Here is a 67,871-nt window from a genome sequence, read left to right as displayed (position 1 = left end):
CTCCTCTTCCCCAAAAATATATAAGAGGTGAGGGGGTCCAGACTTCTGGGCTCTAGGAATTAGTTAAGCTAGGAAAGAGAATTAGGCTCAAGGAAAGACTCCCTGGATTTTTCCAGGAGAATGGACTAGGGATAAGGAACTTTGGAAGGCAAGGAAGGGTCTAGAAAGAAAGAAGGGAGGGTGTAGAGAAGGGATCATCTTAGCCTGGCTACTCTCATTCAAGCTGAGAAGCTCTGTGTGCCCCCAGTGTCTCCTCTCCCTAGGCCAGCTCCCACTCCTCTTGCCTACCACCTCCGTGAAGCTATTTTTAACTGTGCAGAACCAAAAATAGCCTGGAAGCAGCTTCAGGCCGTGGGAGAAGAGCTATTTATATCACCAGTGACGGTTCCGAAATAGCAAGCAGGAGGAGGGGGGGCGGCTGGCACGCTAGAGAGCTCCTGGCCGCTGCTAAAAATACTGTCAGTGTGAGTCATCCTGGCCTGGCTGAGTCACCCCACTCTCTCCCCCCCCCAAGCGGCAGGCAGCAGCAGCAGCAGAACAGAACGGGAAGCCTGAGATGGGGGAGGCATCACAGCCTTTGGTTATGGGAAGTGGGCAAGGAATAAATTGGGAGAGGGGCTTTGGGGGGGGGTCTCTCTTCTCTGTGTGTGTGTGTGTGTGTGTGTGTGTGTGTGTGTGTGTGTGTGCGCGCGCGCGCGTGTGCATGTGTACTTGGCTGAAGCTGTGTTGCATGTTCTGTGTCTGCATCCAAGTCTGTCTGTCTGAATACACTTACCTATCTGCATCCATGTTTATGTTTGCATGTGTTTTTGCACCTAGGGTCTGCATTCTTTTGTGCCTACCCATTTGCTAGTATCTGCATCTATTTTTTCTTCTTCTTCTAAGTCTCTGTCTTTCTATGCTGTATGCAGGTTTGTGCTTGCACATATTTGTTTTTATAAGTCTATGAACATATCTGAGTCTGTCTTGTGCATTGACAGTCTGACAGCACTAGACGGTCTGTGTAAGTCGTCTGCTTCCTGAGGCTCAGTGCGCCTTCAGTTACCCACTAGGACACCATCTAGCCTTTGCTCTCCTCTTTCTCCACCAAGCATCTTTCTTCCTAACTCCTAGCCTCTAATCATCTGCAAAGGCCTCTCTGCTGCGTGCAATCACGGAAGTGGGGGAAAACAAGTTCGTAGGAACACCCCCCTTTCTCTAGAACCATCCCGAATCTTCTCTGGCCTGCAGGAGTAAGTGGTTTTCCATCACTCCATATTTGGGGAGCTGAGAGAAGGGCTTTCTTTAGTTCTAAAAAAAATTGCTGGTGTGGGCATAGGCATGTGTAGCACGCACATACACACAGAGAGACACACACACACAACTGAGAGAATGAGAGAGAAAAAATATCAAGGTCCCTTCTTTACTGAGCAGAGCTCGCATCTGTTGCCATGGAAACCCACCCACTCCTTCCCCGAAAAAATCACCAAGAAGAGGTGATGGCATCGAGAAGGGATTGGCTGATTCCTTTCTTTATTTTTTTCTGAAAAAGGCCTCCTTTTTATAGCAAGAACAGGCCATGAGATCCCTTGCCCTGTCTTGCATGGCTTTATCGGGGCTCTCGAGGGACACCACCCCTCAACCTCTACTGGAGAAGAAGTGGTGTATCTTTTTCAGAGATTTTCCAGAAGGAAGACCTCCTGAGGCACTGGAATGGAGGATTTGACTCTTCACAATATCATGGAGACTCCTGGCTGCTTTTCTTAGGAAATGGAGCAAGGATGGCGGCAAGGGATGGTCAGGGCACACGTGGCGTTTGTCTGCACAGTATGTCCATGAGGAAGGGAAGGAGGGATGAAGGAAGGGAGGCAGAGGGGAAGAGGGAAGAGAGAGAGAGACAATGAATGGATTCACTTGCCAGGGCTTCACAGAGGAAACGATGCCGGAGAATGTAGACCATCTGAGCAGACAGGTGAACAGAATCACAACCTCATGCTGTAATGAGCGGGGCTCAAGGTCCCACTGGACCACCCACAGCTGTGCTTCACGGAGGCCCCAGGAAGCTGGGACCAGAGCTGAATGTTCTCGGGGAACATGGAGCTTACTGTTCCTGACTCTGGTCCCAGCCTGAGACTCAAAAGGCCTCCTGCAAAGCCTGGCCACCAGCCACTGCTGCCATGTTGCTCCCTCAGGTGAACTCCAGCACCCTGCCAAATGCCTGGATAGCGGAGAGGGAGAGAGAGTCTTTGCTTCCTCTTGGCTTGCTCCAGAAATGGGCTCACTGGGGACTGTAGGTTAGAAAGACAGACCAAGAATCTGACTCTAATGAAGGATTAGTCTCCACCCTAGAAGGCCACTGTCACCCCCAAGCACGCGTCTTGTGACAGACTTAGTGCACTCCAAGTGAGGGAGTGGATGATAAACAGACTTGCTTAGGACACTTTCACTTTGCATTTACTTATGTTCATGTGATGGGGGCATACACGCGTCATGGCGCATGCGTGTGGAGGTCAGAGCATGAGTTGCAGGAGCCAGTTCTTTCGCTCCACCACCTAACCTTCCTAGCCATCCTGTCAGCTCCTCTTAGACCTTTTCTAAGGACTGATATGATCGCCATTTTGTCCATTATACAGTTGGTGAAATTAAGATCCGAAACAGACCACGACTTAAACTCACAGAGCGAGGCGCTGGCAGTGCTGTGCTCTAAGCTCCTCTCCCCTCAGACTTGTTCTCTTGCCACATAGAACAGGACTGGGGCCTATACACTATGGCCCCAAATAAAACCCGCCCCCCCCCCGTTGGTTGTTTTTTTTTTTTAATTGAAGTTTTACTGGGACACATTCAGACATATGGCTGGTGCCAGTCTTCACACGGAGAGTCCCCGAACCCCAGTGGCTCTGTCTCTCTCCGGTCTCAGAACAAACCAAGCTGTCACTTCATCTCTCTGCTCTTTGTACCCATCATAGCCATCAAAGGGAGGAGAACTTGGGATGCCCTTACTGATGCCCAGCCATCTTTGAAACCATGAGTCCATAGTCTCCCCCTGCAGGTGTGACTCTACCCATCCCCCTCCCATGAGTTCCAACCGACAATGAAGAGGCGGGTTACCCCGTTGCACCCCTAGTCTTTTGGGCCTGCATTTTATGGGAAGATGAAGTGTCCTTTATTGGGGGTTAAGCTGTAATCAGGAAGACCACATTTTCTTATAGGGAAAAAAAAATAGCATGTTATGAGATCTTGGACCTCCTGATGTCTCTAGTCTGGCCCAGGAGAAGAAGAAGATACACCTCCCCAGAGAGGGTGAGCAACTTGTTCGGTGTCACACAGAACGAGAGGAACTCAGAATTAAAATCCGTGCTTCTTGGCTTCCACTGTCTGTCTTCTTCTAAGAAGTTAGATTTTCTCATTATATTCTTCTTTGGAATTGGTGGATTTGTAGTCACATAAATGTTTCCCAGAAGGTTCTCTGGCAGACGCCAGTCCTGTGTTTATGGTGTACCACTTATGCAACGGGGAAGCTAGCCCTCAGGTAGCGCTGGCTTGCGCAGCAGCGCGGCTGGCTTCCGCAGCGCCTCCACGGGCTGTGTTCCTTCTCCTACGGCCTTTTCATTGTGTGATCGCTCCCTCTGTTCTACTTGCTCATGGAAGCACTCAGAACACTTTATCTATTTATGGTTATGAAATCAACAAATCTCGTGTGAAGAGGGTACACGCCGGCACCCACGCATGCAAGCGGTCAGAGCCGGGGGAGTGGGCTGAGCAGAGGTGAGGGACAGGGAGGGAGGGAGCGCGTGGGCGGGAGAGCCTGGAGCCTGGATGGTGGGGAGATGAAGGTATCTGGGCAAGGCTCGAGGAAGGAGCTGCTTCAGGGAGGGGAGGACAGTTCATTCACGAAACAGGCTTTTAAAACTCAGACCAGGGACCCCGAGTGCCTCGGCGACGTGACGATAGAATCGCAGGGCGTCGCCCAGAGAGGACCCCTCCACACACTCACACCTGTGCTCTTCCTCCGCAGGGGAGCCCTGCCCTACTGACCTCCCACAGGTGACTGGCACGACCCCTCTGCCCTCACACCACCACCCAGCCAGGGCCTCTTCCTCACTGCGCCTTTTAAAAAGTTGAGACAGGGTCTTAGGTATCCTAACGTCACCTCATTATAAAGGAGAGCATGACCTTGAACTTCTGGTCCTCCGGCCTCTACCTCCCAAATGCTAGAGTTACAGGCGAGCACCTGTTTTGTCACTGTTACGCTTGTTCCTTGCCTACCACGCCCCTACACCGGTCTCTAAGGCTGGCCACCATGTTGCCACGGCCCACCACAGGGCAGGAATCCGGGACCAAGGGCGTGGACGTCGTGCTGGCCACACACACCTGCAGGAGGAATTGGGGCCGCCTCTGCGGTGGGTGCCGGCAGTGGGGAGGGCAGCGGCCTGGCTTTGAGACAGTGGTAAGAGGGCTATGCCAGCAAACCATTCGAATGAGAGACTGTCATGGAAGAGGCGTCTGGGGTCATTGGGGGGAGGGGCTGAAACATAACGGAAAAGCAAGCCCAGGGAGGTGTGTTGCTGGGACTCAAGTGGCCCGCGTGGTTGCGCTGGGTGGGTGGGGTGCGGCGGGATGAACCGGAGCACGGTTTCCTGGCTTTATAAGCAGTGGGTGGCGGCAGCCTCGGCAGAAGCTAACAGGCGCATTAACTCGCTGTAAACAGGGCAGTGTTGTCGGGGAGGGGAGGCCGCAGGAGCTGTGCTGGGAACAGGCCTGAAACGAGGGGACCAGGCCCAGCCTGGAACCATCAAGGGTGTCAGGAAGTCTAAAGAGCAACCCAGACCTCCCAGGCTGTGCTCTGGTGACCCTTTCCCCCTACCCTGCCTCCTTCCTCCCATGCCCTCTCTTTGAGCCCCAGGCAGCTTCCTCCACCCATTCTCCGAGGCCCCTGTGCACACACGTGCCCCTTGTCTTTCCCTGCACATGACTCTCATTTTCCTCATTATCTTGGCACAAATATCACTCCAGAAAGTCTCCTCTGTCAGGTCAAATCTCCAGCTAGAGGTTCCCAGGTACCCTGTGCATCGGTCACCAGTTGTGAAATGGCGGTTTTGCACTTCGTTCTGTTGTTGAGTTGGTCACTGTCTTCCCTGGCTTGCAGTGGAGCCCCTGGGTACGAATGGTTGGCTTTGTCCACTGTCAGCCTGGCACAGAGCACCCTCTGCATATTTGTAAGAAAAATCTAAAAGATGGAAAGAATGGAGATCTTCTTCTCGGTGGAGAGGAGGCTGAAAGGAGGTGGTCTGTCATGTTTAGGACGGAAGGGCCATCGAGAAGGAATTAAGGGGCCAGCACCACGGCTCCTTGGCACTTGCTGCCAAGCCTGATGACCTGAGTTCAATCCTCAGGACCCACAGAGTGGAAAGCAAGAACTGACTCTCGTAAGTTGCTCTCTGACCTACACACACACACACACACACACACACACACACACACGCACACAAAATATTTTTAAATGTGGTTTAAAAGACAAAAAGAGGGGTTTGAACAGATAGGGTCTTCAAGTAGAGGGAGGAAGACAGCCAGCAAGAGGGCAGGTGCTGGAGGGAGATTCAGACTGAGTCTTGCCTCCATTACAGATGGTGACACTGGTTAGTTAAGGGGTTTACCCTCTCGTGCCTCAGTTTACCAGCATATTAAACAGATATGCGGAGGATAATAACATTTTTGTTAAGGCTTTGATGCAAGAGCTAGGTGAACTAATCTGTCAAAGCCCTCAGAACAAGGCCACAGGCATGGAAGGAGCAGAGTATGATGCATGGCAGTGGCCATTATCTTAGGGATGATATAGTCTGGAATAAGATGGAACAGAAGTGGCTCACTGGGTTTATGGTCCCATGTGCTTCTTGCAGCCTTGCTCTTCAAGTACCATATGGAGGAGGCCGGAATAGGGGCTGAAATCCTCCAGAGAGAAGGACCGAGGAGTCAGTGAGTCCTGGAGACACAGGGATGTGCAACTAGCAAGCCTGAGGCTTTAGGGTCTTTGGACATCTTTCTAGAGTCCAAGCTGACCATGTTCTTCCTCAGCTTAAATGCTGACTCCTGTTTCCCAGAGTTCCCCCTGACTGGCACCTCCTCTTCTACCCACTTATGCAGACCACCGCAGAGCCCAGCTTCATGCTTGTCCATAATGTCATCATGTGTACCCAGTGACATGGAGTTTACAGGTGAGCAGATACCCATGCCTTATGCCTCTGGTGTGGGAAATCGGCTCAGTAGAACCCCCAGAGCAGATGTGGTGTGTGGGCTGATTGCTCCCACTGGCCCTGGGCACACAGAGGAGGCATCTTCAGGGAGCTAAGACAGAGAGGCCAGCAAAGACAGAGGCATTTCAAAGCTCAGGAGACCCGAGACAATACGCAGGCCTGGGCCAGGGACAGAAAGAAAATCCTAGGAGCAACCGAGAAGAGACTCCAAAAGCAGAGAGCTGGGGACGCCCTGTCCCCGGCAAATGCTGCAACCACAGTTGGCTGAACCACGGCAAGAAGCAGAGAAGCAGCCATTTCTGGCCTGTTGCTGGAGAAGCTTCTGGAAGTAGGAAGAGATGAGCACTGTGTGGGTGAGGAGGGACACCAGGAAGCTGCAGAGGGAAGAACCATCTGGCAAAGGGAAAGCTCCTGAATGGCCCAGGCCCCGCCCGGCTAAGGAGTCCTCTGCCAAGGATTCAGAGATCGGTGCTGAAGAGGAAGTGAGCTTAGCCCCAGTGCCAGCAGACTGAGCTCCAGGCAGACGCCCAGGCAGGAGAATGAGGAGACACGGATTCTGGTCCCAACTCTGCCCACTGGGGCTGTCGTGCAAGCCCCTTCTTCTCTCTGGGCCTTCCTCTCCCTGTTTGCAAAGTGAAAGTACACCAGAACACTTGGCCCTGAAGGATCATCCTCCTGCATCTGGCCTCTCCTGAGCATGGCCTACCCAGGTCCCACTTGCCTCAGTGCCCCGCCCCCGGTTTTGCATTTTGAATACTGCAATACTGAAACCCAGTTTCAGGTGAAGATGAGCCTGTGTGCCCAACACTAGGGTCTAAGAGGGCTTGAAGCCTCCAAGGACAATGCCTCTCAGCTCTGGGCAAGCACAGTCGGCTGGAAGTCCTGTGTGGACTTCCCAAGGCTGTTGCTCAGTGGAAAGCAGACAGCTCACTGACCTTTTCCCTCGTCAGATTCAACCCAGCCAGGGACATTCTTATAGGCCTGTGCCTACTTCATGGAGTGGGGGGGAGACTCACCATTGGAGGAATCTGATGGGGTCCAAAATGCACAAAACAGACCCCTGGTCATCCTCAGACTGGTCTGCACAGCCTTTGAAGCAACTACTGTCTGCAGCTTTCTTATTCAGTCTTGTGGAAGGAAGAAAATCCTCTCAGCATGGTTCCTCAGCCAGCCATAGATGGACGACCCCACAGTCTAGCCCAAACACCCGCTTTCAGAGAATCTCAGAGGCACAACTGAAGTGGGAGCTCCTTTGAGGTCATCTATCTCTGGTGACTGAAGGCTAGTGCAGGATGAAGTAACCCAAGGGCCATGGCCACACCTGAAACAGGTCTTTCGCTCACAGACAGTGCAGTGACCTTGAGTATTTTTCAAAGGTTGGTCTCTGGGGTCAGGAGGCAGTATTCTGGATCCTAATCTCAGCAACAAATACACTGTTTGGCCTTGTGACCTTGGCAAATGATGTCTCTTTGAAGACTGCCTCGGTTTCCCTCCTTGTGCACTGAAGGCTTGGCCCTGGCCATGGGTGTCCCTTGGAAACACCATTCGAGGCTCCAGGGATAGACGCTACACCCAGAACCACAAATGCTGAGGCCACCCTGGGTCCCCAACCCTGGTCCAGAGTGGAGACCTGCAGATGTCTGGAAATTGCACATCTCCTCAGGAGTGGCCAAGTACATCATGCTGTCCTCTGTCAGATGTCATCAGGACTGGGCAGAGGGTCCAAGGGGCTGGATCCATATGGCTCTGGGGAGTGTCCAGCAGGCCACATTTCCATCCAGAAGCCAAGTGGCACTTGCAGGCAGTCTAGCAGAGGTTTGACTCCAGAAAGTTCCAGAGAGCCGGCCGGCTGCAAGGGGCCGTCAATGGAAGCAGGTGTGGTCATGGGGTCCGTGGGATCCAGAAGCTTGTTCAGAATAGCTACTGGTCCAGAGAACCCAAGGTCAGGGTGTTGCTGGGAAAGAAAAGACAGCTGGTACCCGAGGCAGAGTTGCCTAGCCCTTGCCTGGGTGCAGGCAAGAGACAAAGATGAACACAATGTATCAGTAGTCATGGGGGACTGACCTAGGGCCAGGAAGGCAGGCTCCCCTGGTCTCGGGCCTGTGCTCCTCCAGGAACTGGCCATGTGACTCTAGCCAATCACTGCTCTTCTCTGCCTCAATTTTCCTTTCAGTTTAATGAGAGGACTGAGTTTTCCTGGGATCCCAGCCTACTTCAGACTAAGCCCCAGGAGTAAAAGGCTTCATCGGGGGTGTTGAAGGGAGGCCCAAGGGCCGTGAGGTCCTCACCTGGCGTTGTCCCTCTGTGGCCTTGTCTGTAGTAGGATCTCCAGGCCCGGATAGGCCTAGCATCTCGTTTGCTTCCAAGGTTTCTCTAAGACAGTCTCCCCTGTTGGGGGCTGGGGGCGAGGGGTTAAGGGCAAGACCTCCCCTCTCCAAGGTTGAAACGTCCCCACAATGGTGGAGGGCATTAGGATGGGCGTGGGGTGTGGGGCAGTGGCTCCGGGGGGCTTCCAAGGCCGGCCAGGACTCTGCCGCTCAGGGGCGGGGGCAGCTCCTGAGCTCTGGCGAAGCCGCCACTCTGCCAGTTGCCTTAAAAAGGCGCCAGCGCGCGCGCATCAGCAGAAGGGCTGCGGCTCTCTTCCAAAATAGGCAAGAAGCGGGAGGCCGCGAGAGATGAGCTCCTCCCTCCTCCCGGCCACCCCACTCCGTCTGCGTCACGTTGCCGTGGCAACGGAGTGCCGCGGCTAGCAGATGAATGAGCTGCAGCAAACAGAGGAGCCCGCAGAGACGCGCGCTCCCTCCACCTATCCGGCAACGCAACGGGGCTGCAGAGTGAAAGGATGCAGACGCTGCCGGAAAGTGCGCCAGGGCCCACCCGTTCCCCACTGAGCCTACTGGGTCCCGGAGGCCCGAGAGCTCTTAGGTCTAGGCACCTATGGCCCTGTGGCTCATTGCTCCTCCTCTGTTCTCAGGGTTCCCCTTTGCTCAATTAATTCTCGGATCCCCCAAGTCCGCGGGAGACCTGACAGCCTGTGCCTCAGCGCCACCGCGTGGCGGATCCGGGCGCTGCAGCAAGTGTTTGTTTCTGGCGTTCTCCCTGTCTGTGTCGCCCCCTGGTGTTCACGGGGAGGAAACACAGGCGTACCGCGCAATTTAACGGACGGAATTCACGGGTACGGAGAGGGCAGTGGTTGGCGCTTTCCCCACTCGGCTCCACGTCATTCTTAAATCATCCATCTCGTGGAGATTACTATTACTGTTGCTCATTTTGCAGGGGAGAAAAATCGATGCCGAGAGAGGCGGCCGCTTTGCCCAAGAATACAGCGTCCAGGGGCGGTGCCCCCCAGAATCCCATCACAGGATGAAAAAAGTGCCTGTGACCCCCTTATTTTCACATCTGCGGCCTCATGACCAGCCTCACAGTCTCTTGGAGGCGACTGCTGGAGAGGGTGGGCCCAGGTCCCTAGACAGCTGATCTCAGGAGGAGCTGAGACTGGGGCGAGGCCGAGCGAGGAGCTCTGTCCGGTGCTGGCGCTCCTTCGCTTTAATGCGGTTTCTTACACCCCTACCTCCCTTCCAACCTTCTGACCCTCGGCGGCACAGAAAGAGGGTTAGAAGAGACAGGGAGCACAGACCTCTTCAGGCTCCGTTCCTGCTGACTAGGAGTCCTCGGGTTACTGGGAGCAATGCCAGTCTCAGCCGAGCTGAAGAGCAAACCAGCAAAACCAGCAAACGCAGCGGAGGCGCCAGCAGGAAGAACCAGCCGCGTCCGCGCAGCCGTGGACAAACTAAAAGCAGCGCCATATCTCACACTTGGGATTAAGACCTGTTTACATCAGATAACCGAGTTGGTTTTATGTTTTTTAGATTGATTGATTGATTGATTGATTGATTGATTGATTGATTTATACAGTATTCTGCCTGCATGTACACCTGTACGCCATAAGAGGGCACCAGATCTTATTTATTTATTTATTTATTTATTTATTTATACAGTATTCTGCCTGCATGTATACCTGTACGCCATAAGAGGGCACCAGATCTCATTATACATGGTCACGAGCCGCCACGTGGTTGCTGGGAATTGAACTCAGGACCTTTGGAAGAGCAGCCAGTTGCTCTTAACCTCTGAGCCATCTCTCCAGCCCCATAACTGAGTTTTTATAGAAACCAGAGCTTCCATTAGAGTAGGGGCCCTTCATTAATGAACACACAGCCCTGGTCAGGAGAGGGGCAGAGAGCGCTGTCTCTTCCCTCCTTCCACGGAGAGCTGGAGTTCTGTAAGTACCGCATGCCATAGTTCAGTTTTCCAGCACTACCTGACTGCTTATCCTGAACTCTACTCTGCTTCACTATAAAAGTCCCAGTGTCCAGTGGGCGACTCCTTCAGGGTCCTCCGGTTCCTTGCTATTCCTGCAGAGAACGCTGACTTTCTGCAAGTCTTTGGATGTTGGCAGCTTGCTCCTACTAGCTTGTATTTGGGGCATCTTACTGTATATTTGCTATCATCCAGTTTTGTTGTAAACTTTGACCATGTGATTGAGCTTTTTGTTATCTAGTTATGTTTTAAAGTGGGGATTCATAGCGGATATTCGAAACCCATACCTTCCTGGGTGCTTTCTTTCCAAATTTTGTCTGTTTGTGACACAGCCCCGCCTGTCCCAGAACTCATTGTGTAGACCAGGCTGGCTTTGAACTCATAAAAATCCGGCTGCCTCTGACTCCTGAGTGCTGGAATTAAAGGTGTGTGTCACCATGCCTGGCTTCCCCACTGTTTTTTTTTTTTAATATTATTTCTTTTAAATATGTATTTATTTTTATTTTATATGAATAAGTGTTTGCCCGCACATTTGTCTGTGTGTATGCCATAGCCATGGAGGGCCAGAAGAGGGCATTGGATGAAACTAAAGAGACAGATGGTTGAGAGCCATCCTGTGGGTTCTGAGAACAGAATCCTGGTCCTCTGCAAGAGCAGCAAGCACTCCTAACCACTGAGCCATCCCTCCAGACCTTCCCCCAACCGCATTATTTTAAAATCTTTTTAAAAAAACTTATTTGCCTTTATTCTATGTGCATTGGTGTTTTGCCTGTATGTATGTCTATGTGAGAGTTTCGGATCTTGGAGTTACAGGCAGTTGTGAGCTGCCATGTAGGTGCTGGGAATTGAATCCTCTGGACCCTCTGGAAGAGCAGCCAGTGCTCTTAACCACTGAGGCATCTGTCCAGCCCCACCCCACCTTATTATTTTTAGCTTGTGCATTTAGGGGTGGCCAGGTTCTGACTGGAACCACTGAAGAGAATCCAACAGACTGGGTGTCATCGCTGATCAAGGACAAGGCTCTGCCAGTGGCTTTGAGAGAGGAGACTTTTACAGCGACCCATCAGTTATGAGTCACGTCCATCCCCAAGCGATGTCACTCATTGAACTCACCAGGTAGATTGGACTTCCGAGACCCATCAGAAGCCATCTTACCTCATGTGAGGGAGCGCACCAAGGTAGCAAACTCCTTTTCAGCCCTGATGCTTCTGTTTTGTCCTCTTTTTCTTCCTGAATAGGATTTTCTACCACTTCTGAAGGACTAGGGAAATCCATCCAGAAGGGACACTTATCCAGACATCCCCAGATGTATCCCTGGGGGCCTCTCCGGAACACCTGCCTTCCAGTTCCTTTGACTACTTTCCTTTCATCCTGGGGTGTGTTCCGGCTCTGACTAGTTTCCCTCGCAGGGGTTGTGGTTACAGTTGCCCTTATAGCTTCCTCTCTGCCCGCTGGCATTGGGCTCCTCTGGGACATCCATTGGTTTTGAGAAGACTACAGGAACATTACAGTTTGGTATCAGTCGGTAAGCTTAACCCTTGGGTTGTAACGTTAAGTGTAATTTACACTGACATCGAATCTCTGTGGCAGAGGCCCGCAAATGCCCCCATGCTCAGGGTTCTAGCCAGGTCTGCCCCAGCAACTTTCTTCATTGCTCTGATGGACTACCAGACAAGAACCACCTCAGGGAGGAAGTGTTTACTCTGGTCCATGACTCAGGGATTATAGTCCATCCTACCTAACTTTGTCAAGACACAGCCTGGGGTAGCCTGAGAGGAGAGCGGAGATTGAGGAATTGCCTGGATCCAATTGGCCTGTGGCCGTGTCTATGGGGGGGTTGTCTTAATTATTAAGTAAGCCCACTGTGAGCTGCGCCATCCCTAGGCGGGTGATCCTGGGCTAGCTAAACTTTTAACCTGGAGTCAGCCAGCCGCTCCTCTGTGGCTTCTGCTCCGAGTTCCTACCTTGAGTTCCTGCCCTGACTTCCTCAGTAACAGACAGTGACCCGGAAGTGTAGGCCTCCCCTAAACTGCTTTTGGTCCTCATATGTTATCACAACAGTAAGGAAAGTAGGACACGGTGGTCCATGACAGGGAAGGAATGTTGGTGGAGCCAGGTCATAGCTGTATTTTCTAACCAGGAACCCTAGAGTCTGGGCTAGAACCAGGGTCAGGCCACAAGACGTAAGGCCGATAGGATTGACTTCTTCCAGGTGGGCCCCTCCTCCTGTAGTTTCCACAACCTTCCAGAACAGCCACGCGCTAGAGGTCAAGGGTTCAAATATCTGAGCCTGAGGTGTGGGGGAGGGGCGCCTCACCTCCAAAACACAAGGACCTGTGTTTTGCTGGCTGTGACCTCGTAGTTCCAGCTTCTGCCGGCAGGGCCTGGGTTAAGCACTGTCAACAGGAGCCATGTCTAGTAAATTCTTACACTCCAACGCTTATGAGCCTACATGTTGCAGTTGGACTCCTGGTTGGAGACTTTTTTTTTTTTCCTACTATAGCCACAGTCAGTTGGCCAATTTTTGTGGCATCAGGACACTTAGATATGACACTGAGGTTTTGTATCTGTTAGCTATTTCTTTGTAACAAATACTTCCCCCACCCCCCCATTCTGTAGCTTATAATGTTATACATTTGTTTGTTTGCTTTCAAGACAGGATTTCTCTGTGTAGCTCTGGCTGTCCTGGAACACTCTCTGCCGACAAGGCTGGCCTGGACCTCCTCCACCTGCCTCTGTCTCTCAAGTGCTAGGATTAAAGGCATGTACCACCACCACCCAGCCAGAATTCTATACATTTTTTAAATTACACAGAAGCCTGTAAATTAGCTAGGAAAATGTTCCAGTCTTAGATATATCCGCTGCGGTCAGTTGTGAGTTGGCTAGGGTCTCTCACATGCTTGGCTATTTACTGGCTGTAGGCTGTTCTGGCAGTCTAGGGATAAGGCAGGTGAATTCTCCTCTACACGGCTTCTCTTTCTCCAGCGGCCTAGCCAGACCTTGTCTACATGAAGAGACAGGGCTCCCAGGGACAAGCAGCATACAAAGCCTTTTGGAGCCCATACGTCAGAAGAGCACAATACACTTCTTTCACGTTTTACTGACCTTACAAGTCATAAGCTTAGCCTAGAGTCTGACTAAGAAGAAAGTACGCAGATAAAGCAAACAGCGTGAATCGCATTACTCCACCACAGACCTGACGCGGTTCCCCAGGCAGCTGGTTATGTGAACAGTGAAGTAAACCGCCTCAAACTTTGATTTGCAACTGGGTCGCCAGCCTGTCCCATTTGTAGTGCTATCTATATGCCAGTACACTTTAAATATGTTTTACACTTACTTTATTTATTTAGTGTGTGGTTCCACAAGCCACACTGCACTTGTGGAGGCCAAAGAACAACTCGTGGGTACTGGTTCTTTCCTTGAACTCCGTGGGTTCCAGGGATCAAATTCATGTCATCAGGCTTGTCAGCAAGTGACGAACCCATGGAGTCATCTTGCTGACCCCATATTTACATACATATATCCTGTCTCAGTCGCATATATATCTAATAGATTAGATATCTAATGTGATATATATTAGATATGCTATATGATATGATATATAATATATAATATGGTATATATCATATATAATTTATACATATTTATAATTTTTAGGAGACAGGGTTGTTTGTTTTTGTTTGTAGCCCTGGCTGTCCTAAAATAGCCAGGCTGGCTTTGAACTCACAGAGATCATCCTGCCTCTGCCTCCCAAGTGTCGGGATTAAAGTCATGTATCACCGTCGTGGCCCACTTTTTTACCAATATAAATATTTTGAACGGGTTCTGGATTCTTCTTATTTGGCTTTACAAGTGCCACCCACAGTAAAGAAAACTGAGCGCACAGAATTTAATCAGCAGCAGCTAGACCTCACTGTATGCAGCTTGCCACCGTCTGTGTGTCATGCTCTTAGCCGCAGGTAACAGAAAGCCACCCCGAAATGGCTTTAAGAAATTAAACGAGGGGAGATTGGTTACTTGAGTTGTGCGTGTCTGTGTATGTATGTTTGGGTGCACCCTCTGTGTGTATGGTCAGCCTGTGCCAGATGTGGGCATCTGTCCTTCTCTACCACTCTCCTTATGTTCTGTGGGAGGCACAGGGCTTTGCCTGCACATATGTGTCTGTACCATGCACATGCCTGATGCCCACGGAGGCCAGAAGAGGGCACTGGATCCCGGAGTTAGAGTTACAGACAGTTGTGAACCACCATGTAGATGCTGGGACTAGAAGGTGGGTCCTCTGGAAAAGGAGGGAGGGCTCTTAACTTCTGAGCCCTCTCTCCAGCCCTCTACCCTACTTTTTGACACAGGGTTTCTTCTCATTGACCCTGAAGTCCGTAGCTGTGGCTGAACTGGCTGGCCAGAAAGCCCGCAGGATGCTTGTGTCTCTGGCTACCCAGTTCCACAGTGGTACCTGTATGCTGCTGTGCCCAGCTTTCCTGTAGGTGCCAGGGACTCAAACCCAGACCCTCAGGCTTACACAGCAAACACTATCCATTGAGCCACTTCCCAGCCTCCTTTCCTGGATCCCTTTCTGCATACCTGGTGCCTACAAAGGCCAGAAGAGGGAGTTGGATGCCCAGGAAACAGATAAGAGTCTCTACCCTCAAAATCCTGTCCATCAGGTAAAATTTTGAGGGACCTTTCCCTTTTTGCCCAGTTACTTCTTTTAAATGTGAACGTTTAGCAACCCTGTGCTGATAAATACATTATCACCTCTAATCTGGGATGCGTCACACAGCTTTGAGGGACTGGACCCAGAGGTTGTACACTGCTCCAATCTGTCCAGCAAATCCAAAACTCTCAAGACAGCACAGACCTGCAGCTGGAAAGGTCTGTGGGCAGGGCCTTGCCACAGACTAACAACAGGAAGGGCACTGCTAGGGTGGCAGAGCTGTCCTTTGAGTTATCATATTGCTTTTATGATTTTGTGTATTTGTAGAACAATAATAAACGTCACGGCCACAGGCAACACTTGGACCAACTGTCCAGGCAGCTACCGGGCAGTGTGCTCAATAAACAATGCGTCCTTTAAAAATTAATTAATAAAACTAAATTTAAAAAATGTATGTTAGGAGCTGGAGAGATGGCTCAGAGTTTAAGCCATCTTCACTGTCTGCTCTTTCAAAGGTCCTGAGTTCAATTCCCAGCACCCACATGGTGGTTCACAACCATCTCTAGTGACATCTGGTGCCCCCTTCTGGCGTGTAGGCGTACTTGCAGTCAGAACACTATATACATAAGAAAAAAATGTGTTTTATTATCTGTAAAGTTAGACTACTAAGCACAGTGGTGTCTAAATAGAGACAGACTTGTGATCTGCCCGGCCAGCCCAGCTTCTTCCCTCAAGGCATCCAGCCAGGTGGGTGGGTTAGCAGGATCTCATTTAGTGGTGAGTGAGATAGAAAGGCCTTCTCCGAGACAGTTTTCAGTGAAACAGCTCTCTTTTCCTGGGTGGGAGGGGACACAAGGACTATATAAACCTTGGGGCTGAGGTGCTGGGAATGTTTCATATGCATGGAGAGGAATTCCGGGTGCTGGCGGAACACATCCTTATAAGGAAATAGAAAATCTTAATCTGGAACCTGGCCAACAGGCCGTGTGACTGCCTCAAGGGTGGTAGAGGAGCTTTGCAGGCCCAGAACAGGAAGGGAGTCCTGTTTGGACAGGTCTTGAATGTGCTCTTGCTCTGGGCTGGCTCCCCTGGTTGTGGGGATCATGTGTCCCACAGTAATCTCTTCAGCTAATTTGATCACTGTAGGCGCTACTTTTCGACTTTATTTTATTTTGGTTTCCTTAAATGTCTCTATCTCCCCTCCACCTCCCCGCCCCAACCCTAGGTAGGAGAGAAAGATTAGAAGGAACAGGGGATGTAGACCTCTTTAGATTTAGTTTTGGCTGGTTAGGCTCATCTGGTTCTATATACCAATCTAAATACCAATCTCAGTCTGCATAAACCAGGCATGGTACACAGGTCTGTCATCCCAGCATTTGGGAAGCTGAGTCAGGAGGATTGCTGTGAGTCCAAGGCTGGCCTGATACATAAAGTAAGACCCATTTCAACCAGAAAGAAAGAAGCAAAGAGAGAAGAGAAGAGAGGCAGGCAGGGCTGGGGCTTCCTTATTGTAGCTGTACTTCTTGGGGGCATGTAAGATTTTAGCTATTGTTAATCTCTAACTATAGCTGTCAATCATCACGGCCCACCTTCTCCTGAGTGCAGTTATGTGACCGAGCAAAGGTTCCTCCATCTTGTCTCAGCTGGAGCAATCTTTAATTTAGCCCGAAACTGATCCCGCCCCTTCTTCTGTTCCCACTGGGAACAGTCCTGTGGGAAATCCTGCTCCGGAAACTCTGGGTCAGATTGCCCAGCTATGGGCATGGTTCTTGATTTATGTTAAACTGCTTGTTTTCCTAACTTCCCCGCTGCCACTGCCAACTGGGATGCAGTTTTTCTGTGTCCTTTGCCTTTAAAAGCTTCCTGTAACATGCGTTCGGGATGCTTTGTGGGAAGAGTTTCTCTCCAGGCAGTCATCAGCTGGTTTAACACAGATTCTCAGTTGGGCTTGGGCCTTTGGTTGTGCTGAGTGGTCTTTGGGTCTCTAACCTGCAACAGGAATAGCAGGAGCCACACCTATGGACCTACCAGCCATGAGGCTCAGAACAAAGCTGCTGGTATCTCCAGCTTCATCACTGACCTTGGCACCACCTGGCCTAATTTTTGACCCCACCTGGTATCAGGTGCAATGTCACCCATCGAGCTCTAGTCCTAACGCAGGCGCCCCTGGCATCTTTATTTCTGTAGGTGAAACACATCCGTTTCATCTCAACCATTTTAAGCCACCGAGTGCTGAATGGGTTTCCTTTGAAAGAAGTACCCTGGTGTGTTAGTCAGCTTTGCGTCAGCGTGACAAAGGGCCTGAGATAATCAGCCACGTTAGTCAGCTTTCCGTGGCTGTGACAGAATACCTGAGGAATCAGCTGTAATTAGGAATAATTTATTTTTGGTTCACAGTTGGCTCCCTCATTTCTGGTCCTGTAGCGAGACAGTCATGACGACAGGAGAGCAAGGCAGAATGAAGGCGCTTGGCTCACAGTGGACAGGAAGCAGGGAGAGAGAAGGACGGGGCCAGGAAGGAAACAGACCTTTCAAGGGCGTGTTCTTACTTGCTCCAACCATCTCCAACTTCAGAATCCCCACCTTCTCCCGGCAGCCCGGAGCCGGGAATCCACAGATGGGCCAGTCCCGTCCTGAGTCAGAGCTCTCGCGAGCTCATCTCTGAACACAGCTGCTTTCAGGAATAAGCCTTTATTTAATGCCCAAGCCATAGCTGCAGCTTGCAAGGGTGGACGCTTATTCGGTTCACAATTTCTGAGATTTCAGTCTACATCTGCTCGGCTCTAGCCTTAGGCCTGGATCACTCAGTGGGCTGTGGTAGGGCACAGAGTGGAGGATGGGGGACCTTGTCACTGGTGGTGGCAGAGAGACAAACTGAGGAGCAATAGGATCCATGGTCCAAGTATTCCCTTAAAGGACACACCCTCAATGATGTAATTACTTTTATTTTTTATGATTTATTACTTTATTTATGTCTGTATAAGGGTGCCCTAAAGTTACAGACATTTGGGAGCTGCTGTGTGTGTAAAATGTAACATTTTTCTACGCCCGCCCTTGCTCTAAATAATGACAGGAGACCTTTATATGTATTAAAAGATTCAGGCACTATGGCCAGGCAGATGCTCGGCTATTCTAACACTGGCCTGGCCTACTTCCCACCACGTGGCCTGCTGCCTGACATCTTAGTCTGCTCTGGCACCTGCCTCTTCATATGTCTTGCAATGGCGTCTTCCCTGGTCCCCACTGAGACCCTCTCCCTGGGCCTGGAAATCCCCACTTACCCTCTCCTGCCCAGCTACTGGCTGTTCGGCTCTCTGCTCAGCCAGTCAGAAGACGATGGAGAACAATGTTGACAGCACCCCAAGACAGGAGGCGCTTCATAATGATGACAACCCCAAGGTCTGGACTTTAACCAAATCTCTACGTCTAGAAATCAGCATCTGAATACACAGTGCACAAAAACACCCCAACACATAGGGGTGCTAGGAATGGAGCCTCGATTCTCTGGAGGAACAGCCAGCGCTTTTAACTGCTGAGCCATCTCTCCAGCCAACCGGTATAACTTCCTCTTCTTAGCCGCAGGTAAGGAAGAGTCAGTCACCTCCTAATGAGGTGACCCAGGCTGGTGGCCATGGTCTTAGCACGTGGGGCTCTGAGGGACTCCTAGCCAACCATATCAACTCGCACTTACAACCCGATTTATTATTTTTTTAATTTATTTTTATTTTTGATTTAGTTTTGTGTGTAAGAATCCTCTGTGAGAGCAGAAACTGCTCCAAGGCACTGGGTCATCCCTCGAGGCCCTCAACCTTAGCTTTAGAGGCAGGTGGGGGTGCACACCTGTAACTCCACCACTGGGAAGGCAGAGGCAGGAAAATCAGGAGTTCAAGGACATCTTTAGTTACACAGAGGGCTCAGGCTATGAAATGAGATCCCATCTTTAAAAAAAAAAACAAAACACCTTATTTTTCCACCGTCTTTGAAGTTAGAATGTTAAGCCAGAAGAACATGTGTAAGAGGAAACTCAGATCTGGCAGCTGCGTTCCCGCTTTGGTCCCAGGATCTGACGCTTGCCTTTCTTCTTTGGTTTTAATAAAATGGTCAACGAGCCCAGAAATAGTGGTTTATTCCTGTCATTCCAGCAGCACATGGGAGCTAAAATCAAAGGATCTTCATGATGGGAAGCCAACCTGAGCCACAGAGTGAATTCCAGGTCAGCCTTGGCTAGGGGGACCCTGCCTCAAAAAGTAATAATTAAAAACTGCTGGAACTTCTGTCCTGTGTCTTCCCAATAGAGGGTGCTGAAGAGACACTGTTGGAGGAAAAACACACACACACACCCAAGACAGTTATGGTTATAGGTCTTTGTCTTGATCCCTTTTGCTTGATATAGCAGAATCCAAAACAAAACCTCGGTAACCACCAAACTTGCCAATCTCGCTAGCTACCATTCTCCCCTTAAAAGTTGATACCGTAAAATTAAGAGATGGGCTAAGCTGTGCGTGGTGACACAGGCCTGTAACCCCAGCACTATGAGAGGCAGAGGCAGGCGGATCTCTGTGAGTTCAAGGCCAGCCTGGTCTACAGAGTGAGTACAGGACAACCAGGCTACACAGAGAAACCCTGTCTCAAAACAAACAAACAAAAAGGTAGGCTAAGGCCAAGTGTGGTGGCACATGTCTTTAATCCCAGCATTCGGGAGTCAGAAGCAGGCGGATCTCTGTGAGCTGGTATACAAAACCGGGACAGCCAGGGCTGCTGCAGAGAAACCCTGGGTCAAAAAGCAAGGGAGGGGTGGGGCTGCTGAAGTGTGGGCATAGAGAGGTTTAGTCAGGGTCTCCACTCTTGCTGACTGGAAAGGGAGGTGGTCATGGGGACCCAGAGAGACGGCGTGAGAGTGTGGCAGGTCTGAGAGAATCTCCTGTCAGTTGAGAGGAGATAAACTGTAGAAGCCAACCTTAAAAGAGAAGAGGTAAGAGTGAAACGGCTGGAGAGGACAGCATATTGTCGCTGCTGTTTGAATAGATGTGTTGGGAAAGCACATTCCCGCTGCGGCTCAGAGACACACACGTGAAAGAGCAAGACAGTTTCCTTTTGCAAAAGGGGGCAAGACCACCCAGACAGGGTGAGCAGGCACAGTGGCCTGGAGGTTCCAGCCATCTTACATGAAGGCAGGCTACTGACTGTGTCTTACCCCATTGGCGGGAGCTGGACCTCAGAAGCCCACAAGATTGGCTAATTCATAATTGGTTTTTAAAAGAAAAAGTGTGTGTGTGTGTGTGTGTGTGTGTGTGTGTGTGTGTGTGTGATAGAGTCAAGGCTCCGGAATGTCAGGCATCCAGGGGTTGGGCAAACAGGTTGGGGAGGTTTTGGAATACTGGCCCTTGAAGAGCTATCTGTCCTTGTTGGAAATAACGTTTGCCACAGATACAACCCATCTGTACTATAAAATCCCAGCAATCCAATTCTGACTTGTTTATCAAAAAGTGGCTAAGGTGCCTGGACTAGAGACCGCCACGTATGGCTTCTAGGAAGCTGTAAAAGAAGATAAATAGCCGGGCCAGGTGATGAACACCTTTGATCCCAGCACTCAGGGACATAGAAGCAGGCAGATTGCTGTAAATTCAAGGCCAGCCTGGTCTACAGTCAAGTCCAGGACAGCCAGGGCTACACAGAGAAACCCTGTCTCGAAAAACAAAACAAAACAAAACAAAACAAAACAAAACAAAACAAAAAAAGAGACTACAGGGAATCGGAATCACTGACTTGTGGGGCTCCCCTCATCCTTGTTTGTTTCCGGTTTTTAGTTTTGTTTTTTACAATGTAGCTGTGACTGGCCTTGAGGTCCTCTTGCCTCAGCTCTCCACGCTGCTATTGCTGGGATTACACTGTACATGACCACGGCCTTCACTGTGAGAGTGTGGGGTCGAGTCAGGTGAGGCCTTTAGGAGGCATGTCCTCTTAAGGCATTAGTTCATGGGTCGATGGATCCGTGGACAAACGGGGTTTGCTGTGAAACTGAGCGCCTTCTGGCTTGTTCCATTTCCCCACTCAAGGTCTAAGCAGACCCGTACCTGATAGTAAACGTGTGTGGGCACGGCACTCTTGAACCCCAGAACCGGGAGATGTTAGCAACTTCAGCTAGGCACAGCAGCACCACACGCAAGTCATGGAGACAAGGTAACCAGTTTAAGGAGTTCACATGCTTCAAAGTGAGTCTGAGGCCAGCCTGGGCTACATGGGACCCTATCTGAAAACACACACATACACAAACACACATTTGTAACTTAGCTAATTATCCAATTTTAAGTATTCAGTTACAACAGTAAAAAAACTGTTTCGGGCCAGGTGGTGGTGGTTCATGCCTTTAATCCCAGGACTTGGGAGGCAGAGGCAGGCAGATCTCTGTGAGTTCATGGCCAGCCTGGTCTACAAAGAGTCCCAGGGCAGCCAAAGCTACACAGAGAAAAACAAAGCAAAACAACAAAAACAACCAGCTTCATTCTTGACTCTCATGACTTAACCACCTCCCAAGCCCCAACCTGACTCCCTTACCATTGTGTTGGTGATCAGGGTTTCAACAGATAAACAGAGAAGGACACCAGCATTCTGACTTAGTAGCCCCTAAGGGAGGCAAAGAAAGTGGCTGGAATTAATCCCTGTGGCACCTCTCAACGGCAGTTTTCCACTGGTTCAGGCTCCCCCTGTCCTGGTCCAGTTGAGGCAGCCTTCTTGGTCCCAATTCTGAGCCTGTGAGGAGTTTATGTATTAGTGTTCCTCGCGTGGTGATCGGAGGGCGTTAGGTTTCCTAGCTTTCTGCGAAGTTCTGCTTTCTGACACATCTATCCCCTCTTTTAGCTTGAGAGAATTCACGGGTTGGGCTTTCTAGAATCAGCCGACAAGGAAGGCCTCTCTGCAGTCTGCAAACCGATGTTAGGCTGCCCCCCTGTGGCAACCACAGGCAACGCCGACACGATCTTTTTAGGAGACAGGTTTATGAAATTAACCAGTCTCCATGTTGAATGTGTTCCAAGGCCCTTTAATCCCCACATCCTACTGTAGCATGTAGGCACACACACACACACACACACACACACACACACACACACACACACACTAATGAATGTTTAAAAAATTATAAAAGATCTTCTCTTAAACAAAAATAACTTAGGCCTTGGAAGACGCCTCAGCCGCTCCGAGCACTGGCTGCCCTTTCAGAGGATCTGAGTTCTTACAACAGTAACTTTAGTTGCAGGTGGCCTGATGCCCTCTCCCTGCCTCCCTGGGCTCTGCGTGTATATGATGCAAAGACATTCCATGCACATAAGTAAATAAATATAAAAAGAACTCGCTGAAAGTTCACTTGTTTTCCACTTAGTATTTTGGGGCCAAGGATAACCTCAAATAACTTAATATGTAGAAAGTACGAGCCTGCACAAGGAAGAGACCGCTGTGGAGTGGCTGACACCCCCACCTCAACACCAGCCTACGCCCTAGGGAGACTCACAGCAAAAAAAAAAAAAAAAAGCCCGCAACTTCTGTGCCGAGTGACACAGGACCCCCTAAGATGTGCCATGTGCAGTCTCCCTTATCCAAAATTCTTAGGATCAGAAATGTTTGGAATTTTGAGGAATATTTGTATTACATAACGAGATATTTTGGGGATCAGAAATTTATATTTAAATTCTGTACACCTATACACAGAGCCTGAACTTAATTTGGAATCAGTTTTTTTTTTTTTTTTTTGTGTGTGTGTGTGTGTGTGTGTGTGTGTGTGTGTGTGTGTGTGGCAGGGATTCGTTTGTTTGGTTTGGTTTTTCAAGACAGGGTCTCTCTGTGTAGCCTTGGCTGTCCTGGATTGGCTTTGTAGACCAGGCTGGCCTCAAACTCATAGAGATCCACCTGCCTCCACCTCCCAGACTGTTGGGATCACAGGCGTGCGCCACTGAGCCTAGCTGATAGAATATTTTAAAATACACTTATTTTTATTTACTTTTATCATCTACTTGGTGTGTGTGTGTGTGCACCCATGCTATGGCACACGTGTGAAGGTCAGAGAACCTTGTGGATGTTGGTTCTCTCCTTACACTATATAGATCCCAGGGACTGCACTTGGGTCAAGAAGCTTGGTGATAAAGGCCTTCACCTGGTGAGCCACTGGGCATGTCCTTGGTAAGAGTGTTCTGGGCTCTTTATCTGTGTCTGCCCATTTAGTCGCCACAGTCTCTGGCCAGAAGTGCTGTTCTGAGTGATGAGGAAACTGAAGCACAGAGAAATTAAGTCACTCATCTCTGTTCTCATAGATGGAAAGAGACAGAGTCAGGACTAAAAGCCAGTATGCAAGTTACAGATCACCACAAATTTCCAGAGTGATGGGGGTGGAAAAAATGAGCAAAAATAGACCATCTGAGAGGCCCCTGCTTGAGTCAAGAAACATCTGTTGTCTTCATCACTTCCTGTTGCCATAACAAAATACCTGATACCAGGTAATTTATAAATAATAAAAGATTATTTGGCTCACCGTGCTTGGGACAAGAGCTTGTCATTGGCATCAATGTGGGTTTCTTACTCGGTCAGAACTTAGTAGGGGCATCACTGGGTGAGATGGAGCAAGGTGAGTCAGAAAAGCTGCCTTCATTTCAAAGCCACTCCCAAAATGAGCCTCTAGTCCATTCATCTCCCAGCAGATATACCTATTTCTGAGGGCTCAGCCCTTGTGACTCAAGCACTTCCCGTAATTCCATGTTTCAAATGCCTCTGGGATTAAGTGTCCAATACATGGACTCATCCAGACAATACCTCCTCCAGTTTTTTGTTTTTTTTTTTACCTCCTCCAGTTGTCCTTTTGAGATCTATGGCAACGTGAGGACTGTATTAAAGGGTTGCAGCAGGAGGAAGGTTGAGAATTACATTACCTTAAAAGAAAAGCAAAAGCAACAAAGTAACAAACTGCCAAGGTTCGAACCATAGCCCCAGGGCCACCCACCTGCCAGCACATGTCTTTCAAACTACATCTTCAGACACAGGGAGGGAGGGTAGATGTGTGTCACCCAAAGTGTCATAAAAGTCAGAGATGTACAGCCCAAGAGCAAACCATTACATAAGCTGTGGATTCTGGGTAATACTGACTGACAGGAAGTCTACTCCGGGGCAGCTGTCACGAGACCTGTGTGGGTACTCTGTATGCTTCCATTTTGTTGTGAACCCAAAGTTATTCTATAGAAAATGGAAGCTTGAGCAGGGAAGATGACTCAGTGGTTAAAGTGTTTGCTGGGCCAACAAGAAACTGAAGTTGGGATCCCCAGAACCCACAGAAACGCAACTCATCTGTAATTAGAAGGCAGAGAAGGGATCCCTGGAGCAAGCTCACTAGGGAGACGAGCTAAATTGGTGAGTTCTGGGTTTGATTGAGAGAGACTGACTCAAAGAAAAATAAGAGTTGTGGAGAAAAATCCCTGACTCTAACCTTGAACCTCCACATACACATGCGAATACATGCTTACATGCATACCCACACATCATGTGCACACACATGCGAGCATGAATACACACGTGGTGTATTCTCTCTCACATGTGAGAAGAAAAGAGAAAGGCTTTTCAATTTGGAAAACAAGCTATCTGCTAGGAAAAGAGATCAGTTTGAGAAAATGAAGGGATTCGCACAGGAATGGGCTTGTTTGTTTTTATTTTCATAGTTATTTGTTTTTTTTTATTTTATATGTTTGAGCATTTTACTTGCAAAACAGAAGGAGGCATTGGTTCCACTAGACCTGGAATGTATAGATGTTGTGAGCTGTCTGTTGTGGATTGTAGGGAATGAATGAATCTTGGTCCTTAAGAGCAAGTGCTCTTAAGTACTGAGCCATCACTCCGACCCCACAGGCATGAGGAAAAAAAATGAAACAAAAAGAAAACCTCAACCCTTTTTGGAGGAATTTACCAGAGTCCAATTCCCAGCACCCACATCAGACAGTTTGCGGCCATTCACAACTCCAGTTCCAGCATTCTAGTGCTGTGAAGAGACATCGTGACTAAGACAACTCTTAAGCATTTCACTGGGGCTGGCTCACAGTTTCAGAGGTTTGGTCCATTCTCATCACGGTGAGAAGCATGGCAGCGTGCAGGCACCCATGGTGCTGGAGAAGGAAAGTTCTACCTCCAGATCCCCAGGCAGCCGGAAGGGAGAGGTGCTGGAGCCTGGTTTGGGCTTTTGAAACCTCAAAGCCCACCCTAAATGACACACTTCCTTCAACAAGAACACACCTCCTAATCCTTCTCAAGTAGTGCCACACCTGAAGACTAAGAATTCAAATACATGAGCCTATGGGGGCCATTCTTAGTCAAACCACCACAGGCTCTGACACCTTCTCTTGGTCTCTAGAAACAGTGCATACACATGGTGCACATGTAAGCACAAAGGCAAAACATTCATACACATGGAATAAAGATGAGGGGCTGCAGAAATGGCTCAACAGCTATGAGCACTGATTGCCCTTCCAGAGGACCCGGGTTCAATTCCCAACACCCACATGTCAGCTCACAACTGTCTGAAACTGACACACACACACACACACACACACACACACACACACACACACGAAGGTAAAACACCAGTACACATAAAATAAATAACAAATAAGTAAAATGAGTAAGAAAAAAAAAATAGAGGGTATTGACAAGTGGAGCCCAGACCCATTCTGATAAGCCAAGAAGATCACGAGTTCAAGACTAGCCTGGACTACATTGTAAATTCCACACTGGCCTGGGCAAGAGTGAGATCCTGTCTTTCAAAAAGCAAAAGAACAAGCAAGCAGGACGTGCACTGAATGAACTTTAAGGTAAATTGCTTATTGCAGTTAATAATGTTCTGTATGGCTCATTCATCACCACGACAATACCACATTAACGCAGGATTTGAATAAGGGAAACGGAGTTGCGGCTACAGCTCATACACAGACCTCTGTCCTATTTGCTCAGGTATTTCGTAAATCTAAAACTATACTAAAAATAAAACCAACTATTTGTTTTCTAAAGCCACGCTGATAATTTCCTGAGCCTGGGCTGTAAACCCACTTGCCATGTGCACACAGAGCATTGTCCGGAGGGCTTAAGTAGACACAGCGTTTCCTGGCGCCTCAGGCACCGTCTGCAGAGGGACAGCTGCAATGCTTCCCTTGGAGTGTCGCCAAGCCTTCGTTGCTCTTCCGAGATAGCACATCATCAAGACAGTCAAGACTCAGCTCTCGGTGCCTCTGCTGTGTGTTGCTGCCAGCGGAGCTCTAGACAGAGGGGTTAAGCAGCAACTGCCTGGCGTGCCTGAGCGGCCACCTACTCACGTCCTTCTTTTATTACTAAGTGCTTTCCTTCCTTGCCTCCCTTAGGATACCACTGCCCCATCAAAAAGCTTCATCCCTGGGTTTCGTTACACGCACAACTTCACCACAGAACAGAAGCAAAATAGTGGTTATTAACTACAGGGATCCCAGAGTCTGACTGGGTCGAGAACCTGAAGTGAAATCCAACTCCGGGGAGGCTCTTCCTCCTGCCAGCCGAAGGGATTTATTTGTATGTCCCACAGTGTGCCAGCACTCTCCTGTCCCCAGTCCTGGTACAGGCTGTTCCTTCTCTGAAACGCCTCATCCTCTTCCATCCCAGCCCAGGCCTGCCGCCACAGCCCTCCACCAGGGCTATGTCCCCACCCCCTGTCCCACTTTGACTCATCTTCCTACGACTATCAAGTAGAGACCGGTATCAATAATAATTATTAAAATAAGTATGAGTAAAATGCAAGTGATTAACGTGTATGTAGGTGAAATTGCCAAGAGTTGGCCTAAGGCCGGTTCTGGGTGCAGAGGGGATGAACAGGCCTTGAAACAGAATTCAGATTCTCTCTCTCTCTCTCTCTCTCTCTCTCTCTCTCTCTCTCTTTCTGTGTGTGTGTGTGTGTGTGTATTGGAAGGATGGAAAGGAAGCTCAAGAGTAACGGCCTTTTCTTGTGAATGCTCCCTAAAGTCACCAGCTAGGGCGACAGATGCAGCTCAGGTCTAAGAGTCTTTGCCTGACGTTCACAAGGTTCTGGATTCAATTCCCAGCACCACAGACAGTCACCTGTAGACCACCATGATCTAATCGTTTATTAGCCACCTTCAATGAACCGAACAGGGTGGCTAGATTCTGGGAATGAAACAGAAACAGCAGCGGCATGGTCTAGTTGGCACATAGGACAGACAATCTAAAAATAACTCCATCTTTTAAACACATTTATATCACATTTATTTGGGAGGGGGCACAAGTGCGTCGCTGTACTTGTGTGGAGGTCAGAGGACAATTGGCTGGAGTCTCTTCAGTCCTTCTGACACAGGGAGCCTGGACCTTGAACTCAGATCTTCAGGCTCGGCTGTGAACACCTTACCTGCTGAGCTTTACCAGCCCAGATAAATATGTTCTTAACTTAGGAAAACAGTAAGCCTCGCTTTCCCCATCCCAGGGAAACCACACCAGTGCATAAATTATAAAATTGTGATTTGCAATCTTCTCAGTCTTCGGGGTGGGGGTGACAGTGGGAGGTGGGAGCGTCTCAGTAACGTTTAAGGAGTTGTGGAGTGGAATTGCAGGAAAATTATGTTTTTAAGCGGCCGTAGTGGTGCCGCCGGGGATGGAGCCGCCTAACATCACTTCCTGGGCCACGGTTAAATACTCCCTGCTGGACCCAAGGACCGCAGAAAGGCCTTTTTGTCGTCTTCCATATCCGTGGAGGAGCACCGGCTATCTCCTCCACTCTGGGGGCCTCCCTCGGAGCACCGCGCCCGGACCCTCTGCGACAGTAGGTGACACCGGCTTCTCCCTCAGGGCCAAGCTTGCTCCCTAAGCCGCAGACTGGGTAGCAGCCAGCTTGGAGTGCTCCAAACCTTGGGGGTGCAGGCGCGGCTCCACCTCGGAGAGAGGAGGAACCCCCAGCTGGGCTGGCTGTGCCCAGCTACCAACCGGCTCCTTCCCTCCGGCGCTGTCCTGGTCCCACCTCCCCAGAGATGCGGGACAGACGCCCCCGGAGAGGACTGGGGCCTGAGGAGAGAGGCGGCCTTGACACCCAGCTGCCCACTACCGAGCCGGCACGCAGCGGGATCCTAATCCACTACAGCAGAGCCGCCCGCCAGGCGGAGACTGGAGCGCTCGGGGGAGGGGCGCAGAGGCCCCTTTTCCCCGCCCCGGGGGCGGAGCCGAGGTCTGAGCCTGCAAACCCTGGTCCCCGCTGGCCCTGCCCGGACCCTCTCACCACCTTCGGCTTTCCGACCTTGGGATTCCAGGACACCGGCCAGCCTCGCCGTCCTTCGGCCTCCCAGCCCCGCACAGGCGCAGATGCAGCCGCCCTGCACCCGGCCTGGCGCATAGGACTGCGACAGCCATGGCGCGCGGAGACGCCCCTCGGGACAGGTGAGAGGAACCCCATGTGCTGCGCACCGGGGCCCAGGTGGCCACGAGCCTGTCAATTCCCGCTCGTCTGGATGCTCCCGGGCGCAAAGACCAACGGGACTACAATTCCCATGAGCTGATTCCCTTGGCTGCCTGAGTCGGGGTGATGGGGGTTGTAGTCCGTTCTAGCGAGGGGCGGCTAGGGCGGCCCGTGCGTACGTCCTCGGGGTGACCTTCTGACTGATCCCCACAGCTACCACCTGGTCGGCATCAGCTTCTTCATTCTGGGGCTGGGCACCCTCCTCCCCTGGAACTTCTTCATCACCGCCATCCCGGTGAGACCTGCAGCCGATCGGCAACCACATGGTCACAAACCTCCATCCCTCCAGCCGCCCGGGACTGCGGTTCGCGAGCGGCTTTCCACACCACGCCACCTTCTACGGCTCACCTGTCAGCGGAAACACCGAGCCTCAGAGGGGGGAACCGCCTCTCGCCTGGCTAGGCGAACTTTTTAGGGATGTCCAGATCCCGGAGGGACAGGGCCACCAACGCAGGGAGTCTGACCAGAGCATAGGCGCTCTACTAGCCCGTGTCCTTTGTCGTTATTTCTGGCCAGATACTCCAAGAGTGGGTTTTCCAAGCCCCTGGCTTTCTTTGCAATGACATGAATTACGTTCGTTCCGCTACATTTAATGTGCAACTAAACTACCTCGGACCAGGCGCTGCAGATGCGGAGGAGCCGTGAGAGGGAGGCTCTGATTCCCTCCGAGCATGCCTTCTTTTGTGGAAAGGCAGACATGTGTAGCTTGTGTTTTTGTTTTGTTTTTTTTTTTGGGGGGGGGGGGGGGGGGGGGGGTTATTCAAACATGTTCAGTGGCACAGCTCTCCAGGTGTCTGGAGTGCTGGACCCTGGGTGGCCGAAGATGAATCAGCTGCTGAATTTGAGAGCCACAGGGCCAGAGCTATTAATAACGTAGCACGACACACGCTGTTGCATTCCAGCCTGAAGCAGACTGCTAGAGGCCCTCCAAAGAAATCGCTTCTGCTTCGTAGGAGAGATCTGTAAAGTAGGGACCGAGCAGGCGAAAGGTCGGGGAGAGGGAATTCAGAGCGGAGCCAAAGAAGAGCCTATTTAGAGAAAGATCTAGATAGAGCCTGGAGTTTAGCAGAGTGGAGCAGAAGACAGACAAGAAAGGGAATCTGAGGGAGTCTGGGATCAGATTCTAGAAGATCCTAAAGCGTCAGGTCTGCCTTGCGGGCCGTGGGAAGTTATGCAGGGGAGTGGCGGGAGATGTGTGCCCAGGACAACGTAGGCAGTGGCCTAGCACCTAAGCTGGGGCCTAGGTGTTCAAGATATACCCACGGAGTGAATTAAGTGTAGAGGCTGTTACAGGGACGGGAACGGAGGCTGGGGCAGACTCCAGCCGTGTAATTCAGTGTGTACCCCTCTAGCTCCGCCTGTGTGCCAGGTCCTGGGGACAGTGCAAAGACAGTCCCACAGATTTTAACCAAACCATCAATGATTTTAACGGAAGTGTGGGGAGGTGGGAAGGGAAGTGCTTCCTGACCCTGCGCTATCTCCCTGTCTGACAGTACTTCCAGGCACGGTTGGCAGGGGCCAACAGCACCGCTGAGACCCTGAGCACCAACCACACCAGTCCCACAGACACTTTCAATTTCAACAACTGGGTGACACTGCTGTCCCAGCTGCCTCTACTGCTCTTCACGCTCCTCAACTCCTTCTTGTATCAGTGGTAAGATCCCCAACCTCCATGTGGAGATAGTCACAGAGGTCAGGATCACCTCCTGCTCCTGTCCTTTCCCTGCCTTCACCTCATCACTCCAGCTCCACTGCCCTGACCCTATGCCCACCTTCCCCTGCCCGGCCACCTGATGTCCTCTGCCCCTTCTGAACAGCATCCCTGAGTCGGTGCGTATTCTGGGCAGCCTGCTGGCCATCCTACTGCTCTTTGCCCTGACAGCAGCCCTGGTAAAGGTGGACTTGAGCCCCGGGCTGTTCTTTTCCATCACCATGGCGTCCGTCTGGTTCATCAACTGTAAGCATATTTCCCTCCCGGTTCCCCACCTCTTCCTTGTTCTGCAACAGCCCAGCAGATCCTTGTAGGAAAGACAATACCATTATCACCCAAATCCCCAAAGAAGAATCTGAGCCCAGAGAGAGGAAAAGTCACTTGTCTCAGACCCTGATAACCTAGGCAGGCCTCCTACTCAGAAACCCTCCTAATCAAGAGAAATGGGCTGAGTATGGTGGTGCATAACTTTTAATCCCAGCGAGGCAGGCAGATCTCTGTGAGTTCAGGACCAGCCTGATCTATATGATGACTCCCAGGCTAGCCAAGGCTACACGGTGAGGTCTCAAAATAATAATAATTAGAATAATAAGAGAAAGAGAAGAATAAGTGTGTGTGTGTGGCGGGGGGGTGTGTGTTTCTAGACTGCCCTAAGTCCACAGGAAAACCCACACCCACCTAGCCTAGACTGGTTTCCCGTACACCTTGTGGATCCTCCTGATGCTACTGAGTATTGGCCCCTCCCTGTCTCTCTCTACAGCCTTCTGTGCAGTGCTTCAAGGCAGCCTTTTTGGGCAGCTGGGTACCATGCCTTCTACCTACAGCACTCTCTTCCTCAGTGGCCAGGGCCTGGCTGGGATCTTCGCTGCCCTTGCTATGCTCATGTCCATGGCCAGTGAGTCCACCTGAGTATCCTCTCTAAAGTCTGGGGAACAAAGGAGGGGACACAGGAGGATGATGCCTGGGTTATGGGTGGAGGCAGGAGAGATGGAGAAGTGGAGACAGAGGGGCAGGGCTCTTGGGCTTTGCACTGAGGGAGAATGACTGCACGACGCTACAGGAAACTGGGGGACTGTTCAACTTGGGTCTCCTCTGCAGCTAAAGTTTCTGTCACAGGTGGCGTGGATGCCCAGACCTCTGCCCTTGGGTACTTCATCACACCCTGTGTGGGCATCCTCCTCTCCATCATATGTTACCTTAGCCTGCCCCATCTGGTAAGCCTGCTACTGGGCTAGCTGGCCCACCTTAGGGAATTTAGGATAAAGCTCTGGGAAAGGCCAAGGGAGAGAGATGAGACCTCATTCAACCCTGATCTCCTTAAAGGGGATGCTGACTGTTGAGGGACCTCAGCGTCCCAGCCAAGGGTGTGGAGGGGATATACAGGAAGGCCTTGGGCAGGACTGACTTTCTGATCCTTCTGCAGGAGTTTGCCCGATACTACTTGGTCAAGAAGCTGTCCCAGGCCCCAGCTCAGGAGCTAGAAACCAAAGCTGAACTCCTCCAAGCCGGTAAGCCCCAGGACCCTGCAGGGGATATGGGGAGACACAGAGGAAGTTCAAATAGGCTCTCCTGGGAAGTATTCCCTTCTGTCTCCTCTACAGCCCCCATCTCTTTGAGCCTTGTATGAGTAGAGGCAGGTCATGAAGGGAAGCCGTCCCTGCTACCCTATGGTTCTGTTTCCTCTTGAACAAAATGGAGTAACAGCAGCCAGGTCTTTGGATCCATAATCTCTAAACTCTACTGCCTTGGGCCAATCATTCAATTGCTATATTCTCCATTTCCTCTTTTTTGTTGGTGTTGGTTATGGGCAACAGGGTCTTTCTGTATAAGCAAGACACCGAAATCTGCCTACCTCTGGGTGCTGAGACTAAAGGCATTTGCCATCATGCCCAGCTTAGCCTCTATTTCTTCATTGTAAAGTGACAATGAGAGGATCTGTCCAAGATGCTTAAGTCATTGCTTGGCACATGGGCAGGGGAATAGCAAATCAGAGGTCAGGCTAGGTAAAAGAGTTAGTTCTAGGCCAGCCTGGGCTAGAAAGAGATCCTGTCTTCAAAAACAAACAACAAAAACAAACAAGTGCTGAGATGTAATTCAGTGACTTCAAGACACCGTGGGTCAATCCCCAACACCACCATTAATAAGTGAATAAGCAGGCTATCATTACTATTAACCCCCCTCTCCTGGACGAGGCTGGAAAGAGTCACTTTTTTCACCACTGAGGATCTCCTTGCTTTTGGGAGTTTGAGTCATGGGCCTGCCCTCTCCCATAGATGAGAAGAATGGGATCCCCATCAGCCCCCAGCAGGCAGGCCCAACTCTGGATCTTGACCCTGAGAAGGAGCCGGAGCTGGATGAGCCACTGAAGCCAGGAAAACCTTCAGTCTTCGTTGTCTTCCGGAAGGTTCGTTGTCTTTTGGAAGGTCCAGCTAAAAGGTAGCTCCTAACCATCCACCCATGGCCATTTTCTCCAGCCTGGGAGAAAATTGGACCTTAGTGCTTACTCCCTCGGGTTGTTGGGTCATGGAGGTAGGAACAGAGTGGGCAGGGCTGCAGCAGCAGGGGTGTGGTCGGGCTGCGTGGTGGACATGGCGCTGCCCTGCCCACTCACACCCCTGCCTCCGGCTCCCAGATCTGGCTGACGGCGCTGTGCCTTGTGTTGGTCTTCACAGTCACCCTGTCGGTCTTTCCTGCCATCACAGCCATGGTGACCAGCTCCACCAGCCCTGGGAAGTGGAGTGAGTGCTGGGGCGAAGCAGAGGCTGGGGGAGTGAGGGAAGGCGGCAGGTGGGGGTGGGGGTGACCGTCGGCTCTCTCTTCCGAAGGTCAGTTCTTCAACCCCATCTGCTGCTTCCTGCTCTTCAACATCATGGATTGGCTGGGCCGGAGCCTGACCTCATACTTCCTGTGGGTGAGCTTGTCTGGGCTGAACCAGCCAGAAGTTTGGGAAGTAGCTGGGGACCAAAGGGTACTGAGGAACACAGAAAGGTGACTTTCAGTAGTACCCCCGACCTGACATCGGTCAGCTCTCCAACTGGCAGTAGGTGACTGGCCCTGGAATGGGCAGCCAGGGTGGCAGTGCGTTCCTCCAGAGGAGAAGCCACCACATCTGGGGAAGTACCATGTCCCCAGCCCCCAGCCCAGCCCTCGGGCAGTGGAGGTTCTTGTACCTGATGAGGAATTGACGTGATTCTTAAGGGACTGCTGTTGTAAGACCTGGGGTCTCACAGCTCAGGAGTTCAAGATCATGCCCTTCCCAGAAACTCCCCCAGACCAAGACTCGTCGCAAAAGCAAGAGGTTTAATTTAACCATTGTGCAATGGGGTCACCCCTGCCGGTCAGCAAAGAGTGGCACCGGGAGACAAAGGCTTTAGGTTTTTAAAAGAAAAATTGCGGGAAATTTGAAGTTGCAGTTTTGGCAATTTAGGATTGGATGAGGAAGCTATAAAGTAAGATAATTGGTTAGTCTTAGGTGCTCAAGCTTGGCCAGTCCTGCCAAGTGTGGATGCAGCTGCAATTGAAGGTGGGGTGGTTAGCTCATCCTTGAAGATTTGGCTGGAGGTCAGGAGCTACTCAGAAGAAGGATTGAGGCCATCCGGGTTCATTGCTAAGAAACACTATCTTGAAGACAAGGGTCTGGTCCTTTTTTTGCTGACTGAAGGTCATTGCTTGCTTGCTTTTTTTTATATCTGTCCTCACAGATAGGGTCACATTCCTCCATTCTCTGGAAAGGTACTAAGAGGCTTTAGCTTAACCTGGATCTAAAACTCAAAACTATAGGCTTTAGAAGATATATAGGTTACAAAGTTGGCCTAACCCTTTCACTGTCCATGGGGTGTTGTTTCCTTACATGAAAGCTCCCTTCGGAGTGTAACAAATATTATCAGCAGCAGCCTGAGTGGGGACCCAGCCTGGAGACCCAGCCTCCCACCTGCTGAGATTCTCATCCCAGACATTGGCCGGTGCTTTCTACTTGTAGTTAGGTTGGAGAAATACAGGCCGGTGCTCTGATGCACAGTAAGTAATCTGACTGTGCTTTCACAAAAGCTAGCAGACTGAGTTTCGGATGCTCTTGTTATAGAGAATTGCTCAGGGGCTGGAGAGATGGCCCAGGGGTTAAGAGCACTAGCTGCTTTCCCAGAAGCCTTGAGTCTAGTTTCCCTCATCTGTCTCACTCTGCTCACTGTAGCTCCAGGGGGTTAGATGGCCTCTCCCGGCCTCCTAGGGCACCTGCGGCATAACCCCACCTAGCTGCAGGGCCCGCACTCACCTGAGCTTCTGTCACAGCCAGATGAGGACAGCCGGCTGCTGCCCCTGCTGGTGTGCCTGCGCTTCCTGTTTGTGCCACTCTTCATGCTGTGCCATGTGCCCGAGCGTGCCCGGCTGCCCATCATCTTCTGGCAGGACGCCTACTTCATCACATTTATGCTGCTCTTCGCCGTTTCCAACGGCTATTTGGTGTCTCTCACCATGTGCCTGGCGCCCAGGTCTGGGAAGCAAAGGGTTGGGTGCGGTGATGGGGAGGGCCCGGCTCTTTGAGGAGGGCTATCTGGAAAGGCAGACCACGACCCTAGATAGCTGTCCCAAGATCTCTGGCACCATCCTGTGGGACAGGCCTTCACTATTTGCTTATCCCAGGCCAGGAGCTGGGGCGGTTACCTGTCCAGGTGACCAGCCATTTCCCACAGGGGCAATAGAGCTGGACTCTCAGGAGAGTAAGCATGGCAAGAACTGGGTGAGGACATTTTGTTGAGAAATACGGTGACGGAATCTAGTACCCTACGAAGCCAGATCCTGAAAGTCCTGAAAGATGTCCTTTTTCCAGCAACTTCATTTTACAATGGAGGAGACTGAGCCCAGAGAAAGGCCAGGTTACAGTGGCAGAGGGTGAGGTCAGACCCAGGCTAGAACTCCAGTGCCAAGGGGCAGCAGAGGGCCCAGAAGCTGGGTCTAAGGTTAGGCCTGGCGTTTTTTCTAAGTTCCTGTCTCTGTGTGTTCTAGGCAGGTGCTGCCGCATGAGAGGGAAGTGGCCGGGGCCCTCATGACCTTCTTCCTGGCCCTGGGGCTCTCCTGCGGGGCCTCTCTGTCCTTCCTCTTCAAGGCTTTACTCTAAGGGGTCCCAGTGCTCCCCACAGTCCTCCTCCCAGCTCTGCTCCCAGAGCCAGGACGCTCCCAGGGGAAGGACCTCCGCTACACAGGGCCTCTCGGTCTGTGGGTACCAGGAGGGGACAGAACCTTGGCTGGTAGCCACATTGCATATGGTGAGGAAGACTCCACCAGTGGTCATTCTGCCCCTCACCCAGGAGTGAAACGGGACATAGAGAGATGGACCTTTCTGAGGCACATAAGAGAGCATTTTGGAAGGCATGAATTGGGGAAAGAGCTCACAGGCCCAGGGCCCTTCCTTGCTACCGGGACTATGTCTGTTCATCAAACCATCCAGTGATCCCAGGGATCAAAGCCACCTATAGGCCTTGCTGACGATGCCCTGGTGGTCTTCGCTGTGCCTGAGTGGGGATGGCAGCCAGCTCCAGAATGGCTTCTCCCCTACTGGCCCCCCAAGGCCCTGGCGAGCACATGAGGCGTCCTGGAAGCTGAGGGGAAGAGACAGCTCAGAGGACTGACCTCTGCGCCTCCAACAGTGCTCTTTCACAGTCAGTCCTCCCTAGAATCCGGACGGGCCCGTCTAACGGGAAGGCAGTTAGCCTGCCGGGCTGTGCACTGCGCTTTACAGTCCGCACCGTTTCCTGCAGCCGCTCACAGAAGCGTCAGCCAGGTCCCCGGAACATCCCTGATGTTCTGGTCCATCAAAGAGTGAAGCTAAGGCCTTCATCTCCCTCCTTGTAGGTGCTGACCCCACCCCCACCTCTGGCCCACCACTTGCTTCTCTTCCTCCAAGGTATCCAGGCAGGTGCCCCGGGCACTTGCTACCATCTTTTCACCCCGTTTCTCCTCTGACCCTGTTTCCAAGTCCAATAAAAACCATTCATTTCTATGCTGGTTTTCTGGAATGTTCTGCTTGCTCGGTTGGCCTCAGTAAACTGGGTGGGGCAGAGTGAGTTGGCAGATTCTGGAAGGGGCAGAGGGCTGTGCGCTGGCTTTGACGGCTTAGGAGGCCAAGAAGCTGTCCTTCTGAAGCACCCAGGTTTGATTCCCAGCACTCATATGGTGACTAGAAACCCTGGAACTCCAGTCCCAGGGGATCCAACACCCTCTTGTGGGCTCTGTGGGTGCCAGGCACAAACACGGTGTTCATCCATGTGTGCAGGTAAACACTCATGCCCACCAAGGAAAAATAAATGAACCTGGAGTATAGGAAGCAGTGGCTTTGTACTCCGAGCAGGGAACTTGGCTGAGTATCTAGCCGCTGCTGTCCCCTTTCCTGAAGCCCAGCTCTACCCTGCATCTGCTTCTGCTCCCGGTGTTCCTCCTCGTTGCGAGGAATCTTAGCCTCAGTGAGGCAGTCAGCCTGAGCAGGACTCGAGCAATCTTGCCAGGGTCCCTGAGGAGTGGAGAACTGGTCTCCTTCATCTTTGCACACATGTGCCAACTGTCTTGCCCAGTAACGTTTCCTACCCTCTGCCTTCCATGAACATTTGTGTAGCCAGTACAGGGCACACACGTGGAAGCCACAGGATCTTGCTATCTTAGAGGACGGTAAGGCAAGGTATGACTTTGAAGGTGGAAATAAGCCACAAGGTAGACCTCAAGTAAAGACCAAGAGCTGACCGAGGCTGGTGGGACTATGTCCCCATGCTCGCTGAGTCTGTTCCTCCAGAGAACTCTCTAGGCCTTGCAGATGGGGTCAGGAAAGTACCCATCCCTCCACTGAGGCCAGGCAGCCTCAAGAGGTCCTGAGTTCAATTCCTGGCAACCACATGGTGGCTCACAGCCATCTATAACATGATCTGATGCCCTCTTCTGGCGTGCAGGTGCACATGCAGATAGAGCACTCATATACATAAAGTAAATCTTTTAAAAAAGGAGGTTAAAAAAGAAAAAATAATTTCATCTTCCCACCCAACTGTTGCATCAGACCAGAGGCTGCTTTGTTTGTTTTTGTTTTTTCAAGACAGGGTTTCTCTGTGTAGCCTTGGCTGTCCTGGACTCACTTTGCAGACCACACCGGCCTCAAACTCAGAGACCCCCCTGCCTCTGCCTCTCGGGGTGTGCCACCGCACATGGCTGAAGCTCTCAGTCTTGAGAGTAGCAGAATAAAAATCACTCCTTCCCTGTCCTGTGTCTGCATGCCCTGGGGCACGTAGTCTTGTGATCCCCTACCTGCGACATCCTTGAGATAGTCACGTAGCCTGGTGACAAGGACTTGTCCAGCTGGCACCTGGAATTCCTCTCCATGCAAATGAAGCATTCCCAGCACCTCAGCCCCAGCCAAAAACCCGAAAACCCTCCCACTTCCCCAAGGTTTATATAGCCTTTACCCTGCCCCCCCCCCCCCCCCCCCCCCAATAAAGAGAGCTGTGTCACTAGAAGAACTGTGCCAGATATGTCCAAACCCCTCGGGCATTCAGGAATCAGGATCCTGCAGACTCACCCGCCCAGCTAAGCCTCATTCCTTTGAGTCCAGCACCTGTACTAATCAGTGGCTGGAGGCCCCGAAGGGAACAAGCCAACCCTGGCTCCAGAATGACATTCACGTTTCAGAACCCCCACCAACCATAAAGTTACTTTTGTTGGTACTTCTTAACTGTCATTTTACTATTATGAATTGTAAATTCATTTTACAGTTGTACATTTTACAAATTGTAAATATCTGTTCTTTCCTTTCTTTTTTTCTTTCCTTCTTTCTTTTTCCCCCCCTTCCTTCCTTCCTTCCTTCCTTCCTTCCTTCCTTCCTTCCTTCCTTCCTTCCTTCCTTCCTTTCTCAAGACAAGGTTTCACTGTGTAGCCTTGGCTGTCCTGGCCTGGAACTCACAGATATCTGCCTGCCTCTGCCTCCCTGAGTGCTGGGCACAAAGGCGTGTGCCAGCACCTGCTGGGCTGATATCTGTTTTCTGATGGTCTGTTTTCTGATAGCTGACCCCTGTAAAAGAGCTGTTCGACCCTCAAAAGGTTCTTGACCCCCATGTTGAGAGCCACTGTGCTAAAGAGTCAAGCTTCTCCCTTCTTTAGCCCTGCTTTACAGAGGAGTAAACTGAAGTTCTCCTGGGAGTAGAGGCAGTGACCAGCGGTGAAGTCCTCAGAGGGGAGCGGCTGGAAGGAACCAGGACTGTGTAGGGCAAGGACTCCAAGACAGCATGGCAGGTGAATCTGCAGGTGCTAACCGCCCTTGAGCCCTGATACAGCCAGGCTGTTTTGTTCTGTCGAGACGCGGCATCTCTAACATGTATTTCTGGCTGTCCTCAAAACTCATTACGCAGACCAGGCTGGCCTCCAGCTCACAGAGCTCTCCCTGGCTCTGCCTCCCGAGTGCTGGGATTAAAAGCGTGCACCTCTGCACTGGCTGTACAGCCACACTTTTTGGAGAAGGCTTTGTATGCCTGAACCCCGAGATTTGTCTGTTGCTGTGGACTTCTTGGGCAGAGTGGAATGAAAGTGCCAAAAGCCAATAAAACTCGGAGGCAAACTTTTAAGATGCTCAGTGGGTAGAGTACTTTCTGTGTAAGCACGAGGTCCCGAGTTCAGGTCCCCAGCAGTGGAGGTAAAGCTGGGCATGGCAGTGCCTACCTGTATCCCAGCACTGAGGGCACAGATGGCCAGATCCCAGGCTGGCTCCCTGCTCGGACAGTCCAGTCGAGCTGGTGAGTGCCAGGTTCAGTGAGAGACCCTGTCCTGAAAATAATGTGGATAATAACAGGGAAAACACCTACAGTCAACTTCTGGCCTATTCATACATATACACGCACATACACTCACCTGCACACATATGCACACACACAAACATACCTGTACACACATCTGAACACACATACACACACAGCTGCACATACATACATACACACACAAACACACCTATAGGCATACATGCACACCCACACATACACACACACATACAGAGATAGGGACAGAAACAGACAGAGATTTTTACTGAATGTCTCAGAAGGAGCAATGCTGCTCATTTAAGGAAAAGAATACTGACTTGTGTGTTTATTTTTTCATTTCACCTATCTGCTTGTGGGTTTGAGTTTTTGTTTTCTCTGTGGCTGTTGTATACCATGCATGGGAGGGCAGGCACATGCGTGACACAGAATGCACATAGAGACCAGAGGAAATCTCTTGGGAGCTGGCTCTCTCCTTCTGCCATGTGGGTTCCAGGAATCAAACTCAGGTCATCAAGCTCGGCAGAAGGTGCCTATACCTGCATCCCACCAGCCTGTGTTTATTTGTTTTAAAAGAGTTTTGCCAATGAATAATAAATGAAACCATTTTTTTCTAGCAAAAAAGTTAAGGCAACTAAAAAAGATATGAAATCTTTGTAGTATTTTACCTATCTTTGTCCCGTTCCCTTCCTGGGGTTGGTGGCTGGTTGTTTCAGCTTGGATCTTAAATGTCTCCAAGGACTGTGTGTGGAGTCTTTGTTTTGGAGTTTTGCATGTTTTGAGACAGGGTTTCTCTGTGTAGTCCTAGCCGTCCTGGAACTCTGTCTGTAGACCAGGCTGGCCTCAAACTCAGAAATCCACCTGCCTCTACTCCCAAGTGCTGGGATTGGAGGTGAGCACCACCACCGCATGGCTTGTTTTTGGTTTTTTTGAGACTATTTAGCCCAGAATGCCCTGGAACTCACAGAGATCCCCCTGCCTCAACCTCTGGAGTGCTGGGCTTCTTGTGTTGACTCTTGATCACCAGCCTGTGGTGCTATCAGAAGTGAAAATATTAGGAAGTGGGGCCTAGTGGAAAAAAGATAGATCATGGGGGCCAGGCCTTCCAAAGGGATCTTAGGACTCAAGTCTGTCCTCATTTATCTTCCTTCCCACCAAACAACAGCATATCTACCTCCTCTGCCTCTGATATTCTCCCTGCCACAGGACCAAAGACATGGGGCCAAATCACCAAGGACTGAAACTTCTGAAACCGTGGGCCAAAATAAACTTTTCCTCCACGTGAGTTTTTACCTCAGGGATTTTGCTGCAGCCTCAGAATCAGTCCATACATCGGTGGTTGTGAGGACCCAGGCGACTGGCTCGGGAGGGAGGGAAAGCAGACCTTGTTCTAAAAGAATTATCTTTACCTGTTTTAACACATCTGGGAACAGCCCAGAGGACTGAGGCCAAGGCTGGGTCTGTGTTTTCCCTAACAGAAATCCCAGGTGGGAAAGGCTCCTGTCAAGGTGCATTCTCTAAGACACTGAGAGACAAATGAATGTCAGCTGTGTGGAGTGAAGATTAGTGGTGAGGCAAACAGTAGCTCAACATCCAGCAGGAAGAACTGGAAGGGATTTTTTATGGCGCACTGAAAAGCTTCCTCAAATTTCAAGGAATTCAGAAAGTCACAGGCAGGCACAGCGAGGTGCCTGGTGAGCAAATGGCCTGAGAAGACCTTAAGTTTCACCCCAGCAGGTCCTTAGAGTGGAGAATGAAGGCTAAGGCAGAGCAGCAAGCAGCTGGGTTGATGCTGAAGACAGGCTTCATTCAACACAGAGCGAGAAGCCATGCTACTCCCAGGACAATTGCTACCAGTGAGAATGTAGGCCATAGCTTCCAAAATTTAAAACAGAAATCCAGCTAGACATGGCATGCATGCTTGTAATCCCAGCACTGGGGAGCGTGAGACGAGAGGATCGCTGTGAAGACAGCCTTGGGCTCCACGCTAAGACCATCTCAGGCCAGACTCAGTGGTGCACCTTTGTTCCCAGCACTCAAGAGGCAGGATGGAAGGTATGTGCCACCACTGCCCAGCCCTGAGTCTATATTCTAAGAGTTCTGTTTGTGAAGACAAAAAAAAAAAAAAAAAAGTTAAAAACAGCATTGCTGATCTAGGAATTATTGATAAATACATATTGTTAAACACATACACACACACACAAACAGCCCCAGAAATTGGAAATGTGATTTTTTAGTAGTCAGTACTAAAGTCATACTTGCCAGGTATCGTGGTGACAACTTGTGATGCCAACGTTTGAGGGGTGGAGGCAGGAGGATCAAGCATTCAAGGTCATCCTCAGTTACCTAGAAAATTAGTATAAATCCTGGCTGCCCAGTTATTATGCTTAAAGCTGTTTGAATAAATCACTAGGTCTCTGTCTCAATTATCTGGGAGCTAGCCAGGTTAGAAAAACCTGCCAAATTAATAAATTTTCTACAATAAGACCCTGTCTTAAAACAAATAAGTTTGTCATTCAAATTGTTATTTTAATTTGAGACAGGGTCCTAGAACTCATTCTAGATCAGGCTGGCCTTGAACTCACAGAGATCCATGTACCTCTGCCTCCTCAGGTCAAGAGCTGAAGGCCTGCACCACCACATCCAGCTTATATTGATCAAGTTATAAAAAAACAAAACTAGGGAGGCTGCAGAAATGGCTCAGTGGCTAAGAGCACTTGCTGCCCTTCCAGGGGACCGGAGTTCTGTTCCCAGCACCCACAATCAGCAGCTCTCAACTGTCTGTAACTACATCTCCAGAATCCCTGCTCTGAGCACCTGCACTCATGTGCATTCTCACACGCAGACAATAAAAATAAATCTGTAAACAAACAGAAGACAAAACTAAGGCCTGGCGGTGTGGTGCATGCCTTAGATCTCAGCACCTTTAATCCCAGCACTCAGGAGGCAGAGGCAGAGGCAGGGGCAGGGGCAGGGGCAGGGGCAGGGGCAGGGGCAGGGGCAGAGGCAGGGGCAGGGGCAGGCAGATCTCTGGGCTCAAGGTCAGCCTGGTCAGAGCGAGTTATAGGACGGCCAAGGGCAGAACAGAACTCTCACGTGCCCCAAGTCTGATTTCTGAACCCTGTGTCTCCAAAACCTGTGCTGAAAGTCCTGACCTTCTTTCCCTCTTCTCCTGAAGCCTGTCTTCAGTGAGAACAGGACCTGCCTGTGCAGGGGCCCCAAACCCAGTGCCTAACACAGCCTTGGCAGAGAGCGTGTGCCCTGACTACTACTGTATCCATCTGTGAAATACAGGTCTCCGGAATGTTTGGGACCCTACAGCCCGGGGAAGCCCCCACCCCCCACCCCGCCACAGCCCTCTGCAACGCTGCCACTCAAGGCCTACCTTCCCCAGTCTCCCCCAGCGCTCCTTACCAAGACTCAGTGTTCTGCCCTAAGCAAGCCTGAACCCTGACTTGGTTTTTAAAAAGTCCAGTATTTATTAAGTATAATGGAGGAAGTAACCGCCTTTCTCCCACACTTCCGCTAAAGGGTTCACGGTTCCACAAACACTAAGTCCTTTAAGTGTGTTGGACTATTCGAAGCCTTCCACGGTGTGTGTTGGGGGTGAGGGGTGTGTGGATACCATGTTTCCACCCTGTGGGGAGTGAGAAGAAACAATTGCACGAAAAAGTAGTGATTTACACAATCAAGGCACTACACTTCTGCAGAGAACATCAGGTGAGGGGCTGCTGGCCAAAATCCAGGTACTAGTCTCAGACGGCAACGACCCCTGCGCTGTCCTCGGGAGAAAGAAAAACCCAGCTCGCACGTTCTGAAAGCACAGGAAACATGGGCTGCGGACAAACAGGATGGAGAACACCGAGTGGGACCCCCCCCCCCCCGGTTTCTTCACTTTGCTGCTCAGGACAGGAGGATGTGGAAAATTAAGAAGACTTGTCCCCTGTAAAACAGGACCGACGAGGATGGGATTCGAACCCACGCGTGCAAAGCACAATGGATTAGCAGTCCATCGCCTTAACCACTCGGCCACCTCGTCCCACATACTCCGCTGCTTTCCACATTCCCATATCTCTCATCGCCTGGGTACCTACCGCACGCTTTCGCACGCGTCTCCAGCGCTCACTCGGAAAAATTCCGAGGAAGCAGAGACGGTGACAAAGAGTTTTACATTTTCCTCTACGAAGGTTCCAACCGGGAGTCGGGCCATCACGTCGGTGATGCAGCCAAGCTCTGCACGGGTCTCCCCGCCTGCGGCTCGGAGGGCGCGCCAGGCTTTCAAGACGAGCTCGGCCCGGGGTGGGTCTGCGCCCGGTTCCCCGGGAGAGGGACGCGTCCAGGGGTCCGCGGCCGCGCGACGTGGACGCGGCCGGGCTCGCGGTTTGCAAAGCGCGCGCCCGCCCGCGGCGGCTGCAGTGGCTCCTCCTCCCTCCCGGAGGACGGGCTGGCACGCGCCTGGGTGGAGGCGAGCGGGCGGTGGGCGGGGCTGCGCTCCGGGCTCGGCCGGCCTCGGTTGGCCTTCGGCTGCGCTCGGCAGGCTGCGGTAAATCCGGGCTTGCGGTGGCTGGCAGAGGCTACGGCCCGGTGGTCCCCGCTTCGCGCCGGGATCCCCGAGAGCCATGCAAATGTCCTACGCCATCCGATGCGCCTTCTACCAGCTGCTGCTGGCCGCGCTCATGTTGGTGGCAATGCTGCAGCTGCTGTACCTATCACTGCTCTCCGGGCTGCACGGTCAGGAGGAGCAGGAACAGTATTTCGAGTTCTTCCCGCCGTCCCCGCGATCCGTGGACCAGGTAAAGTCTCAGCTCCGCACCGCACTGGCCTCCGGAGGCGTTCTGGATGCCAGCGGCGATTATCGCGTATACAGGGGTCTGCTGAAGACCACCATGGACCCCAGCGATGTCATATTGGCCACGCACGCCAGCGTGGACAACCTGCTGCACCTGTCCGGACTTCTGGAGCGCTGGGAGGGTCCTCTGTCCGTGTCAGTGTTCGCGGCCACCAAAGAGGAGGCGCAGCTGGCCACGGTGCTGGCCTACGCGCTAAGTAGCCACTGCCCTGAGATGCGCGCCAGGGTCGCCATGCACCTCGTGTGTCCCTCACGTTATGAGGCCGCTGTGCCCGACCCCCGAGAGCCCGGGGAGTTTGCCCTGCTGCGGTCCTGCCAGGAGGTCTTTGACAAGCTAGCCAGAGTGGCCCAGCCTGGGATTAACTATGCACTGGGCACCAACATCTCCTACCCCAATAACCTATTAAGAAATCTGGCTCGGGAAGAGGCCAACTATGCCCTGGTGATCGATGTGGACATGGTGCCCAGCGAAGGGCTGTGGAGAGGCCTGAGGGAGATGCTGGATCAGAGTAACCACTGGGATGGCACAGCCCTGGTGGTGCCCGCGTTTGAAATCCGCCGGGCCCGCCGGATGCCGGTGAACAAGAACGAGCTGGTGCAGCTCTATCAGGTGGGCGAAGTCCGGCCCTTCTATTATGGGCTGTGCACGCCTTGCCATGCACCTACCAACTACTCCCGCTGGGTCAACCTGCCAGAAGAGAGCTTACTGAGACCTGCCTACGCGGTGCCCTGGCGGGACCCCTGGGAACCATTTTATGTCGCTGGAGGAAAGGTGCCCACCTTTGATGAACGCTTTCGGCAGTATGGCTTCAATCGCATCAGCCAGGTGTGTAAAAGGGACGGGGGCTAGGGGTGTGTCAGGGATGGAGTGGCCCTTGACGGAAAGGGGGTAGTGCAGCAAGAGGAAAGTGGCTGGATGGTGAGAATTCCCAAGAGGAAGGTAGAGTGGATCTTCTTTTAGGGATGACCATTTGGGCCCTGAGGATGTCATTAAACTATTATGACCTTCCCCTCCCTTTTCTCCCCCCCCCCTTTCCAGGCCTGTGAGCTGCACGTGGCAGGGTTTAATTTTGAGGTGCTGAACGAAGGTTTTCTGGTTCATAAGGGCTTCAAGGAAGCATTGAAGTTCCATCCCCAAAAGGAGGCTGAAAACCAGCGCAATAAGATTCTTTATCGCCAGTTCAAACAGGAATTGAAGGCTAGGTACCCCAACTCTCCACATCGATGCTGAGTCCTTTCCTCCCCTGGAAAGGACTGAGAATTTTCAGCATCTGGCTTTTCAGGCCTGCCTGGGGTAAGAAACATCCCTCTGCTTTTACAGAGGTAGCTGTGGTTTTGGAACACTGGACTTGACCATGGGGTGCTGGGAATAAGTCCTGGCTTTACCACTAACTAGCTGTGTGGCCTTGAGCAAATCCTGTTACTTCTCTGAGCCTCCGTTAACCCGTCTGTAAAAAGGGAGGTGAAAATACCTACCTCACAGAACTGTCGGCTCAGATGAGACGCTGTATGTGAAAACATCCTGTAAACTTCGTAAAAATGTGAAGTATTATTAATAATAGTATTACGGTGTTATTATTATGATATTGTCATTATTAACAATGTTGGGTGGATAGCAGCAGAGCAAAAAGTGTGACTGGGCTAGAGCTGAGAAAGAAGCCTGAGTACTTAATAAAATGAGCCTTTGGGTAAGAAAGATGAAAACATAGAATGTAGCACTCAGAACTGGGGTAGGACTTAAGCCTCCTGGTTCTCTCATGCCTTTGCCCTCCAAGCTCCCTGAAGGAGGGAAGGGTCTGCAGGCCCTGGGGGTTCAAGTATCAGATCTGTGCCCTCCAGTCGGTTGGGCCGCTCGTTTGCCTTCGGATGGATGACAGTGTGTAAATAAACGAGTGTTCACACCCACAGCTGGCTCTGTTACTCTCCTGAGCTGAGGGATGTTGGGCGGGAGCATGGTGTAATCCCGTGGTGGGCCCAAGGGCCCAGACCACAATGCTAGGGCAGGCTGGAGGCCTGGGACACTGTGGGCCGGTTGCTATGGAGACCCACCCGCAGTATCCCGGCATTCCTGGACACCAGTGGTTCAATTGTAAGCTCCACAACGGGCGCCTCCTGATGACGCATACGGAAGCGTCGTCGACACCGCCTGGAGAAGGAGGGACCTGCGCAGCTCCTCACCCGAGGCCAACGGCGGCGGTGTTTACGGCCCGGGTCGGACAGCTCTCGGGTAGTCCCGGACGTGAGGCCGGAGGCTCCAGTCCCTGCGGTGCGTATGGCCACGCCTGGCGCTGGGTTCGGCTTCTCGGGTCGGAGCCAAAGCAGAGACTTACCCGGCCCAGCTTGTGCGCCCGCCTTAGAGGAGCCCACGGCTCCCTGGCCAGCGCCGGGCTATCTGAGGGTGGATCGGGGCAGGATGCTCCCGAAGCGCCCGAGAAGCTGGGCTCGTTCTCTGTGTCTGTAGGAAGGGGTCTGCCTTCCCTGGAGGCTTATTCTGGAGGTGCCTGTAACGGCTGTAAAGAGAAATTACAGTGTGCCTCTTCCACTCCTTACAACCCTCAACAAGAAGAGTGTAATTCTCTGTTCGTTCCTGGGTTAAGGAGGGACGGTTGGGACTTCATTTAACGAAGTCAGGATCAGAGTCAGCTGGAGGAAGGAGCTCGTTAAGAGTTCACGCTGCGTCTTAGAAAGTACATACGCTTAACAGAGAAAAGGAATTGTGGACGCGGGGACCTGAGGCTTGAGGAGAGGAAGAGGCTGTATGGGAGTCCTGAGTTTCAGAGCAGGAGGAAAGGTTACTAAACTCCCCGGCAGGTCCGGCGCTGTAAGTACTTGAATGGGTGCGAAGGAACGTTGGCCATCGCTGCAAGCAGGGTTGCCGAGAAGTAAAAGCCGATTCCTGCACTGCAGAGGTTTATTTTTGTCTACTTTGTGTTCGGGTATCTCCAGTCATCCAGTGAGCTGGTGGTGCGCTAAGTGAACAAAACAGATTTGCAGCCCCTTGCCCTGGAGAGGCTCCCACGTTCACTGGGTGGATGGATATAAGAAAGGGAGAATAGGAATTTAAAAAAAAAATAAATAAAAATACAAGAACGCTTCCTGGGGGCGGTGTGTCTACCCCACTGGGAAGACGCACAGAGCAGCAGTCTGAAATGTAGGAATAAATAACAGCATAAACTGGAAGCCACGACTTCTGTATCCAGGGTGGCTTTCTCTCTCATGTGATCTGGAAACATCAACCTCTCGTGTCTCCTTCATTCTGATCTTCCACCCTGATTTTGGGATTTTCAGTCTACAGAGGTTTCTCCCCCTGCCTCTTTGTTGACCTCCTGAGTTCTGTAGGAACTCCTATTTCTGCCCAACTACACAAAGCCTAAACAGCTTGCCATATGTAGGTAGCCTGGCTCTGGTGGGAGCTCACATTCCTATGTCCCTGGTCCCTTTTCTCACTTTTAGGTTTTTGTACTTGCTCTTCCCACTTCCAGGAATGTTCCGTTTCTTGTCAGCCCAAGTCCTCACCTAGTCTGTCTCCTTCTGGAAGCTGTCACTGCTGTAGCAAGCTCCAAATCCAGTCTAGACGCCCCTGTCATAACACCTTAGTTTTGACTCTCTTCACATTATAAAGGTGTTTCTTTGCTCTCTTTCCCAGGAACTTGTCGTTTCCCTGAGGCCAAACACTGTGTCTGTCACAGCGGTACTGTAGCATCTACCACAGTGACTGTTGGTACCTGGCTTATAGTAGGTGCTTACTAAATACTAGATAAATGAGGGTGGAAAGAGGGTGGGGGAGCCTAGCACTGTTTAATGTTCCTGAAAGGTCAGCTAAAGCAAGCCTTGAAAAATGCTGGCATGGCCCGGCCTGGTGGCGCATGCCTTTAGTCCCAGCACTCGGAGGCAGAGGCACGTGGATCTCTGTGATTTCAAGGCTAGCCTGGTCTACAAAGCGAGCCCATGATAGCCAAGGCTACACGGAAGAACCCTGTCTCAGAAAAAAAGAAGAGGGGGAGGCAGAGGAAAGAAAAAAGTGCTGCCATTTGCCCCAAGGACGCTGATGTGAAAATCTGCTGGTGTGGCGTCAGCGTGGGCACTGGGTACCTGAACGGTGAACGAGTAGGAGGGGAAAGTCAGAACCACAAGTGTGCACAAGGCCCGGAGAACTATAGAAATTAAGTAAACTGGGCCAAGTTTCACATTTCTGCATCATTTACCTACTTATTTATTTTGGGGTTTTTTACACAGCCTTGCCAGCTATTGACAGCCTAAATCTCACTCTGTATACCAGACTTCGCAGTAATTCTCCTGCGTCTGCCTCCTGAGTGCTAAGAGGCCTGTACCACCACAGTATTTTTTTTTTTTAATTTGTATTTGTTTTTCCAGAGGGCAGAGGATCTAGTCCAAGGGCCTCTTCAACAACTCTACCACTGAATGACACCCCTAGACATACTGTTTTTGTTTGTTTTAAGACAGAATTCCACTGTCTAACCCAGGATGGCGTATACCTTGCAGGCCTCCGACACCAGCCTGTGGTGCACTGTGATTGTTTGTACCTCATCAGGCTCTCTCTGCTTTTATTTTATTTTTCCTTCCCAGTCCTGGGAATTGACCCCATAACCTCATACATGCTAGAAACATTCTCAGACTTCTGCTTTTTTTAATTTATTTTTTCCTGTACCTGCAACAGGCTTTCTCTGTGTAGCCTCAGCTTTCCTGGAACTTTCCATCTGTATTCTAGGATGGTCTCAAACTCAAAGATCCACTTGCTTCTGCCTCCTGAGTGTTGGGATTAAAGACATGTGCCAACACTGCCTGGCTTTTCTGTTTTGTTTTTCTGCTCTTTTTGTTTTTTGAGACAGGGTTTCTTTGTGTAGCCTTGGCTGTCTTATACTCACTTTGTAGACTAGGCTGGCTTCAAACTCCCAGAGATCCTCCTCTTCTGCCTCCCTGAGTGCTAGGATTAGAGGCGTGTGCCACCATGCCCAGCTTCATTTTTTTTCTTAATGGTAGGAAAAACTTGAGCACATCCAAACTTCCACATATGAAGGTGCTTCATGTCCAGGTTCTTAAGGAATGCTGGGGGCTTGTGATTTTTCTCAGTAGCAAATATGGCTCAGCATTTATGAGAACTCAAATTCAATCCCTAGTCCTTCATCAAAACAATAAAAACTGGAGACTGGGTCATTTATAAAGAACAGATTTAACTGAGTGTAGTGATGCAAGCCTGTAATCATGTAATGTCAGCCATTTGGGAAGCTGAGGCATGAAGGATTGCAAGTTTGAGGCCAGCTTGGCAACTTAGTGAGACCAACTCTCAAAAAAGGCCAGGAACATAGCTGAGTAATAAAATGCTGGCTTTTCCAGCATGCTTAAGAATCTGAGTTAAGGGCTGGAGACATGGCTTAGTGTTTAAGAGCACTGGCTGCTCTTCCAGAGGACCTGGATTCATTTCCCAGCACCCACATGGCAGCTCACAACTGCCTGTAATTTTGGTTTCTGGGGATCTGACACCCTCACACAGACATACATGCAGGCAGAACACCAATGTAAATAAAAACTAAGCCATTAATTTAAAAAAAAAAATTAAGTTTAGCTGGGCAGCAGTGGTACACTCCTTTAATCCCAGCACTCCAGAGGCAGAGGCAGAGGCAGAGGCAGGTGGATATCTGTGAGTTCCAGCCTGGTCTACAGAGGAGTTCCAGGAAAGCCAGGGCTACACAGAGAAACCTTGTCTTGGAAAAACAACAACAACAACAAATAAAACCCCAGCCAAACAAAAAAGAATCTGAGTTTAATCCCCAGTATCAGAAATTTTTACAATGGACATTGGAGTTCTTGGAGAGATAGTTCAGCAATTAAGAGCACTGGCTGGTCTTCCAGAGGACCCAGATTCCGTTCCCAGCCCTGAGATAACAATTCACAACCATCTGTACCTCCAGTTCTAAGGGATCTGATGCTTCCTTTGCAGGCACTGCACAGACATGGTACAAAGATACAGGTGCAGGCAAAACACTAATACACATAAAATAAAAATACACACACACACACACACTTCTCAGAGTCCTAGAATCTAGGAAGACCAAGGTTGAAGAGCCTGAAAAGAGCTTTTTTGCTAGAGAACCTCATTTCAGAAGGTGGAGGGAAAACACCCATAATTCAGCAGGTGAAGGAATTGCCACCAATGCTGATGTTCAGTCCAAGAATCCACATAGTAGGAGAGAACTGATTTCGTACATGCTTTCCTCTGACCTCTAAATATGTTCCATGGGGTTCGTGTGTGTGTGTGAATATTGAATGAATAACAAGAAAAAACCCTGAAGGTCTCATCTCTAAACACTGTTGCATTGCAGATTAAGCTTCCAATATAGGCCAGAAAGGAGGGACTGAAGATACTTAGAGAGAAAGGACCACTGAGGACAGGTGATAGGATTTGATCTAGAACACAGGAAAAGACAGACGAATGTGGGACAGTTCTGGGAAGAAAAGCCAAAGAGACTGTAGGCAGAATAATAACATAGGCAAAGAAAGGGGGTAGGAGTGTGAGAATTGGCCATTCGGGGTGAAGGAGCTGATCTTATCAAGTCCGCTCTATGAGGGGTCTTGTAGGGCCAGTCAGAAGCTTGGGTCCAGTCGCATCAGCAGTGGAGAACCTTTCCCATGGTGGCTCACAACCTTGACCAGAATTCCATGCATGCACATCCCAGGATTCTGTAAGAGCAGTTTCCGACAAGTCCCTGTGTGGCTGCTCCGACAGTGGACAGTGGCAGGTAATGGTCCGTATTCCTCCTCCCAGATGCCCATCCAGCCTCCAGGTAAAGAAACAGAAGAGATGGAGGCAGAAGGTGACTCGGCTGCTGAGATGAACGGGGAGGCAGATGAGAGTGACGAGGAGCGGAGCGGCAGCCAGACTGAGTCAGAGGAGGAGAGCTCAGGTGAGCCCCTGCCACCCGTGTTACACACACACACACAAATACACACACACACACACACACACACACACGGAGCAGCAGACTGCCTCTGTAGAGAGAGAGCTCAGGTGAATCCCTCAAACCCATGTTACACACAGACACACACATGCGCACACACATATACATATATGAGCAGTGGATCACACCTGCAGAAAGAGAGCTCAGGTGACTCGCTAAAACCCATGTTACACACACATGCACACACAGACACATTCAAGCCTGAGCAGCAGACCACCCCTGCAGAGAGAGCTCAGGTGACTCCCTAAAACACATTACACACATACACACACACACACACACACACACACACACACACACACACGAGTGCAAGCAGCAGACCACCCCTGCAGAAAGAGCTCACGTGAAGTCCCTGAAGCCCATGTTACACACATACGCAGCCAGCCCTAATTGGCCTCTCGTCTCAGAGATGGATGAGGAGGACTATGAGCGGCGCCGCAGTGAGTGTGTCAGTGAGATGCTGGACCTGGAAAAGCAGTTCTCGGAGCTGAAGGAGAAGTGAGCATGGGCGTGCTGGGGCGGGCCTTTGGGCACCTGGGGTGCAGGTGCCGTGGTGAGCAGCCAGTGGGCACAAGGGGAGCAGGTGTTTGGCAGGCACTTGCCAGTGGGACACAGCTGCCTTTCCACCTCCAGGCTGTTCAGGGAGCGGCTGAGCCAGCTGCGCTTACGGCTGGAGGAAGTGGGGGCCGAGAGAGCCCCAGAATACACAGAGCCTCTTGGAGGGCTGCAGCAGAGCCTGAAGATCCGCATTCAGGTGGCAGGTCGGTAACTGCCCTGTGCCGTTCCCGGAAGCTCTGCCCCTGCTCTGCTCGCCCTGTTCTTGTGGCTCTTTTGTTGGGAGGGGTCACCAGGGCCCCTGGCCAAGCAAAGCTCCTCTTCCCCTTTGCAGGAATCTACAAGGGCTTCTGTCTGGATGTGATCAGGAACAAGTATGAGTGTGAGCTCCAGGGAGCCAAACAACACCTGGAGGTGAGCCAGCAGGTGGGCCTCCGGGAGGGCAGTGACACGGAGTCCAGTGGTTCCCCTGGCTGAGTGGCTGCCCCCTCCCAGAGCGAGAAGCTGCTGCTGTATGACACACTGCTTGGAGAGCTGCAGGAGCGGATCCAGAGGCTGGAGGAGGACCGCCAGAGCCTGGACATCAGCTCTGGTGAGGCAAGGGCCCAATCCTCAAGGGCCCCACCCCTCTCTGGCCCCAGCTTCCCAGGCTGCACAAGGGAAGTCAAACAGCACACTTCTTGGGGTACCTATGAGCACTGAATGAGCCTTCAGGAAAGGATCTAGCTCGGTATTCCACAGATAGTGGGGGCTCAAGCAGAGTGGGTCCCCTGCCTGCCCCCATTCAGAATGGGGTACCATTTTATATGCACATGGATGCATATAAAAAGCCATAGGCCTCTCCATGGCGGCAGCATCTGTGTTCATGTGGGGTCCAGAAATTTCCTGCGTCCCCTGTGTACTAAGCAAATGGAAGAACTGAGGCTTAGCCAAGAAGGGCAGTGTCCTCTTCCCAAACTGCACCAGTGTGTGGCCAGAGTCCAAGTGGTCCTGAGAAGTTGCCAGCCTCAACCCAAGGTTGGGGGCACTGGCCTGGTGGTGATGGGGAGGGAGGGAAGGGACAGGTTGCTCCATGGTAAAGCCCCAGAGGTAATGGGAATTACCTCTGGGTCCCGTCCTGATCCTAACTGAGTCTCTGGGCACAGAGTGGTGGGATGACAAACTGCATGCCAGAGGCAGCTCAAAGACCTGGGACTCACTGCCCCCCAGCAAGAGGAAGAAGGCCCCGCTCGTGTCTGGTATCCTTCCGCTCAGGGTCTCCTGAAACTGGGCAGTGTGGGGCAGGCCCGGCACGCAGGGAGGTTAGATGGATTACATGGGACAGAGTCAAACCAGAATCCTTCATGGTCATTTGGTATCACACGAAAATATCCATTTGTCAGAATTTTCTTATGTGTTCTAAGCCCTTCTGAGCTCAGCTCCCTGACTCCTAGTAATTTCCTGAGTAAAGATCAGCCTTTGAAGCCCCTCAGTGACCTGGTGCGGGCCTGTGTTGTCTCAGCCATTCCTCCCCAGGCCTTGCTCAACCCCTCTGGAGCTATCGCCTGTCTGCTCAGTGTGCTGTGTCAGGTGCTGTCTCCTCTGAGGTCTCTCCTGATCTGTACCCCCACCCCCACATGAGTGGTTCTGTTCTGAATGGAGCTTCCCCAAGGGACCGCACTGTCTTTGACCCTCCTGTACTGCACAGCATAGCACTGAGCTTGAGGCCTTTCACAGCCACGGTGGCAGCCTTGGGACCCGCCTCAGGGTGGAGGTGGGATGGAGACTTTATTGAACTATTGTGACTAGATTGCAGACACAGAGCACAGACCATGTGCGATTAGGAGGGAAGGCCAGGATCTGCCTTCAGGTGAGGAAAAGTCCAGTGAGCCAGTTACTGACAGAGTGAGACAAATCAGGAAGAGCAGGGCCCCTCAGGGTGAGATGGGCCTTGGTCAGCTGATCTGGAAAATGGGTGGATGAGGGAATGGGTTGGGGTTTCATGCCTAACACAGTCCCCACACTCACCAAGAACTAGGGGCCCTGAGGCAGGAGGTAGAACTTAGCTGAAACCTAGGGTCTTGCCGAGTGCGGTGGCATATACCATTAACCCTGCACTCAGGAGGCAGAGGTGGGTGATCGCTGCGTTCCAGGCCAGGCAGGGCTACATAGCCCATGTCTCAAAAACAGAAAACAGAAAAGAAAAAGGAAAAAAAAAGGCTGTTTTCACCACCTCCACACTCTCCACGTGCCACCCATGGGCTTCTCGTGGAGCCTTGTTGCATGCCTCCTGCTGTCCTGCTTCCTTGACCCCTGTGCAGGCCCGTATATTGTATACATGCTGCAGGAGATCGACATCCTGGAAGACTGGACAGCTATCAAAAAGGTAAGTCCACCGCTGCCAGCTTACCCCACCCTACCCTGCCACCCTGACTCTCCCCACCCCTCCCCATGCCAGCTCTGTGCCCGAGAATACCCAGGCAGTTTTCTACCCACTCCTCAGCAACCAACGTCTGTCTCAGCCTTTGTGGCAGCTTGTAGTTCTCCCGAGTGGAGGCTGAGCTGATGAAGGGATGTTTGTGTCAGCCCCTGTTCCAGGAGCGAGCGCTGGAAAGCCAGGGAAGGCTTGCTGGGCTGGCTTCTTAGAGGAGACAGCTTGGAGCTTGGGGTAGAAAAGATGTTTATTCTTCATGTAACCTGACTCAGCAGCTTCCAAGCTTTCATCCTGGACTGTGGGGAGCAGTGTCAGGCAAGCTAAGAGAACTCTAAGGGGCACTTTCTTCTCTTCACCCAGGCCAGGGCAGCAGTGTCCCCTCAGAAGAGGAAAGCAGATGGTAAGAACCGGAGGTGGCCCTGTCAGAATTGGTAGCCTCATCTCACCTTGGGGGTTTTGTGAGAGTTTGGGGACTAGGAACCAGGTTGGGGAAGATCTCGGCTGAGGGAGCGAGGACATGGAAGGTGGGATGGAGGACTGTGGAGGTCAGTGGTGGAGTGCTTGCCTAGCATGGAAGGACCCTGGTCCCAAGCTCAACACCACAAGGCAGGGTGGGTCAGAGACAGCAGGAAGAAGTGGGTGAGGGGAGTATGGCACTAACCTCAGTGCCCTCAGGAAGTGGGGTTGTCCTTTCGGTTCAGCTTCCTTTTTGCTGGTTTTCTCATATACCCCTAGGACCCTGACCCTGCATTTACACTCAGAGGGTCCTTGGAGCAGCTGGTACCATACACAGGACTAACATTGCTCTGCAAAGGCAGGGGTTACCTAGCAGCCCTCCGGTGTTACTGCTGTCCCCTGACCTTCTGCCACCACTGGCCTGGACTCCTCTACTCTCCTTGGGATCTGCATAACTGTGGCCCTGAAGCTGACCTGGTCAAGCAAGACTGTTGTCTCTATCGCTCACCAGCCCAACCCCTCCCAAAGAGTAACTTCCTCTGTGTCCCCAACAAAGAAGATGGGCCTCATCCAGAGTCAGTGCAGCAACCACCCTGACTTTGAATCCTGGCCCTCAGCCACTGAGCCAGGAGCTGGGCCCCACTGCAAGAGGGACTCTTGAGCCAGAAACATGTTGGGTCTTGCCCATTGACTGCCACTGGGCATGAAGATTTCCCAGGCTTTCTCAGGGCCATTCCTGGTGTCTGCCTCCCAGATTCCAAAGACTGTAATAAAATTTATCCTGGGACCTTGATGTGACCGCCGTGTGTCTGCTGTGTCTTGCAAGGGAATCTAGGCTTGTGGGGGGAGCACCTAAGCCAGACTTTTCCGGGGCCTCTGTTCTTCACTGTGACTTAGAGAAAAGCCCAAGGAGAGGCAAGCAGGTGAAGCTCATAGCCTCGGGTCATGAAGGGACTTTTGCACATGCCTGGAGGCCAGGTCATGTCTGCACCTGCCCCAGGCACTTGGCAGCTTGGCAAGGCAGGCTAGCTAGCAGGGCCTGTGTGGGAGGCAGCTAGCAGCAGCACCATGTGCATGACAACCTCACAGCCACACTCCCCCTGGTTAGCAGTGAGTGTCAGAACCACCCCCAGAACCTCGGTTAAGCAAAGGGCCTAGTTTCCATGGAGACTCAGCATCCTCTCTCCATAGCAACCTGAAATCACAAAACCCAAGTTAGGTTCAGGAATGAGTCATCTCCGACCAGTAGGGGGCGCTCTCCCACAAGGCTGCCCCCCCATCCAAAGCAGGCGCAGATGAGCAAGTGACCGCAAGACTTCTTAAGGTGACCCAGGGGTGAGGCTTTGGGCCTAGGGGAACTTGGTCTGCCCTGCTTACCGCCTCCCTACCCAGCTGCTTAGGGTGAGGGAGCTGCAGGAAGTGCTGTGTGGAGATGGCCCTCCCACAGCTGGGGCCCTGATAGTGGCACTGTCATGGAGGGGTCCCCTGCCATTCAAGACTGGGCCCAGAATAGAAGAGGTGGACACTGGCCACACGGAGTGGACATACAAGAGTTAACTGGCGGGGTGTGACGGGGCGAACCGCCTTCAGGAAGTGTTACTCACCGCCAGGAATGTGCACGCCTGTGCCTTGGGGGTTGGATTCTCTTCCTGAGTCCCAGGAGAAGCTGAAGGCGCTCCCAGCCATGGAAGAACCTGAGGAGACGGGAGCAGAGCCTCTGGGAGCCGCCAGCCTCAACTCTGTTCCTGGGCACCACCAGAAAGAAAAGTTAGTGAAGTTGGGAGATGAGCCAGGTGCAGGGGTGTGGGCAGCCAGCCGACAGGAGGATCTGGCAAGGACAGGTTAGGTGGGAAGCCCAGAACGGGGAAAGAGGTGTTCACCCAGACCCCTGCTCAGGCCTGGGTGTCTGCCCCCAGGCCATCTCCAGACCCACTGTATGACACACCTGATGCCAGCTGGGCACAGGCAGGCAGGTCCCAACAGCCAGCACGCGCTGTGAGCCTGCGAGAGCGGCTGCTGATCACCCGGCCTGTGTGGTTACAGCTGCGGGCCAATGCTGCGGCCGCCCTGCACGTTCTGAGGACTGAGCCTCCGGGGGTGAGTCTTTCCCCTTCCCCCAGGTCCGGCCCGCCAAGGATGGGAGGGAAGGGGCCCTGGACACGGAGATCCTGAGCCTCCTAACCCCCCCTTGCAGACTTTCCTGGTGCGGAGATCTAACACCCGCCAGTGCCAGGCTCTGTGTGTGAGGCTGCCGGAAGCCAGTGGCCCCTCTTTCGTCTCCAGCCACTATATCCAGGAGAGCCCTGGTGGTGAGGGGACTGGCCTGGTGGGGAGGGCTGAGGCAGGCGAGGGAGGGAGGCCCCCAGAGAACAGCCTCACTCCCAATGTCTCTCAGGTGGTGTCTGCTTGGAGGGCTCAGAGCTCGTGTTCCAGGACCTGGTCCAGCTCATCTGTGCATACTGCCATACCAGGTGGGTCCACGGGCGGGGCATCTGGTGGCTGCTGGGCCTGCTCCCAGGGATGGGCCACCCTCTGCCCCTGCGCACCACTCACTCTTGACTGCCTCTTGCTCTGACCTTAGGGACATTCTTCTCCTCCCTCTCCGACTCCCCAGAGCCATCCATCAGGCAGCCACCCACAAGGAACTGGAGGCCATCTCCCATCTGGGCATGGGTAAGGGTTCCCTGCAGTCCATTGCGCAGATGGGCACATAAAGGCCAAATGAGGGAAGAAAGAGCAACCAAGACTTTTCTCTGTGGGCACCCTCATGGGCCAGCTCTGAGGTGCCCGTTGGTTCTGATTGCTAGAGTTCTGGAGTTCCTCCCTCAACACCAAGATCCAACAGAGGCCCTCCGAAGCCCCAGCCCCGCCGATACCCCGGCTGAAGGCTCGGTCCCCTCAAGAGCTGGATCAGGGCACTGGCGCAGCCCTGTGCTTCTTCAACCCCCTCTTCCCAGGGGATCTGGGCCCCACCAAACGGGAGAAGTTCAAGAGGAGTTTCAAAGTGCGCGTATCCACAGAGACCTCCAGCCCTCTGTCTCCACCTGCTGTGCCGCCTCCCCCTGTCCCCGTGCCGCCGGGGACGTCTTCCAGCCAAGCGGAAAGGCTGCCCCCTCGACAGCTGCTGCAGAGGGAGAGCTCGGTGGGGTACCGCGTGCCAGGAAGCGCTGCTGGCCCCAGCCTTCCTCCCCTGCCTTCGCTTCAGGAGGTGGACTGCTGCTCCCCCAGCAGCTCAGAGGAGGAGGGGCCTCCAGGGGGCCCCTCAACCTCGCCGCGCCTCAGCCGCCCAAGGCAGCGAAGGCCTCTGCTTCGGTCCATGAGTTCGGCTTTCTGCTCCCTGCTGGCACCGGAGAGGCAGGTGGGCCGGGCGGCCACGATGCTAGTGCAAAACCGATACACAGCTGTGGGTCAGCTAGTGCAGGACCTACTGACCCAGGTTCGGGCTGGTCCTGAGCCCCGGGAGTTGCAGGGCATCCGCCAGGCCCTGAGCCGGGCCCGGGCCATGCTGAGTGCAGAGCTGGGCCCTGAGAAGCTGCTACCCCCGGAGAGGCTGGGTAAGGCCCCAGCCCCGGCCTCCCCAAATTCAATACCTGACTCTCCAACCTCCTTGCCTTGCCTTGGTGCCTGACGGTGCCGGCTGCTTTCCCTGTGTCCCTACCCCCCCCCCCACCACTGCACTGAATTCCATCCTCCTCTCCCAGTCCCTCTCCCTACCTCCTGTCTTGACCCGGGGCCTGCTGCTCCTCCAGGCCTCTTGACCCTGACCGTATCTACTCTCCTTTGACAGAATTGGTCCTGGAGAAGTCCCTCCATCGCTCTGTTCTCAAGCCTCTTCGGCCCATCCTAGCTGCCCGCCTGCGGCGCCGGCTTTCCACAGATGGTTCCCTTGGCCGCCTGGTTGAGGGCTTCCGCCTGGCCCGGACCCAGGGGCCTGGAGCCCTTGGCTCCCACCTGAACCTCTCCTCCCCAGTGGAGACGGAACAGGTGCGCCAGAAGCTGCTGCAGCTGCTTCGCGCCTACTCACCTAGCGCCCAGGTCAAGTGGCTTCTGCAGGCCTGCAAGCTGCTCTACACAGCCCTGAAAACCCAGGCGGGTATGACCACCCCTTCCCCTGCTCCGTTCTTTCCTAATATAGGCTGTACCTCCCCGCCTCCCAGTCCCTCCCCGAAGGGAGAAGGTCCCAGGTCCCCAGAACTGCAAACAGGAGAGAAGGATCCAATTCTTCATCTCAGGAGTAGAATGCTTTTCTTCCCCGTAGCCTTCCCTGTGGTTGCTATGATGGTCCTGGTCCCGTTACCTAGGGGTCTAGCAGGCGGAGGGGAGGGGTTACTGTTCCGCCTAGGACAGAGTTTGGAACCTAGCCCTCTGGCCTCTGAGGAGGCTGGAACTTTCTTCTGCCCATGTTTTCACAGGGGAGGATGCAAGTGCTGATGAGTTCCTTCCTCTGCTGAGCCTTGTTCTGGCCCAGTGTGACCTTCCTGACCTCCTATTAGAAGCTGAGTACATGTCAGAGCTACTGGAGCCCACCCTGCTCACTGGAGAGGGTAAGGGTCCCCTCCCTTCCCCTCCGGGTGGAATTGGGGCTTCTTAGCTGCTAGGAGGTCCTGAGTAATCGAGGAGGGGAACGCAGGACACCCTACCCCAGCCTGAGCTGCATTCCGTGTGTCCTAGGCGGCTACTACCTGACCAGCCTCTCAGCCAGCCTGGCCTTGCTGGGTGGCCTGAGTCAGGCCGGGGCTCTCCCTCTCAGCCCGGCACAGGAGCTCCAGCGCTCTCTTGCCCTCTGGGAACAGCGCCGCCTGCCGGCCACCCACAGCTTCCAGGTAAAGGACCCTTCCCGGTGTCTGCCCCAAACTGGCTATGCTCAGAGGGACTCTGACGTCGCTGTAACCAGGCATCACCCTACAATAGAAACAGAGGCCCGTCTAAGTGTCAGAGCTGCCCTTGAGGGGAACGTGTTCCAGGGGACAGGCACTGAGCTGCCAGCTCCAGGGCGCCCTCCTTCAATCGCCACAGACACTCTGAAGTAGGGCCATTGTTTTCCCCATTTACAGATAAGGAGATGGAACCTGGGACCAGCCAAGTTTCTACCTTCCTTTGTCCCCGAACTTCAGTCTATGCTCCCATTTGGGCCTTGGCCAGGGTGCATCACCCTGGGCCTTAAACCTTCTCAGTCTTGCTTATGCATCCAGATTTTGTAGCCAGGTCCCAGATTCATCCCAGCTCTATCACTTTTTGTCTGCGCCTTGGTTTTCTCATCTCTAAAATGGGCACCTGGACTGTCATGAAGGTTAGGTGCTCCGGTGAACTATGGGGGGATAGCCCTGGGAACAGTTAGGGAGGGAACACACAGTGGGCTCTCCTGGTGGATCCTTTCAGGAAGCTCCCCTGGGGTGGCCTTGTGCCTATATCCCTAACCCAACCCCATTTCCCTCCGCCTGCCTCAGTGTCCCTCTGGAGCTCACAAGTCTCCCGGCAGTCAGTTCTCCCGAGGAGATGTACCACCCCCACCTTACCCTTGCACAGCTTCAGCCTGTCCTTTCTGCTCTGGAGGTGATGACCCAGCAGAGCTGAGGACTTGTCCTTCCCTTCCGCATAGCACCTCCTCCGAGTAGCCCACCAGGACCCCAGCACGGGTTGCACCTCCAAGACCCTGGCTGTGCCCCCAGGGTCTTCAATTGCCACCCTGAGCCAACTCTGTGCCACCAAGTTCCGAGTGACCCAGCCTGACGCATTCGGCCTCTTCCTCTACAAGGACCAGGGCTACCATCGCCTGCCCTCTGAAACCCTGGCCCACAGGCTTCCAGCAACTGGCTACCTTGTCTACCGCCGGGCGGAGCGCCCTGACACCCGAAGGGCTGCAACAGAGAAGGCAAAGACGGGCAGCGAGAGGCCAGAGGCAGGAGCTCAGGAGGAGGAGAAAGGGGCCCAAAACAGTGAGGGGGAACCAGAGACAACTGTTGACCCCGGAGGCGAGGATCAGGCCAGAGGAGGTCATGTACAGCCAGGGGAGCAAAAGGTGGAGGGAAGCCAGGCTGCAGAAGCGTAGCTAGGAAGAGCCGAAAGACTCCTCTGGACCCCCGGGAGCTTCTAAATCTGCTCTTCCCAGATGCCAAGCTCCCTTTTCCACCACATGCGGTTCTCTGATGTGTATGGTGTGTCTGTTCTCTAGCTGATGACCTTCATGAGTTCACTTGCTAGAGACCAGGGGCCTGGCCACATAGACAGGGCAAAGTTAAGAGTCGGGAGACTCCCAGACCCTGTGTCTGAGGCCCCTGGCTTCTGTTCCTCCATTACCCACAGGGATAAGTGTATCTGGTAAGGGAAAAATCCATCTGATAGCCAAGTTCTGGTACGGGGGGGGGGGTCCTGGCTTCTTTTGCCTCTCCCATTGCCCATGGACACAGGAAGGCTTATTGGAGCACCACGACCCTGAACAACTCTAGTCTCTCCTAGTTTCAGGGAAACAGCAGGATGACAGTGAAGATCCCCAAACAAACAGCCTTCCCAGATGTAGCACCTTGGTGTGCAAACAGGGGATAGGACTGCCGTTCTTCAGGGCTCCTGGAATGACCCACGACCCATGTGGGTGGTTGTCAGCTAAGCTTAGGCAGGAGAAAGGGAGGGAAAAAAAAATGGGCGTTAGCAGCCCCTTAAGGCACCTGCCTCTGCCAGACATGTCTCTCACCTGTGGCTTCTTCCCCAGTCAGTCCAGAGATGGTTATGGTCCTGGAGGTCAGGTCACAAGAGAGAAAGCATCTATGTTCCAGTCTTTCTTCAAGATCAGAGCTCTACTGAGGCATTTCAGTACTTCTGGGGGATTGGACCCTGGGCAGTGATGCCCACGAGCGGGAAGACAAGTGTCCAAAACAGAGAGACATGCTCCACAAATATTGCCTTTGTACTCTGCTCTTTGGGCCCTTACAAACGCTTGAGGCGTGGACTGGCTTGTGGGCCCCACTGCAGTGCAGGAAGGTAATTCCCAAAAAAATCCAAGAATTCCCAAGCAAACTAGCCCTCAAGGCCAGGGCAGCAGCCCGAGAGGGAAACCCGCCGTAAATCTGAGCAGAGAAAAAAAAAAATGCCCACCAATAGCCACAAGAGGGCATGCACAGCCCAAGAAGCTGCCGAGGGTGAAGCCCCACCCCGCCTAGGTGGGTGGGTGGGGGGCTAGAGGGGTGGGGATAAAGAAAATTTAAGAGCAGAGGGAACGTCGCTGGCCTTGTACTCTTAAGGCAGCCTGGGAAATTCAGGGCAAAGGCCACTTGCAGTCAGAGATTCTTAGGAAAGGATTGTTTCCAGACAAAGGAGCAGCCGGCCTTCCAGACAGGCTGAAAGGCGCTCGCTCTTCCTGGGCCTCTGAGCCCCAGGACACCGACCCAAGTGTAACAATAGGGAGGCCGACTTTCAGATCCACATCTAGTCAGTGTAGGGCACCAAGCTAGTCCAGGGGCCACCGGTGTTCTTCCTTCCCCACTTCCGTGCCCCTCCCCGGCAGGGAAGAGTATGTATGATGAGGAACAAGTCCTTCTGGCATCTAACACCTGGCACAGGGAAGGCTGCCCTGGTGCAGCCCCTCTCAACCACCCAGGGAAGGCCGCAGACAAGGCTGCTGGGGTTTCAAGGCTCTGGACAACACTTGCTCTTTTTCCACGAGATGCCCTTCCTCCCTCCCCAATGCTTTTGTACAGGATGGAGCACGCCAGGTGCTCAATAAATGGTGTCGACTGACTGAGGCTTGATAACTCCAAGTAAGCGACTGTGCTGGCCTGGGGCAGGGAGGCCTTTTCTGGGAAGGCGACACAGGGTGTATGCTGGTGGGTCCCAGGGGAAGGACCTGGGAAGTCTGCAGGGGTGCTCAGAGGATCCCAGGAACAGGATATGGAGCTGCTTTCGTGGGAACCAGGTCTCTGGGACCTCCACAGCCCCTTCCTTTTTGTGCTCAGTTCTAATTCTGGGCTCCTAGAATTCAGTGTGGATCCAGCCATGGCTCAGAGGAGCAGTGCCACTCCTGCCTGCTCTCTGAACTTTTTTTTTTCTTTTTCTTTTTAAGTCTGACTACCCACCAGTCAAGGCCAAATCAGTAGGAACGCAGGTTGGGCTCAGTGGCGGACCCACCAGGCAGGGTCAGTGGCAATATGCCAATCTGAGACTGGTGTCTCCATCTCATTTTAATTTTCCCCTCCCAATATCTCCATTTTATAAAGTAGGAACCTGAGGCCTTCTTCAGAAAAGTGGCTTGTTACAGAACAGAAAACTCAAACATATACCTTCCAGACAAATTGTCTGTTCATACTCTCAACAAACAAAGCCAGGTATGGTAGCACACATCCGTAATCCCAGCCTTTGGGAGACTGAGACAAGGGGGATCAGGAGTTCAGGGACATCCTTGGCAACATAATTAGAAGCCAGCCTAGGCTACAAGATAAGACCCCCATCTCAAATGAGGAGCGCGTGTATGTTGTGGCCTAAAGAGAAACTCAGTACCAAGTACTGTGACCTGGGGGTACTGTGAACCGCTGCATTCCTGGAAAGTCTATCATTCCCGCTATCATCGATGTCCTAGAAGTCAAGGCTCTGGAGATGTGCTGTGCCTCCCTGCTAAAGAGCACTGACCAAGCACTGCTTGGGTGTCTTGGAAGCAGGCACATCATTTCCCTCATTTCCCTGCTCCGCAATGTTGCTCTTGTCATTTTAAAGTCACCCCAGTTGTGCGTGTGAGTTTGTTTATTGTCTGTCTTCCCCACTAGCATGCCAGAGTCTAACTGGCCTCCTGCCCGGCAGGCCTTCAAGCCTAGAACAATGGCTGGGCCGGAACGGGCACTTGTGAGAATGTATGAGAAATGATGTGGAATGGTGGGTCCAGGAAGACTTCATCAAAAGCTGTTCCCTCTGCTCTTGGGGCTGGTACATTTTCTACCAGCTCTACCAAGAGGCGTGCACACCTCACTCCAGCCTCGCACCAGGTGCTCTTCTTCCCTGTTGCTACCCCAGGGATGAATACCCTACCACCAGGCATCATTTGAAAAGGTGTCAGGAAGAGGGTGAAAGAGAGGACGGCTTGAGCCGGGCTCAGGGCTCGCAGCACAGTAGTCCCAGCACACAGGGAGGCGGAGGCAGCAGACCTCAGAGTTCCAGGCCAGCCCGGTCTACAAAAAAGTCCAGGACAGCCAGAGCTACACAGAGAAACCCTGTCTGGAAAAACCAAAAAGGAAAAAAAAAAAAAAAAAAAAAAAAAAAAGGAGTGTGGGGAGGGCTGCCTGGTTCAGGTTCTAGGGCCTGTGGGATAGTCTGAGGGGTGGAGGGAATGGCAGGGGCTGAGCCTCAGCCTGACCCACCCTCTGTCCCCTCCACATCCTACTGTGGCCTCCTGGGTGATGTTCACACCCACAGTTTGGAGCGTGGTTACACTCTGACCCACATTCCATTGCAAAGCCATCCTGCTATTCCAGGTGGCTCCTAAGAGTGCCCAGGCACCCCCAGGCACCACTGTGACACACACGGGGACTGTGGACACAGGCCTGTAGTGACATGCTGACTTCCTGACACAGGCCTACGTGTGCAAATGTGCCAACACTCGTGTCACCACTCACAGTCACATCCGTGCTCCTGGAGACACACCATAGTCTCTACTTCCTGCTCCATAAGAGCCCTGGAAGTGTAATTCCCCACCCCCAACCCCAACCAACACAGCACACACACAAACACGTTTTTATACTTTGGTCCAACCCCAATCTCCTAATATTTCCCATGCAGCCTGGCTTAGCCCTGTCTCACTCCCCCAGCCAGGCCCTGGTGGGCCTCCTGAGGAGACTGAATTGCTGGGAAGACCCCTGAAAGGGTGCGGTGACCTCACAGGCTAGGCAGGAGCTGAGGCAGGCAGGCTGGGCGGGGCAGCCTGAGCTCATCAGATTCCAGCCTGATTCACAGGAGCTGAAGTATGGAGGATGGGGAAGGGCGCTGGCTCAGGAGCTGGGGCTCTGGGGGCCTGAGTCGGCTTTGGATTCGAGTGTCGTGGTGGTGGCTCTTTCCTGAAGGGTGCTCCCTGGGTGGGATTTAGGCCCCTTAAGCTGAGCTGTGGATGAGACAATCAGCCCTGCCCTCTAGGCTGGGACCCCCCCCTCCCCGTTCCCGGCCTTAGCAGCTGGATGTCTTTAGCTGGGGAGGTGACCTTCACAATCCATCTTGGATCCTCCAGGCTCAGGCTGGTAGTCTGAGGTGGACTCTTAAGGATTGGGAAAGGCCCTCTTTGCCTGGTCCCATTGCATGGGGCTGATAGGGTTACAGGCCCATGCTGTCCTGCCAGGCAAAGGCTCTGCCAGAAAGTGAGAATGCAGGGGCTGCCCCAGTGCCCGGGATGTTTTCTTGCTGAGACTGAGCCCTTTGCTCCTGCCATCCCCAGAACTCCTTGTGTTCCCAACTGAGGGATGCTTACAGAAAGTGGGGGGACCAAGCTGCCCAGACCCAGCTGCAGGGTGACAGGAAGAAAGGATGGGGGCAGGGTGAGGGTACAGGAAGTGCCTTTCTTGGAACTCTGCACCAAAATAGCCCATTCCATCCCTTCTCTAGGTCTGGTGTCCCATGGGGAGGTGTGTGTCGCCAAGGAGACCCTCACTGGGGAGGAGCATAATCTGACCTCAGTCTGGCTTTGGCTTGCCAGCCCCTTCAACCCCACAGCAGCCTGTGCTCCACTTTGAAGTCCCAACGTAAATATCATGTCTGCTCGGGTTCTCCTTCCTGGCCTGGTCACAGACCCCAGACCTGGCTTCCACCCCAGCCAGCCTCCAGGATACAGTGCAAGGAAAGAGGAGGGAGGCTAGACCACCCAGGGATGGTGGCAAGAGAGAGACACTGCTACACAGATGGGGAGAGATAGAGGAAAGCTGAAAGCAAAGAGACAGCCCCCACCCAGACCAACAGGGGCGTGATTCTTAGGGCAGGAGACCCCTGAAGGCCAACAGGAGAGATGAAGACCCCAGTCACAGGAAAGAGAGGAATAAGGCAGGAGAGGTAGAGGCCAGGGTCCTGGGGGACAAAGGGCCTTGTGGGAGGATGAGGTGTCAGGCAGGAAGAGAAAGAAGGGAAAGTAAATGCCTCTGGAGAAAGTTCTGGAGGTTGGGTGAGGCAGGGATCAGAGGGGTTGGGACTAGGGTAACTGGGGAAAAAAATGTAACACAAAGAAACTTGTCTCTGTGATGGTGGGACTAGTCAGTCATCTTGTTTAAGCAGGCCTGGGGTATGTGTTGGGGGTGAGGACCTAGGAGTTGGGACTGAAATTAGGATAAGTCCGAAGCCAAGCTGATCCCTTTAGCAGAGAGCCGCCACCGGCCGGTGCTCCTGCTCAGGCCTCCAGAAGGGCTGCTTGCACAACTCAGGCAGCCCTGTCCCTTCTAGCCCGGACACAGGTTCCAGGATTCCCTTTCTTGCGGGCAGATGTGGCCAGATGTTCTGGTCAGGCATCTGCTAGGAGAAAGAACTGGGCTCCAGGCTGGATGTTCCAAGGAGCCCTTTGCTTCACTCTTGCAGCTGTGGGCCCAGGTGTGAACTTGCTGGGGCACCCAGCTCTGCGCGTGCGCAGCCACACCAGCGCTGTGCAAACACCTATGTGCGCACATCCTCATGCATGCAAGCACATTGATCCATAGCCACACGCAGACACGGTCTTCATGACTAAGGCCCTGCTCTACCCTCAGCTACCCCCAGCTGTCAGAATTCTTTGGCTTCGGGGATGCTGAGGAGAGCCAACACCCCTTCTTCCCAGTTTAAATTCTCCAAACCTCTGTCTCCCACCCATCCTGTCCCCAGCAGCATGACCCCCTCCCTGAAGGGTTGGCTTGCCAGAAGCACAAAGGGCGTGGCCCCAACAGTGGGGAGAGGAGGAGATTGCAAATGTACCCTTTCCTCCTCCACTCCTGCCCAGGGTAAACCTCTCCCACCCACCCACATTGGCTCCCACCCAGGACTGGGTGCCTCCCGCCCTCTCTCTGCCCTTCTTCCTGACAGCCTGGAAGCTGGGGTGGTTTGGGAAGAGTTTAGACAGGGACTGAGGTGGGGGTGGGGACAGAAGAGAAGAAGGGAAGGAGGTGATTTGCACACAAAGCAATGTGCTGGCTCAGCAGGCCAGCATGCCAAGGCTCTTAAGGATGCCTGCCTGGGGGGCGCCCCCCCAATCTCACCCAGTCTCCCCACTCAGCTGTTCTGTGGGGGCCCTCTCTGGGCCAGCCATTCTTTGGGCCACCTTCCCCCTTCCCCTCTATGCCTACACATCACATCCCCAACCATCTCACTCTTGCATGTCCTAGACAAGTTTTCCTGGGAATATGGGCTTCTGTTTTCATGCCCCTCTTCTGGAGAACTTCTCCTGTGTGGACCACTATCACAGCAGAGAGACTCAGCCTTCTGGCTCCCACTGTGAGAAGAATTCGAGACGGTACACCCTGCCACTCACCCGCCCCTAGTCCAGCCAGGAAGACACACTGGCCTCAGGCCCCAGCAGAGGACACAGTTCTGTGGGGGCTCTCCCCCATTTGTTTCTTGCTCGTTGACCCCACGCTGTCCCTTAGGCTGTCCTCCTGCAGAGATGGAGAGATCCATTCTCAGCATGCCGCTCATCAGAGAGGCTGCCAGTGACACTCAGGCCCTTTGTGTATATCCTCTACCTAACCATGCAGCTAAACATTTTATCAACAAGGTGGTAAATGCCTGTAATCCCAGCACTTAGTGGTGAAGGCAGAGACCAGATATTCGAGGTCATCCTTGGCTACATAGTAAGTTTGAAGCTAGCCTAGGATACATGAGACTTTGTCTCAAAAAAGAAATCTATATATGTATCTACCCATCTACTTTATACATACATACACATAAATACATACATACTGCATACATACATACATACATACATACATAGGTCTCTCCATCCATCTACCCAGTCCCTTCCTTTCTCCTAACCATTCTTGCATCCTGCATTTAATTCATACAGCTGTGTACGTGGGTGGATACACAGAGAGATGATGGGGACATGGATACATGGGTACATGGGTTGACGAACACACACATACACAGCCTCACATCATGTCCCCGCGTGTATGTGCATATGTGGCTGCACATCCACTCACCCTCCCATGCATCTGTATACTATCCACCGTTCACCCATGCATCCACTCACATCTTCACCCACCTAAGCTTTGACCACTCGTCACATCAGTTAGCATCTTCTCCGTGCCATGGGTGAGCCAATAGGAATCAACCAGAACAGCAGGAAAAGAAGCTCAAGCCCATCCCCCTCTCAAGCTCCTTGCCATTGGTGCGTGTTTCCCCATTCCAACTGGGAGAGAAAGTTCCTAGGCCATCTCCACCCCACTTCCCCAACCCGGAGGAGGGCTGTACACCCAAATTGGGCACCTAAGTATGTTGCCAACT

The 67,871-nt window shown here is 52.3% G+C and overlaps 4 protein-coding genes and 1 non-coding gene across 8 annotated transcripts; 4 read left to right on the top strand and 1 right to left on the bottom strand.

Annotated features, from left to right (window-relative positions):
- The first annotated feature begins 27,356 nt into the window (after positions 1 to 27,356).
- Positions 27,357 to 36,420, top strand: Slc29a2 (solute carrier family 29 member 2). Its single transcript, XM_055610646.1, has 12 exons — positions 27,357 to 28,635; positions 28,868 to 28,949; positions 30,208 to 30,368; positions 30,532 to 30,671; positions 31,186 to 31,320; positions 31,542 to 31,639; positions 31,849 to 31,933; positions 32,699 to 32,829; positions 33,058 to 33,163; positions 33,251 to 33,336; positions 34,713 to 34,912; positions 35,427 to 36,420. Exons 1-12 carry the CDS (start codon positions 28,607 to 28,609, stop codon positions 35,536 to 35,538), a joined length of 1,365 nt encoding a protein of 454 aa, XP_055466621.1. The 5' UTR covers positions 27,357 to 28,606; the 3' UTR covers positions 35,539 to 36,420.
- Positions 36,421 to 43,159: 6,739 nt separating this feature from the next.
- Positions 43,160 to 43,241, bottom strand: Trnas-gcu (transfer RNA serine (anticodon GCU)). The gene has a single exon. It is a non-coding gene; the product is annotated as a tRNA-Ser (tRNA).
- A 451-nt stretch (positions 43,242 to 43,692) lies between these two features.
- B4gat1 (beta-1,4-glucuronyltransferase 1) lies at positions 43,693 to 45,956 on the top strand. Its single transcript, XM_055610521.1, has 2 exons — positions 43,693 to 44,877; positions 45,091 to 45,956. The coding sequence occupies exons 1-2, from the start codon at positions 43,822 to 43,824 to the stop codon at positions 45,280 to 45,282; spliced, it is 1,248 nt and encodes a 415-aa protein (XP_055466496.1). The 5' UTR covers positions 43,693 to 43,821; the 3' UTR covers positions 45,283 to 45,956.
- Positions 45,957 to 46,174: 218 nt separating this feature from the next.
- On the top strand, positions 46,175 to 55,245 carry Brms1 (BRMS1 transcriptional repressor and anoikis regulator). Of its 3 annotated transcripts, XM_055610522.1 has the most exons (11): positions 46,175 to 46,317; positions 47,698 to 47,786; positions 50,836 to 50,974; positions 51,436 to 51,526; positions 51,662 to 51,789; positions 51,918 to 51,997; positions 52,079 to 52,175; positions 52,729 to 52,821; positions 53,884 to 53,948; positions 54,357 to 54,396; positions 54,732 to 55,245. In XM_055610522.1, exons 3-11 carry the CDS (start codon positions 50,836 to 50,838, stop codon positions 54,737 to 54,739), a joined length of 741 nt encoding a protein of 246 aa, XP_055466497.1. In that variant the 5' UTR covers positions 46,175 to 46,317; positions 47,698 to 47,786; the 3' UTR covers positions 54,740 to 55,245. The 3 variants fall into 3 exon arrangements, with proteins under 3 accessions (XP_055466497.1, XP_055466498.1, XP_055466499.1); XM_055610523.1 differs by lacking the exon at positions 47,698 to 47,786 and having other exon boundaries at positions 46,184 to 46,317; XM_055610524.1 differs by lacking the exon at positions 46,175 to 46,317 and having other exon boundaries at positions 47,711 to 47,790.
- An 819-nt stretch (positions 55,246 to 56,064) lies between these two features.
- On the top strand, positions 56,065 to 62,183 carry Rin1 (Ras and Rab interactor 1). Of its 2 annotated transcripts, XM_055610348.1 has the most exons (11): positions 56,065 to 56,219; positions 56,369 to 56,549; positions 56,647 to 56,761; positions 56,848 to 56,923; positions 57,034 to 57,125; positions 57,260 to 58,006; positions 58,240 to 58,545; positions 58,865 to 58,996; positions 59,124 to 59,275; positions 60,052 to 60,324; positions 61,163 to 62,183. In XM_055610348.1, exons 1-11 carry the CDS (start codon positions 56,065 to 56,067, stop codon positions 61,289 to 61,291), a joined length of 2,358 nt encoding a protein of 785 aa, XP_055466323.1. In that variant the 3' UTR covers positions 61,292 to 62,183. The 2 variants fall into 2 exon arrangements, with proteins under 2 accessions (XP_055466323.1, XP_055466322.1); XM_055610347.1 differs by having other exon boundaries at positions 60,052 to 61,228.
- Positions 62,184 to 67,871: the final 5,688 nt, after the last annotated feature.

This window comes from Psammomys obesus, unplaced genomic scaffold (genome assembly GCF_907164565.1).
Source record: "Psammomys obesus unplaced genomic scaffold, mPsaObe1.curated_primary_1811, whole genome shotgun sequence".
Lineage (NCBI taxonomy): Eukaryota > Metazoa > Chordata > Mammalia > Rodentia > Muridae > Psammomys > Psammomys obesus.
The sequence above is the reverse complement of the archived record's forward strand: the minus strand, read 5'-3'. Positions and strand labels throughout refer to the sequence as shown.

What these genes read in the sequence shown, in the direction of transcription:
- Slc29a2 (XM_055610646.1), top strand. Translation starts at nt 28,607, where the DNA reads ATGGCGCGCGGAGACGCCCCTCGGGACAG. An exon ending in TCTTCGTTGTCTTCCGGAAG is followed by an intron (nt 32,830 to 33,057) that starts GTTCGTTGTCTT and finishes TCCGGCTCCCAG; the next exon opens with ATCTGGCTGACGGCGCTGTG. An exon ending in ACCATGTGCCTGGCGCCCAG is followed by an intron (nt 34,913 to 35,426) that starts GTCTGGGAAGCA and finishes TGTGTGTTCTAG; the next exon opens with GCAGGTGCTGCCGCATGAGA.
- B4gat1 (XM_055610521.1), top strand. Translation starts at nt 43,822, where the DNA reads ATGCAAATGTCCTACGCCATCCGATGCGCCTTCTACCAGCTGCTGCTG. An exon ending in GCTTCAATCGCATCAGCCAG is followed by an intron (nt 44,878 to 45,090) that starts GTGTGTAAAAGG and finishes CCCCCTTTCCAG; the next exon opens with GCCTGTGAGCTGCACGTGGC.
- Rin1 (XM_055610347.1), top strand. Translation starts at nt 56,065, where the DNA reads ATGTGCACGCCTGTGCCTTGGGGGTTGGATTCTCTTCCTGAGTCCCAG. An exon ending in TATCCAGGAGAGCCCTGGTG is followed by an intron (nt 56,762 to 56,847) that starts GTGAGGGGACTG and finishes AATGTCTCTCAG; the next exon opens with GTGGTGTCTGCTTGGAGGGC. An exon ending in CGGCCACCCACAGCTTCCAG is followed by an intron (nt 59,276 to 60,051) that starts GTAAAGGACCCT and finishes CCTTCCGCATAG; the next exon opens with CACCTCCTCCGAGTAGCCCA.
- Brms1 (XM_055610522.1), top strand. Translation starts at nt 50,836, where the DNA reads ATGCCCATCCAGCCTCCAGGTAAAGAAACAGAAGAGATGGAGGCAGAA. An exon ending in GATCCGCATTCAGGTGGCAG is followed by an intron (nt 51,790 to 51,917) that starts GTCGGTAACTGC and finishes TCCCCTTTGCAG; the next exon opens with GAATCTACAAGGGCTTCTGT. An exon ending in GAGCCAAACAACACCTGGAG is followed by an intron (nt 51,998 to 52,078) that starts GTGAGCCAGCAG and finishes GCCCCCTCCCAG; the next exon opens with AGCGAGAAGCTGCTGCTGTA.